Here is a 72089-nt window from a genome sequence, read left to right on the forward strand (position 1 = left end):
CTTTGCCTCTTCCTTATTGTCATATTCAACTTCAGCCACAGGCATGTTGTGTGGCATTCCTTATGCCAAACACGTTGGCGAATGGTGATTGGGTAAGTGGGCGTGGTTGGGTCCTATGGGGGTCGCGGGCATGGGGGAAAAAATGGAAAATTATTGATTTGGTTTTAACGGAGGTTTACTTTAACGGCACTTAGGCTCATATAAATGGAGAAAAATGGAGAATGGCATGGGGCTCCCTTCTTTTTTTTTGCTTGACATAAATTGAAGGATGAGCAATAAATGAAATAAATTACTTCACATTTTTGTGGGGTAGATAATAGGCTAATTTTGACTTAACAGCTTTTCGAAATGAAATTCCAAACAAAATATAACTTTAAGTAGCAGAACATGTTTGAATTGTCTTTAGTTTTGTGGTCTTCAACGTCTTTGGTAGAACATGAAACTGATGTTTTCTTTTTTGAATTCACTTGACACAGAATATGTAGTAAAAGCACTTAAAGGGTTGACCCCTAAATCAGTTCTTACGAGTTCTAAAAAATGATGAATTTCTAGTAACCTAGTTTATCTAGATATCATTAAGAGTTTCATTAGAATATTTATCAATTGCAATAAGAAACACAAAAGATAATAAAGTCACAAATTCAAGATACTTATCTTACTTTATATGATATTCCTGTCACTACAATTATGTCAGTTACTCAAATTGCAGTATATTTCATATAAATAAAGTGATATTGTCTTTTTTTTTTTGTTTGGGTAAGTTGCCTTTGCTGAATAAATCTGGCATAAATAGCTTAAGTTAATCAACATATGTTGCTTACAAAATGAAAATAAAACGGACACAAAACAGACACAAACATCAGGCAATAGACAGCAGACAACCCACACACAAATACGCAAAGACACACACACACACACACACACACACATACAATATACGATGCAAATTGAAATGCAAACATTGAGATATTTGTGGATATAAATTTCATATAATAAAATCCCCTATGAAGCTTTGGCAAACACATAAATCTAACAATGAAGCAAGTGAAAAATGCTTAAAAATAATAACAATAAAAGAAAAAAAAAAAAAAATAATAAACATGCAGAAAACTCCTACAAAAACACCAAAAAAATATATACATATAAAAGAAACGATATTTGTGTGCCCTATAAAAATTAATGAAAAAAATCCACCTTAAGGGGTTTATTTTCAATTCTTTTCAATTCTGTTTACTATTAAATTATATTTGGAGTGGTTTTACCTAGCTTATCATGCTGCTCAGTTATTTAACTCAAGGGTCAACTTTATTTCTAAAGGAAAGCATTTTATAGACATTTTAAAATCCATGTTTAATTATTTATTCAACTAGATCTAAGAGTAATATTACAGATCCTTTTATAGATAATACATTCATACAAAGAAATTACACAAGCTACGCTCACTGATATTAAAGTCCAGAAATGAAATTTAGAATTATCTGCATTTGATATGTTTTTTCAATTGGACTCGAAAAACCCAGTAGACTTTTCGAAAAGGGTATATAATGAAAGCTCAAAAGTAGATAAACTGAAACGTTTTATGAGCACTCAAAAAGGATTTAAACACATTTCCCACACACACACACACAAACGTATATTAAAAAAATAAAAAAAAAAAAACAAAACAACAGAAACAGAAATAACCAACACGGAGATGGCAGAGAAACAGAGGCAGCAAAATGGCAGACCATGGGCCAACACCGGGGCAGGGGCAGTAAATCATTTCATTTAAAGATTTATTACCCATACGCCAAATGGGCCGAAACAAAACAAAAAAGAATGAAATCTATAAATTTCAGTAATAAAGAAAAAACAGAAAAAAATAGTTTAGTTAGCTAAATAAATAACTAAATAGTTGGCCAACCCAGAGAGATAAGGCAAGTGAATGTTTTTAGCGTTTATATACATACATACATACGTATTAGATATACATGTAGTATATTTACATATATGTATGTTTGTATATATGTAGATGGATACTTAGATGTATAGATATTGATGTATCATTTTGCCTATATCGGTTTTCATTCATAAAATTCAGCTACAATAGATTCCACATATAAAATGTAAGAGATATGGGGCAAGAGAGTGGGAAAATATTCTCTTAAATAAACTTTGTGCAGACCAACGACCAGCTGTTGCTGTGGATTCCATGTCCATGTGGATGCTGTTGGCCTGTTGCTTCTTCATGTGGCAAATGCCGATGTTTGGCAATATAAAACAGCTGATTGGCAGATGCCGCCGCTAACATCGCCCGCATACTGGCAACACTTTCGACAGGCGCCCAGGAAAAGCGAGCCGCCAAAGCGAGCCCACACAGCACAGCACGACGAATCGTTTCGCCAGCTGTTGGCGATTTTCAAACATTTCCATCAGTTGGTTTTCCATTGCCGCGCTGCCAGCACGTGCCTCGGCATTTTTTTTCCTTTGACTCCTGGCAACTACAATTTTTTTTCTCCACACACGCACACACACACTCACACAAACACAAATTTATCAGCGTTCGCGTTCGCGCAATAGGAAGCAAGTTACAAGTTTTCTAAATTAAGTGCTGAATAAATGATTCTCAAAGTAAAATATGATTAATTAGATCTTTTGCCCTAAACTTTTTTGATACGGCGGCAATCACTTTTTTTTTAAGTTTAGTTCTGTTGCTAAAACAAAAGAGAATACAAAAACCCACTTAATTCTGTGAACTGTTTGAAACATATGTACATCGAGTTCTTATTTCGTTTGTTTCTTGTGTGATTCAACTTAAGGTGAGTGGGATATAAATTCATTTAAACGCATTAAGGTTATTGGCCAATCTTTGGTCAATGCGCTCAAAAACAACAACAACAAATGAAACAAATACCTTTGTATGTAGTTGTGTGTATGTATGTGTGCCATTCATTTTGCCTTATCTAGTGAGTTGTATATTTTTTGTTTGTCTTTTTTTGTCGTTTAACTAAAAAAGGGTTTAACTGATTAGCATAATGGTCCCATAAGAGACATTAAGTCTAATGCCTTATGTAGTTTATGTTTAGGCAAGTGCCATTTGAATTGATATAGGTTAGTTAGGAGAATGTGAATAAGATTATTAGTTATCCTCAGTTGTGAGGGGAAGTATGGACGATATGGTGATGGGGATAAAGATGATGTTTACATCAAACAAACTCTAATGGTTTCAACAAGAAAAGACTCTATCCTCAAAATTGAAATACCTTTTTTTTATTTTATTTAACCAACTGCTGACTTGGGTGTTTGAATAACTTTTGGCCACATTGTTCATAAACTAATACTTTACAAAATTGTTTAAAGAGAATCAGTTTGTTTACAGTTTGTACTAAAATTTAAAATTTAGTGGATTCAAGTACACATTCTTGTCTTTTTCTGGAAAACTTTGTTTTATTTAAAGTGTTACTAAATTATTCGCGTTTTTTTTTTTGTTTATATTAGAAAATGCATCCTTTGTTTAAATCGTAAGCTTTAAGTGCTACGAAATAATTTAGATTTCACTATAATTGATGATGATTTTGGTAACTTTTGCTAATTTTCTTGTTGCTGGCAAATTTAAATTTAATTACTCTTTTGCCTCTGATTTTGGTATCATTTTAACAACAGAACACAAGAATTTATATTTTGATTAAGGACTCAGTCTGAAGCTGCATTCCTTGAAAGCATTTGTTTTAGAAATGATAGATTGAGAAACTGAGAGAGTGAAAGATGATACATATATTTATAGCACGGCAGCGGTTAATTCATTTACTTTTGTTTAGCTGCAAATACCATGCGATAAAGGCATTTGATTAATCAAAGAACGAAGTAATTTATTGATATCGTATATCAATGTTCTGAAAAAAGTTTTATTCGAATGCATAAATGTACAATGGATGAATAAGAATGGATAATAGTTGATAAACGAGTTGTAGAAGACATCAATATCAGAAGACATTTTCTCTTTCTAAGCAGTAGGTTGAAGCAATCTAAAGAAAAATACAAAGTTTTTAACAAAGCTTTATGCTGAAGTAAAAAATGTTTCTTGTTCAATTTTGGTAACCTTTGTTAAAAACTGTTGGAAGGTTAACTTAAGGAATGTCCGAACATCCTGACAAGGAACAAAGAATTTAATTTTTGTTTGGAATTGCATAGATAAATAATAAATGCTATTGGGCAAATAAATATTCAAATGTCAGTCTCATCGAGAATTTAAAGGGAGCATGATAATAGTAGCAGCTAAACTTTGGTTCAAAGTTTTTACCTACAATTTGGGAAAATAAATTTGAATAGTATTTGAACTAAATCTTGAATTCTACTTTTATTCTGATACAGCCACTGCAATTCTATGATTTGTTCATGGCAATTAAAGTCCTCAGATTGAACTTTATAGTAGCATATCAACTTGAACTTAACACTAGTGGTTCAACTATTTACATCCTTTTTTTCGTCTCTATCTCGCATTCTCTGTGCCTGCCCAATAAATTGTCACGCCTTCATTCCTTTTTTTATGATCAATGTTGTTCTTCTCGATGACACAAAAGTGCAATCAATGTGACCAACAAACTACCAACTGGGGGGCAGTCAGTCACAAACAAATCGAAAAGAAGAAGACGTGTGTTTTCAAAATATATAAAAGATATATATGTGATTGTCAATAAGCACATTGCCGCCAACAAGTGACAATAAAATAAGTAAAAAAAAAAAACAAATAAGAAACCTGGTAACAGAATAAAAACGCATTTTTGTTTATAAGCTCCAAAGTCATAAAAACAAAGCCAAATTTCTTTGGCTTTCGAGCATAAAATTTGAATAAGGGAAAAACTTGGCCTAAAAAGCAAACAACCACGCGAAAATGGAAACGAAAAACAGGGGAAAAAATGGTGAAAAACAAACATAAAGTAGTAAAGCAAAACCTCAAACAAATGTACAAGACTGCAAAGTAACAAAAAAAAAAAAAAAAAAAGGCAGCAAAACCGACGAACATGGAGAAATTTTTTGCATTTTGTTCTAGATTCCATTTCCGTTTTTGTTTTTTAGTGCTCGGTTTGTTTTTTTTTGTGTTTTTTTACGACCAAACAATAAATAAAATACAAAAACAAAATGGACAAAAAAAGAGAAAGCCGAAAAATATGTAAGGTCACACACATACACATACATAAGTCAACAATATTTGTTTGTTGTTTGTAAAAATATTTGCTTAGGCCAGAGTGAAGAAGATAAAGCCAAAAGTTTTCCAATTTTGCTTAAGGAAATTTTGTTGACGCTCGCCGCAAGCCTTTTCAGCCCGAAAATTATTTAAATAAACATCGTCTTTTGCCATCATCACAATCATCATCATCATCATCACGTTAATAAACATTTCAATTTACGAGCCATGAACTTTTATGGAGAACAGCTTGAAGCAATTAACGCAGATGGCAGCAAAAATTTTCACCCAGTATTCTATATACACAAGGTCAGCGGGATCTGATCATTGTCATAATGTGCACAAATTTACTAGACACACCATATATTTACAAATAAATTTATATATAGAATGCAAGAAGTGGATTTACCTTTCATTGGCCATGTACGACAGTTTTATACTTTTGATTTCTCGATAAAGAAGCACTCATATTTGAAACTTTTTGTTACCATTAGATAGGTGGGCTATCTTTTTGATTAAATTTCTTTAACGGTTTGTTGCCAAAAGAATAATCTTACTAAAAAAAAAAAAAAAACTGTTGTTTAGCAAAGTTTTCTTTTGCTTAAGGTTTAAAGCGGAGAAACAATTGCTGCCCAATGGCACCTGCCGCTGAAGATTGACACAACAAGTCGACTTAAGAAAGGATTCTTATAAAATGACTAAAATAATCAGTTGAAAATTCTAGATGACATATTATAAAAAGCAAACTAATATTTGGAGCTTCGGGACAAATTCATCGATATGCCTTTAGGCAAGTGTAGGAGAGCAAATCAGTAGAAAATTTTCTCTTGGTGTTGACAGTGACAAGTAAAATTGGCCGACAACAATCAATAGACAACAATTGGCCATAAATTGTAACCGCTAATGGCTTAAAAGCAAATGCTGCTGCTGTTGCTACTTATTTGCTTGTCCCATCTCATCCATGGGTTAGGGAATGAAATGGGAGGGTTGAGCTTGGGCGAGTGACAATGTCAATGTCAAATGTCAATAGACGTTGCCAGGCGCAAAAAATATCAAAAAAAAAAAAAACGTTCATGCTCATGTCTAAGACCAAGTTCAAGTCGAACTGTATTGTTCATTGTGCAGGGCTTAGACCATAAGTTGAGCTAATTAATTTTTGTATGCCAGCTGCAACAGCAACAGACAAATACAGGGGCAGAGAATGAGAGATAGAGACAGAGACACTGAGGCAGTAATTGTCCATTGTGGCTTTTCGTTTTTGCAACCCAGAACAATGCCACGTGCCCTTCCATAGACATTGTCATTCCTCATTTCCCCATCCTCTATCAACTGTCTTGTGTTTTTTTTTTTGTTGCAGAGAGACCACTGTTTGGTTGCCTTGCTGTGGCTTTTAACTGAGTTTTTGATATGGCTTTTTGGGTTGTAACCACTCGTCTTCCCTGCCCGCTCCTCCAACGCATGGGAGCATTTAAATTAATTGCAATAGAAATTAAGTGAAATAGTCATTAAGTGTTTGAGCGAATGGATTATGAGATGTATTTCAAAGTAAGTTAAGGATTTCCCTTTTGCCCTTTTTGTGTTGTTCTACTGAACAACATGTCGTATGCGCAATTCTTTATATTACGTATACGCCAAGGAAACGATTAGGTCTTTTCTACGCCTCCTCCCTTATGCTCATCGGGGAACAAAAATCTGTCTGCGAAATTTCCGTTTTAACCAGTATCCTACCCCTCCCCAAAACACTCCACAGAACAGATTGAAAATCTAACTTTAAGAAATTTCTTTTGATTCTAAGCTAATTCTAATTTGTCGACTAAATAATTGTAGGTCAAAACTGTGCAACTTATTGGGATTTATTTGTTTGCATTTTAAATTGATAATGGCTTTACGAAAGGCTAGGGATGATTAATGTTTTTGTCTAATCTTAGGAAAGGAATACAAATCATCGATACAAAAAAAATGACATATATGTACATATATCCTCATATCGTAAGCTAAATTTAAATTATGGTAATAATTTGCAAAAGCATTTTGTTTACCCTTTTTAATATATATATTGACATGCCCAATATCACACGAAAATTTTTCTTATTCTTATTATTACGTATACGCCAGATGTGACTTAATTTAAGTCACATAATACCAAGGCGGCAGTGCATAAAATTTTAATATCCTTCTTCTTGTTCACCCAAAAACAAAAAATAATAATAATAATAATAAAAATAAAAATGAAAAACAACCAAGAAGGAGGAAACAAAATGGAAAATGTGTTTATTTCTTTTATAACAACAACAAGAACCAAATTGTAAACTCGCATAATTCTCAACTTTTCACATATATTAACATATACTTACTTATACATGTATGAAAAGTAACATAAGTAAAATAAGGAAAAGTAGAAAAGTGGCTCAAGCGCTTGAAGGCGGAGGAAGGGGCGGAGCTCAACTCTTTTGCGCGCATTAAGTTCATTTTCACTTTTCATTTAAATGAAATATACTTTTTTGTTGTCTAGACCAAAGTATAAATTCAAATGACTTTTCAAATGGCAAACAATTTTTCACTTGGCCAAACATTTTAACACTCGTTTGGCCTAAACTATTAGTGAGTGGTATTGTGTGGGTAAGCGTGAGGAAGGCAGCTCAAGTGAGAAGATTTATATGCAGATACAAGTATTTCTATTTGGCCTTAAGGCCACACACATTCACCGAGCAAAAGCGAGAGAGAGAGAGAGTGATACACGTGACATGACTTTGGGTTGTAACAATGTTGTAAGCCTTTTTTTTAACCCATTCCCCTTTTTCGCTCCTTACTGGGAGGGGGTTTTTGGTATAAGTGGTGCAGGGAAGGTGGTGTGGGGTTTGATACCCTTAAATGGATCAATATTTCATTTTGCCAAAGCAAGTTAAAGCAAAAGTAGTTGAAATAAATCAGTGGCAAGGCGAGGAGGAAACTCAAAAGATACGTTTCTGTGTTTGTGTGCGTGTGTGTGTGTCTGTGGAGGGGATGCTGTGTAACATATGCAATGAAAGATGTTCTACCCCCTACCCATCCCACTTAATGCCTATCCAGTGCAGAATGTGCAAGGTCACACACTGTTGATATGCATGAATGAGAAAGACATGGCCTAGAGCTTGAATTTATAACTGCTAGAAATGGGTTTCGGCATAAATCTACACAAATAATACGCATATAACAAAATGCAGTCATAACTGGATGCTGATGGTTGATGATGACGATTATGCTGCTCATGATTAAGTCGATGATAATGATGATTCCACTGACAGTGTAAAATTATGCAGCCTTTGGGCTTGCATTTCACATTCATAGCGTCATTCAATTAAATTGCTGAAAAGATGCGTTTTGCTGCTGCTGTCATTTGAAGCGAAAAGCTGCTGATAATCCACCCATTAATATAAACGCAAAATAGATAAATGTAGGTCTATGTATATTATTTCGTCATTTTACTCTTAAATCTTTAAGTTTCATGTATCCAAAAATAAACCAAAATGGGAAAAAAAGTCAACAAAAACTATGGTAAAATGACTGATTTTATGCTCTTTAAGCTCAAGTGCTTTGTACTTGGCCGGCAAATAAAATAAACAAAGCCAAAGGCATGAAGAAAGAAATAAAGCAACGACCAAATAGACAAAGGATACACACAACAGTTACGACTCAGCGAGAGGGAGACAGACAGACCCTTAAAAGATTATAAAGAATAAAAACGAAACGAGCCAACTTTGCGTGGGCCAACTCTTCGTCTAACTCTATGACCAAAGTCAAGCACCGCTCAAGCATAGGCGTAGGTCGCCGAATATCATCTAACAAAAAGGATTCTTTTATTATCCACATAAATAAAAGTTTAACAAGAATTAACAACTACAGAACTTTGTATACGTAAACGTAAAACCTATTTAGGATTTCCGAATAAATAGATTTGAAGTCAACGGAAAGCAATTGCTTTGCCAATGGAATGGAAAAACATTTGTATATCAATCAACGTCACAGCCGATAGAAGTGTTAAAAATATAAAATAACTAAGATATCTAAAAAAAAAAAAGAATAAATAATCATCTTGATTTTCAAAATATTAAGTTTTACAGACACGTTGAAAGGCTGGGCATATTAACTGAAATCAAAGTGATTAATTTTTCCAAAAATTTCTTAATATGTTCCTTTAGTCGTACAGCACTGATTAAACTGACTGTTTTCCTAAACAATGCTGACACATAAACATAAACATACTATATATACATATATTTGTATCTATGTATTTGTCACTGTTTGTATTTGTTGCTGAAATATCTATAATGATTTTCATTATGTTTTGTTGCTGCTGCTGATGGCCGTACATAACGAATTCAGTTATCAGTTCCATTTTCTTATTTTTTTTTTTTTTGTTTGTTTTTTTTTGATTGTTTGGTAAGAAAAACGGGACAAGAGAATATATGCTTAGCTGTTTGTTTATGTCCTTAGCAGGCGCAAGACTGAGCGCATTCAGCATTCGGGACTCTGTATTCGGTGTTCGGCAGTCAGCACTCACGTTGCTTGGCTTCTTTATAAATTATGGGTTTTTTGCCTTGTCTCGGTACATGAAAATTTCTACAACTACTTTTATTTCGTTTCGTTACATTTCGTTTCGTTTTGGCTTTATTCTTTCAACCAACAACAAGAACAACTAATTTGCATATGCTTACTATCAAGACTATCAAGAAAATGTTCTATCAAGCCACATTCGTCCTTTTCGTCCCCCCCCCAAAAAAAAAAAAAGAAAAAAAAAACATAAACATAAACATTGCAACTGCAATTTTACTTCAAGGGGCCAACATAGAGGCAGAGAGATATCTGAGGCACGAACAAATAACCAGGCCAGGCTTAAACATTTTTCGACTTGTTGAAAGGGAGACGACATGGATGAGGGGATGGACTCCACATTTCTGTGTGGCATAAACAGGAAACTCTAAGGACATATTACCTGCTGTTGACATTTCTCAAACCCAACAGCAACAGTCGACATCCCACACTATGTTATCCCAACCTGACGGCAAAAATAAAACGTGAGGTCTTAGGTTTGTGGAAGATCTAAAGGGTTTCCTGTTCCTTTTCAAATACCCTGTGGCCTCAATTTGGTTAAAGGCCATATTAGAGCTTTATAATTTATAACATTCATTTGCAATAATCCGAACTAAGACTCTTAACACGCCATGTGGCCATAAATTTATATTAGTTTTCATAATATTTACCTATAAAGGGGCATTTATTTGGGCTACAGGGTATCGATAATTCGTCGAGACAATTTCATTCAGATTCTTGAATCGGTTAGCTTTTGTTTTATCTCTCAGAAGAGAGGGAAAGAAAAACCAGCCAGCGGGCCGTCAGTGACTAGAGATTGTAATCCAGGGTAGGCAGACCTCCAGGCGAAAGTTAAATATTTAATTTCAATTAAAAGATAGGTATAAGGGATTTAAGTATTTGAACAATTCAGTATATTTTTATTTTTATCCATTGTGATACTTCTGAAATTTTCATGGTGCATTATTTTTGTGTTTGTGTGTGTCAACAAATCTAGAACAGTTCAACTCTATATTGCATATCTTCTACAGACAGGTGGGTGGATAGACCTTCTTTGAACCAAGTTGACATTTCGAATCTCTGCTCTACTTAAGCTATTGATCAAATTACACGTTGGCTGGGTAGAAGATACCTGGAGTGGCTTTCATTTCGTGCATTTTGACGTGTGTGACTTGACGCTTATAAGTGAGACGAGTTTTAAATTTTAAGGCGACTTTTGTGATAAAACTTGCTTCAAGTAAAATGCGTTTTAATTGGTACGTTCATTTTGTGGAAATGAAAAGCAGTCGCTTCTTCTTTGCCTAATTAAATTTAGGAATGTGTATATATGTATACAAAGATTCAATGCTAATTTGATTGTACATACATAGTAGTATATATTTGATTCGATTTGATGGCCAAACCCGCATTCCTCGCACACATGTGATGCATGCACATATGTGAACTCATCATCAAAGTGACTAGCAAATTTTCAAACCAAATGACCAATTCAATCATTTATTCATCGTCATGTTCTCGCCCGCAGCTTTGGCACCTTCTGTTAAGGTGATTAAATTGCATTAGGGCTTAATTCCCTATGCATCATGATGAGAAGAGCAATGGGTGTGCCCAGTGCCAGCAGCCATAAGTTGGCAAAGAATGTGCGGAAGGTGTGTTTGAAAGACCTTTGCAACTTTCAGTGATTGCATTTTGGGTAAAAGCAAATCCCCAACCAAACTAAACCAACCGAACGAATCAACGAACAAACCAGCTTCAAGCACTTTCGGTTGGCAGTTGAAAAAAAAATTTCTTTTTTTTTTTCCGTGTGCTAAATAAATGGCCAACTCAAACGATCCAAATCCAAGTCCAAAAACAAAAAAAAAAAAAAAAAAAAAAACAGAGGGCCGGGGCTTATTTCGACCGCGTCAAACTTTGTATACCCTTGCAACTTTTTTGGTAACTCTTTCCTTACCTATTAGCCATCAATGTGGAAGAACGTTTTATCTAAAAAGGCTTATGTTTGCGAAAGAATGGCCTACAATCATACGAAAAAAAAGAAGGTATTGATCAAAGTCACTGTTTTCCACCAATCGTTCCTATGGGAGCTATATGATATAGTCACCCGATCTTCATAAAATTTGGCACAGTAGTTTATAGGCGTAATAAACTCTCTAATATTAAGTTTCACTATAATACCACAGAAAATAACGAAGTTTTGGAGAAAAGTCACTGTTCGTGACTTTGGGGTTTGTATGGGAGCTATATATAGTGGTCCGATCCGGCTGAATCCGAGATATACAACCCTTGCAGTATATACAAGCAAGCCTACGTGCAAAATTTCAGCTCTGTAGCTCTTACGGTCTAGGAGGAGTTTGCGTTGATCCAGACGGACGGAACTCGTCTCTAAACTCGTCTCGTCGTGCTGATCAAAAATATATATACTTTGTTTGGTCGGAGATGCTTCGGTCTATGCGTTGCACACTTCTGACCAAAATTAATGTACCCTTTTCGCAAGGGTATAAAAAGAAAAGGAGATAACAAACTGAAGGTATTGCAATACCATGTATTGACCTTGATATATACTCTCGTTACACAATGTAAAAACTCATAACCAAGTAGTCGGGTAATTTTTAAATACAAAATTCACTTTGACAGTAAGGCTTACGTTATAAAATCTATGAAGTAAATTCATTCTATTTCGATTTTCATAACGAAATAACAATGTTGGTCCAGTTCGAATTTGTTATTTTTCTAATTATTGTACTGGATGCTTCTAACATCGCTGGTGAGGACGTAGAGAAGAAGGATGGATTGGAAACAGAAGAACGCTCCTTTATCAAGATACAGAAATATAATTGGACCCAAATGATGACTGGTGAATGGCTAGTGGGTCTTTGCGCCAGGGATTGTGAGAAATGCAAGAAAGTGAAGCACATTGGATACAAACTGGCCACGTCGACTGAAAGCAGCAACCTGAAATTGGGCATTATCAATGTGGATCTATCTAGGAAATCGAGTCTATTGTCATCGCGCCCCGATTTGTCCGTGTTGTACCATGCAACAAATGGTACATTCTGCCGTCTAGATGCCAATATGAATGCAACAATATTGCAAAAATTAGTCGAGAAGCGGATGTGCTTATCGACTAAGAAGAGACCATTTCGGAACCATCCATCATACATTTGGTCACGCCTATCCGTCATGGTCCATAATGTTATCAAAGTATGGAGTTCAGACGCTATTGGCAAACAGTTCAATACAACCCTGTGGTTTTCTCATCTGATGCTTACTGCCTTTCTAACTTTGATGATTTGGCTGGGATACGGTTCCTGGCGTACGGCAATCTTTATCATTCATTGTTTTAGACGATTGAGGACAAGGGGCTTCAACATCCATTTAGGGCGAAATGAAAATGAAGGAGACTTGATATATCGTATAGTCGATAAAGTGGTAACCTTTTCTGGATAATCACAATGAAATTAAATTGTTTTGCCAGGAGAGAAGTTTAAAAAAGTTGGAAAACAATTGTATTTTTTATCAATGTAATAAAGATCAAGCAACCATTTAATTGTCAATGCCCTATTAAATGTTAAAAATCAGAGCCTTTTCGTTGCCTTCAAGAAGAAATTAGAAATAGAAAAAGTTAACTAATTTATAATCCGATTGTAATTTTGTTAGAATAGTTTAACTAGTCGCTGTAATTTGAGTCGATTGATTTTTAATAAATGAAACCAATAACATGGTTTCTTTAGTCAGGCTTGCTACAACAACAAAAATGCCTTCTGGAATAATTTTTAATTTTTTTTTAGCATGCCCAAATCAGTAACTAATCGTAATATATCTTTTGTCATACTTAATAGATAGAAGGTAGGGTATACAAATGCATGTCAATGGCCCCCCGACCCCTTAGGGAAAGTCAGTGAAATACAAGCCAGTTACCTGGCACTTACTTAGTGCTGGTTCTGTGCCCATTTGCTTGGTCTCTTTCATGGTTTCCTTTTTGTACGTATGTATATATATACATACCTACTATATATACCTACATATAATTCTTTTTGAAGGAACATCTAAGGATTACAAAGGCCAAGACAAGTCGTCTCTGGCATCACTAACAGCACCAGCATCCACACTTGGACACATACATATGCTTGTGTGAGTGCGTGTGTGTGAGAGTATGTAGGTGCAAGTATGTGGGGTGAATGTGTGTTTTGGCTTGTCTCAAGCATTTTCAAGTGCTGGCAAGCTACTTGTCCTTGTCTTAGTTTCACACCTTTATACACAGTGAGTCTGAGAGAGAAAGTGTGAGAGAGAGAGAGAGACAAAGTGGGTGAATGTCAGAGAGAGAGAGAGATGGAGAGTATTTTCACTTAGCCACCTTGGCACTTAGGCAAATGTTCCTTACTATTTTTAGTTACTAACACTTTCAACAACCTACTTACGTTTTGTAATACCCTCACGCAGTTGTTGTTGCTGTTGCTGATGCTGCTGCTGTTACTGATGTTGACCTCATTTTGTTAATGCAAAACTTCCGCTGAGATTTGAAGCCATAATTTAATTAAAACATTTGCCTTTACTTTGACTCTTCTCTCGTTGTCGTATGGCTCTTCTGTTCTGGTTTCGTTTCGTTTTTTCGTCTCTTTCCTTTTTTTTTTTATTTTGTGGCTTATCTTTTGATAAAGGTGGCGAAGAAAACTGCTTGGCAATTCAAGTGTTTCGGCCTGGTCAGGACAAAAGCGAAAGTGGGAATAAAATCTCTGTTGCCATTGTGAAGAGTAGTCATCAGTTTAGGTAGGTCGCTCAATTGTCAATTCCAAGGCAAGCATACTTGGCCTTTCTTTGTATTTGTTTTGGCTTTTGTCATGACGATATACATATTTTTTTTTCTTTTGGTGGGGCCCTAGTGTTGGGTAAATTCTCTGTTGTATATGAATATGTGGGATTGGGTCTGGCAACTCTGTTGAGCGAGGCGAATTGAGCTAAAGACGGGCAGTCGAACCGAAAAAGACGAGCGAGAGCGGTTGCAAAAAAGACGAAAGACGAAACGACGCGAAGCTGTAAAGACGACTAATTTCCAACTAAATCTAATTAAAATAATCAAATAAATAGTTTTACATTAAAATAAACTAAAATACTACAAAATAAATATAGTGAATAAAATAAATTCCTACAAATATGGGGGCTCAACCTACAAAATAGGCATGACTCAACCTACAAAGAAGGCATGGCTCAACTTATCTATGTATGTATAAAGAAATAAAAAGTAGTGAGTGAGAAAGAGACAAACTTACACAAAACGACGCAACAGTGGAATCAAACGACGAGAAAAAAAAAAAAAAAAACAGCGCAAAACGAATAAGAATTAGCATCAAACGACGAAAAAGTGGCGGCTTACGACGAAAAAGCGGCAAATAAACGGTAAAAAATTTTCAACGAACGACGAGAAAGTGTTTGAATACGACGATAACTGTGGTGACGTGGCAAACGACGTATATATACATATATATTAGTGTGTGTGCGAAAGAGAAAGAACTATGAGCAAACTTGAAGACTTTGGGAATGTGCAAGAGGCACTGAAAACTGAAAAGAAATCTAATATTACATTGTTTCACAAGTTTATTTACGAAGAAGAAGGCGATCGTGCAAATCGCCAAAGATTGAGAAAGTTTGAAGGGTTTGATTTTGATTGCAACAGCGATTTATATAAAAGTAAAGTGTCTTATGTGGAAAAGAACTTAACAAATAACGATCTAGTGATTATTTGTAACGTTTTGGGTTTATCGCATGATAAATCGAATTTAACTTCCCATTTATTTCGCAATTTGCAAGTTGGAAATTTGCTAGCTGACCTTGACACAGAGAATGATCAAAACGAAGATGACGACGATGAGTGCGAAAGAGATGGCGATGTAGGCAATATGCAAGACGAAGACGAAATGTTGTCAGTGGTGAGCGACGAAACGAATTTTAGAACAGCTGCAACAAACGAAAATATGCGAAACAAAACGAATCGGGCAAACTCTACAGTCGTGGCCAACAATATTGATACGCAAAGTGCAGTGAATGTCAACATGCCACCACCGAGGTTCGCTTTGAGTTTTCGTGACGTTGAGGACTCTTTACGACCTTTCCATGGCGATGAAACTTTATCAGTTGAAGTATGGATTGAGGATTTCGAAGACATGGCTGACTTGATGCAATGGGATAGTTTACAAAAATTTGTTTTTGCTAAAAGAGCTATTAAAGGACTTGCTAAAATGTTTATTCTGAGTGAACGCGGAATTAAAAATTGGTCGACATTAAAAGAATCACTTTTAAATGAGTTTAAAACAGTAATAAATAGCGCGGAGTTACATAAGCAATTGTCAGAACGAAAAATAAAGAAAGGTGAAAGTGTTCAAGAATATTTGTTGAAAATGAAAGAGATGGCATCACGGGGTAATATAGAGAACAGTGCTCTTATGCAGTATGTAATTGACGGAATTAATGACTTGAGTATGAACAAAGCAATATTGTACAATGCTAATAACCTAAAAGAGTTTAAAGAGAAAATAAAATGTTATGAAAAAATGCGGGAAAAGTCGAGTAATCAAAAGAGTGAGTCTAAGAACGTTCAAATCAAAAAAGAAAGTGTAATGAAATACGAAAATAAAGAAAGTGGTATAAAATGCTATAACTGTGGGCAAAAAGGACATATATCTGAGAATTGTGACAATAAGAGTAAAGGAAGAAAGTGTTTTGGTTGCAATAATTTTGGTCACATAGCAAAAGACTGTCCAAATAAAAAGCCTGAAAATAGCACAGACGTTCGTAATACTAATAAAATATCAGCTGATCATATGTTTATGTGTAAAGAAGTGTCAATCAACAATGAAAAGTGTATAGCCTTGCTTGATACTGGTAGCAAATATAATATCGTATCCGAAACAATTTATAATCGTTTGAAAAAACCTAAGCTGGCTAGAGTTGATAAAGTTCTATACGGTTTCGGAGATAAAAAGAGAGTGGTACCTATCGGTTCGTTTACGGGAAGGCTTTCCGTAAGCCAAGAACAGTTTGATTTGGTTTTTTTAGTGGTATCATCTGAATTCCTAGATGTTGAAGTAATTTTAGGAGAAGACTTTTTGTAAGCAAGCCGAAATAAAAATCAATCGTGATGGCGTACAAATCGGGAAATATAATGATGAAACGGAATTAAGTTCGGTAATGAGAATAAAGGTCGAAAACGACGAAATTGACATTGACTCAAATGCATCAAAAAGTACAAAGTGCGAAGTGAACGAACTTATCAAAAACTATAAGCCGGAAAAGTTAAAATCGACAAATGTTGAAATGCGTATTGTATTAAAAGACGATAGTCCAATTTATTCGAGACCACGCAGATTCGCTTTTGCTGAACGGTGCATAATCGATGACCAAGTCGATCAGTGGCTGAAAGACGAAATAATAGAACAATCCGAGTCTGAATTCAGCAGTCCGGTCGTATTAGTAAAAAAACGCGATGGCACTCCACGTCTGTGCATTGACTATAGAAGAATAAACAAGGTAATAGTAAAAGACCATTTTCCATTACCTCTGATTGAAGATCAATTGGATCGGCTACAAGGAGCAACGGTTTTCAGCACAATCGATTTAAAGAATGGATTTTTCCATGTAGATGTTGAAAAAGAGAGTCGAAGATTCACCTCATTCGTTACACACAACGGACAGTATCAGTTTTTAAAAGTTCCTTTTGGATTGACGAACTCCCCTGGAGTATTTCAGAGACACGTTAATGCCATTTTTCGTGATTTAACCCGTGCTGGTACGGCTATTCCATACGTCGACGACATTATAATCCCTGGTAAAACTGAAGAAGAAGCCGTCTCCAATCTGAGAAATGTTTTGAAGCGATGTGAAGAATATGGTTTAGTCATTAACTTAAAGAAATGTTGCTTTTTGAAGAGAGAAATAGAATTTTTGGGGCATACTATAAAGAATCAGAAGATATGTATCTCAGACGCAAAGACCAAAGCTGTAAAAAAATTTCCTATGCCGATGAATCAAAAGCAGCTCCAAAGTTTTCTTGGCCTGGTTGGTTATTTTCGCAAGTTCATTGCAGATTTTTCGATTATAGCCAAGCCTCTTACTGATTTATTAAAAAACGACGCAATTTTTAGATTCAACGAGAGTCAGATAAAATCTTTTAATTTGCTAAAAGAATTGATAACACAGAAACCTGTTTTGCAAATATTTAACCCCAAGTTTGAAACAGAAGTACATACAGACGCATCGATTGATGGCTTCGGAGCAATTTTATTACAAAAGTTACCTGATGATAAAGAATTGCACCCTGTATACTACATGAGCAAAAAGACGACTGAAGCGGAAAGAAAATTCACAAGCTACGAATTAGAGATTTTGGCGGTAGTTCAAGCATTTCGTAAGTTCCGAGTTTACCTTCTAGGTATGCATTTTAAAGTCATAAGCGATTGTAATGCGTTTGCAAAGACGATGGATAAAAAAGATGTGTGCACTAGAGTCGCACGATGGATTCTTGAGATCCAAGAATTTGATTTTGATGTTGAGCACCGTGCAGGAAATCGTATACGTCATGCGGATGCGCTTAGTCGCTACCCTGTTATGATTATATCAGAAGATTACATACACAGTAAATTAAAGAATGTCCAAGCACAAGACGACCAATTGAAGGCTATAATCGATATCCTTGCTCAGAAAACTTCTCATAACAACTATTTTATGAAAGCTGGCATACTTTATAAGTTGGTTGATGATGAAGAATTAATTGTAGTTCCCTCTACTCTGCAACGGGAAATTATTAAACATGCTCACGAAAGAGGTCACTTTTCTGTGAAAAAGACGAAGGAAATAATTGCAAAGGAGTATTATATCCCAAAATTAGAAGAAAAAATACAACACCAAATAAGATGCTGCATTCCATGTATAACACTTAATCGAAAGCTTGGTAAAAAAGAAGGAGAACTGCATCCACTGCCGAAAGAAGAACTGCCCTTTCAGACGTTCCACATCGATTTTCTTGGACCCTTAGAGTCAACTCACAAGCAGTATAAGCACATTCTTGCAGTTATCGATGGCTTTACAAAATTTTGCTGGTTGTACCCGACGAAAACGACATCTACGAAGGAAGTAATCACAAGACTACAACAACAAAGTTTAATTTTTGGAAATCCAGTTCAAATTATTTCTGACAGAGGTTCTGCGTTTACTTCTGAAGAGTTTAAAGAGTATTGCAAGGCAGAAAATATCGAACTTCACGCAGTTACGACTGGTCTTCCACAAGCAAACGGACAAGTCGAACGCCTTAACGCTGTTATTATATCCGTGTTGTCTAAGATTTCGATAGAAGACCCTAGCAAATGGTATAAATTTGTCGGCAAAGTGCAACAAACGATTAACTCAACGTACAGCAGAAGCACACATTCAACGCCGTTCGAACTACTGATTGGTACAAAGATGCACACGAAAGACGACCTTAAGCTGAAAGAAATAATTCACGATGAGATGATTCAGATTTTTAACGACAACAGAGATGATCTACGGAATATAGCGAAGCAGCAGATCCTTCGTATGCAAGAAGAAAATAAGAAGACCTACAACTTACGTCGCAGACCTGCTTCCATATACAAAGTCGGTGATCTGGTAGCTATTAAAAGAACCCAACTTGGAGGAGGTTTGAAGCTGAAGCCCAAATATTTAGGTCCGTACCGCATTACCATGGTAAAGGCCAGAGATACATACGACGTGGTCAAAGATACATTGTTCAACGATGGTCCTAGGCGAACTACGACTTGCGCTGCCTATATGAAGCCGTGGGTTCCCTGTGACATAGACGACCAGGATGCATTCGAGGCGAATGCGTACTAGGATGGCCGAGTTGTGGGATTGGGTCTGGCAACTCTGTTGAGCGAGGCGAATTGAGCTAAAGACGGGCAGTCGAACCGAAAAGACGAGCGAGAGCGGTTGCAAAAAAGACGAAAGACGAAACGACGCGAAGCTGTAAAGACGACTAATTTCCAACTAAATCTAATTAAAATAATCAAATAAATAGTTTTACATTAAAATAAACTAAAATACTACAAAATAAATATAGTGAATAAAATAAATTCCTACAAATATGTAATTCTGCACTTTTACCCACAATACAAAAATTTGGACTTTAATTCCTTCAGCAGCCAACTTCAATCAGTCTAAAACGCGCTTCGCATAATCCCATTTAAGACTAAAGCCCAAGCAACATTATTTGTTATAACCAAAGCCTAGGCATAAAAATAAATTCTATTTGGCTTCTTCAAAAGGGATGAGGCTCAGCAGGTAACCCTGGAGAGTAAACTTAATTGCACTAGGACCTGCCTCTCTGTATAGCTCAATGTTGGTATGCGTGTCTTTGTGTCAGTGTTTGTATGAGTGTGCTCATGGATAACACTGCGTATGAGCAATAAAACTTTAACAAGTTTGGGCGGGGCAGGTATGGGGTAGTGGGTAGAAGGTAGATGGGTGGCCAGGGGGCAGGACTCTTGGGGAATTCCAATAATGTTGCTCTGGCACAGCGGAAAGTACGAAGTGAGAAGAACGTAAGGAAAACCCACGCACTTGTTTTATGCCGCATAAAAAATAAATAAAATAAAATAAGGTACAAGCTGTGGGGCGGGGCAAGGCAAAAACTAAAAGAAATGCAATTTATCTGACCTGCACATTGGTACAAAATCCTTTCATAAAAAGAAAGTTTTGAAATCAATCAATTTTATGCCGAACCATTTCAATTCGCCATTGAAATAAAGCGGCCGCTGAAAACTGCTTTACGATAGATAATCCCAATTAAAGAAGTTACTTGAAAAATTTAAAACTTTTACGATATTACGGCCTTATTTTTAATTTGAAGTAATAGAAATGTTAAATTTCGCAATGAAACAGACAGTTTAACTTAAACTTGGATTACACAACACCAAAATGTTAGCACGCACATTGTCTCTGTACTTTCGAAGAATATGGTATACGGCAATCGATTACAAAAGTGTTTAGTATTGGGAAAAATTCACTTGCTAGCTTCACTACTGCTTTTAAAAACTAATCGTTTTAGTAATCACTTGAACAGAAAATAAAAAATTTCCGTTGAGACGATTCAAACGCACATTGCATTGATCCTGTGTGAAAAAAGCATTTAAAATTTTGGTTTTTTTTACGGTCGCAATTGAAATCCGAGCTAGATTGGGACTTTTGTCGCGGTACACAACTTATAGGGCATTTATATTATCATCAGTTCTTACAAAACTGACAGAAAGGCAGGCGGATTTTCATCATTGCTTACAATATTGACAAATGAGAAGGTGGATTTTCAACAGTGTTTAACAAACTGACACTAAGGAGAGCGAAGAGGGCTGTAGTTATCATTTATGCTTAAAGTTCAGACGTTGAAGTAGGGAGATTTGCGGAGTGCTCGGACGATTTCCGGCTGGAATGTGTCGTCAAAAAACAGATTTTCCATGGCTTTAATGGTTTTTCAATTAACTGAACTAAATGTACCCAATATTTTGCCAATTTCTTTTTCTTAATGATAATTTTCCGCGAATTTTGTTCGATAGATATTGTTAATTTGCTATTTCGTAGCCTAAACAAATTTGCCTTGTTTAGCCTTAACCTAGCCCACTGTTTGACAAGAATGCAAAAAACACAAAACAAAGAAAAAAAAAAAACACGCGAGTAAAACGAAAAAAAAAAAAAATGATTTAAAAGGCATTCGAAATAGGCAAAAATGTGTGAGAAATTATGGTACCATAGAATGGCAAATGGCGACAACGACACCAACGACAATAAATGAGGCAGCAGGGAGAAGGAGAAACCAAAAAAAAAAAATAAATAAATAAACATAAATTAGACTGAAGTTTTTTGGATGCGTGTGTGTGGGTTGTGGGCGCTACAGAAAATTGTGTAATTTTGTAATGAATATTATTTACACACGCTTTTGCTGCCTATACGCTCCTGTTGCGCTCTCTAGCCAATCTGACTATGCGTATTTGATTTCGAGTGTCTGTGTGTGTGTGTGTGCCTTAAAGTATGCAGCAGAAAATTAACATTACACGCACACACACATATATATGGAGAGAAACACGTGGGCACATAGATTAGTATGTATTAGTATGTATATGGCACACGATGGTGGCTCAAGTTTAATTGAGCATGGTATGAGTTTTTATGTCCTCGCTGTTTGGTTACGCTTTGTCCCTACCGTCAGACCCCCCTCTATTACTTTCATTTCTTCACTTCTTATTGTGGTATTGGGGTAGAGTCACGACGAAGGCCAAAAGGTAAGGCAAAAGGCATTTCGGTCTTACGACTCTTAACCGCGGGGAATAATTTCGAAAATGAAAAGTGTGTATGGGCAACACACACAGTAAATGAGGGAAAGAGAAAATGGAAAGAGAGTTGGTAGGGAGTTGGCAGGGAGGACAGAGATAAGCTGTCTCACACACAAAGTGTGCTTAGCTTTGGTGTTGCGGCCTATCGAACGTTCATTTACCCCGCGTGCTAAACACATTGGATATTCGTTTTCTCCCTTTTGCCTTTCTTTCTTTTTCGTTCGGCAATGCATTGAAAATGAGACCCCGGGCACTTGGTACAGTTTGTTCTTGCTCTTGTTGCTCACTGACTAGCTGAATTTTTTCACAACGAAATGTTTTCATGCAACACGCACTTAAAGGCATGGCGCGAAAAAACAAATATGTTGGTAAATTAACAAATTGTTCAATAAATTTGAATTTTAAGTAGTTTACAACGTGCTGAGAAAAATATCAGGAAATTCAGAAATCTGGCTAAACTGGTAAATTTATAAGCATTTAATGCATACCTAAAATATTTCCTATCAAAGAAAAAAAATACTCATAATAGAATAGTTTGAAGATCTTCCAAGGAAAAAAAATTCCATATATTTTATTTTCATAATCGTTTGTGTGTGATTGATACTTAAAAATCTCTATTTGATATGCCTGAACCATTTAATTTAATATAAGCTAAATCACAGCTCTAAAGCAAAATGTCGTCTGCGATTGCTTTAACAGCTGTTCAAGCAAAATCGTTTAAACAGACAGAGGCAGACTTTCATTCTAGGCAAATGTTCCTCTTGTCATCCCACCGTTACATCGAATGACTTTTCATATAATTTTCACATTTTCTTTTCACTTTCGAGTTCCCACATAAAAATGAGAAGTGGCTGTGTCATAACGATCAATCATTTTTCATTTGGCAATTTTCAGTTCAGTTTCTTTCTCACTCTAACAGACATTTTATGCCTATTTTAACTCGCTCGTCGCCTGCTCCCCCCTTTTTTTCTCCCTGTAACCTCTTTGCCAGTTTGCCAGTTTTGCCTATAAACATAACTTTAATAAATTGCAAATTTATGCATTATTTTCTCATTCCCTGCAAAATCAGCAAAAAGAATAAAAACACTCACTCAGAGAGTCAGGGACAAGGCTAACTAATGTAACTCTTCTAACGAACTTTCTATTCTCTTTTACAATTTTAGTTATTTGCATCAATTTCTTCCGATTTTAATGAACTTTGACATGACCTCAACATTTATACATATATGTAGCAAATATGTATATAACGAAAAATTGAATTAAGTTCAGATTAGTTGTACTAATGCTTCGCTTTAGCTTCATTGCCAATAGCACATTTGCCTTTGGGCTTTAGGGTATACAAAGCCGGTGGATGTCAAAATCAAAAGCAAACAATTGCTGACCAGCAATAGCTGGGAAGCTCTTTTGCCATTTTTTGTAGGCATATTTTCAAGTCAAACTCATTTAATTTTATTATGACATAGCAGTAAAATTGTTGGACTATATAAAATTAAAGAGAGAGATAGAGAGAGAGAATGAGGGAGGATGACTTTGAGCTAGAGTTACTTTTCTACATAATTTAAGATGAGTTTTCCTTTTTTTTTTTATTTTTTTAAAGATTTCTTTTTATTTTCTTATCCTTTTGGCTGGGACCGTCTGGGGCTGGCTGGTCACATTTTGTGTGTGCGTCTGGCAATTCAGTTAACGCCATTTTCCTTTTTTGGCCACAAACTAAATGTTGTTAGCCTTCTGCGTTATTGTTGCTGCTACTGCTGCTGTGTGAGCTGACGTCTTGTCCGCAAAATTGATGGCACTTTAATAGAAAGAAAATGCTTTCTGAATGGGGGAAAATCCATCGAACCGCGAACAGAAAATAAGAGGAAAGAAAATGTCTTAGCATCAACAGCGACAGCGGCAGCAGCAGGTACTTGATAATAAATTGAAAAATAATATTAAGCAGACTTTTTTCAGTTTTTTTTTTTTTTTTTTGAAGATTGAAAAAAAAATTTTATTTTCTTTTTTACTTTTTCTGTTTACATGGCAGAGTTACAGCGCGGACAGCGAAATGAACCGTGTCAAGGACTAAGATCAATGACAGGATATACCACCCCCAAACCTATTCACGATATCAAAAGGTATAGGCAAAGCCATTGAACTTGTTGTTTGATTAGGTAATAATACTTATATATATATTTGGGAAACGGTTATTGATATTTGTCACCATATTCTATAGGCCATATTAAAACAGATTTCTCAATCAACGGCTTGTATTAAAACGGGTTAGCAGTAAAGTGGGAGTATTTATTATATCTACTGTTTAGTGTTTAAATGTCATTAACTAACTTTTCGCATTAATATAGATTATTAAAAAGGGATTTTGCATGACTTCGATTGAACAATGTTTCCAAAATGTCGCTTTATCATTCAGTGTGTATCTGTTTCAAAGGGCAACGGCTTAGACGAGCAACTGTTGCATTCAATAATCCTATACTCAGTCATTAATCAGAGTTTGAATAATAAAATATATTTAAGCCTGTCATAGGTACAAATGAAGTAGAAATAAAAAATTTATCGATTTTCAAATAAACATTAGCAAAAAAATGCGCAACTGGTTGCCAAAAGAAAGTCATAATGTATTTAGATTAGAGTATTAGATTAGCCAACATGGCCAAATGATAAAAGATTGTATAATTTTTCATGGTTTTTCTTTTTGTTTGCGGGAAATTTGGTTTTGCTTGAGCGGATATTATTTTTGCTTCGGTTGACAGGCAACAAGGGAAACTTAAAGCTTTTGCCTTTCCTTCGCATAGCAGAAACTGGTTCATGTTGCTTCAGTTGCACTCAATGAAATTTCCTGTCAGTGCAGGAAAAAAGAAATACAGCAAAATGGATAAGAATTTTCATTTTCATTTCAATTCAATTTACTCATTTATGACTGCATCTTAGATTGATCATTTCATTTGTTGGCTTTTCGATGATTCTAATTGAAAAGTCCATAAAAATAAAAACTGCAAAAGCCAATTAGTTGAACTATTTTACTGACTTTTCAAAGTGTGCGAAATATAATTCAACGTTTTTTTTTTTTTTTACGACAATCATTAAAATGAAAAGGCATCATAAAAATTTCATACTAAATTGTGCACATTTAGTAGTTTTATATTCAGAACGGAAACCTAAGCAACGACTTTTATATACACTTTATTGAGGAGAGTTGGAGCGCTCTGGAAATTTAAAAAATGTTAAATTTTTGTTAAAACAAACGCCTTAAAGTATTAAAACAAACGTGACATCACTGGCAACAAATCTACCCATTTTGTATAATATCATATTTAAAGGGTATCTGAATAAAAATAAAAATAAGTGACAATGCCATAGACAGTTTTTCATCACAACAATTCGTTTGGTGTTTGGTGTTATTTTCCACAACACGAAGGTGCGAAAAATTATATTTATTATCACGCTCAGCTGAACTGAAATGTCTGGCTACATAAATTCAATAATTCATTGACAAAGTGGGAGAGGGGTGCGGTAGAGAATCAAGCAGGGTGTGAAGAGTGTGGGGGGTAAAAAGAGCTTATGCTGCTAATCAACTGCCGATTGGCAATGGCCAAACAATGGCATGGCTATATAATAAACATGTCCATAAACAATAAACCGACCCATCCGATGGGGCCTAACGCAGTAGACAATAAACAAGTCCCCGATAAGCTTCACAGATTAATATATACACACACACACACACACTTATATTTACATATACATATGCATATACACTTTTTGCCTCGGCAAACAAATTAAAATGTGGAATACGAAAAAAAAAAAAAAAAATTAAAAGAGAATGTCATTTCATATGGTGGTAGCTTTAGCTAAATTGAAATGAATTGCTAAGGGGACGAGGCCATACACAGATGTTTTCAATAGCCCAGTAGTAGCAGTAGTGATGGGGCGACTGCAGGTTGGCAGGCGTGGCAACAAGTGGCGCCATTTTGCCTTAATGGTTTTTTTTTTTTTTATTCTTTCTTTCTTTATTCGCTGTTGGTTTGCTATTTTATTACCCAAAAGTGAATTGGTTAGAATTGGAGGACAAATTGATTGCTTATGGTGAGCATAAATATTGTAAGAACCTTTTGTTGACACACTAACTAGTACACGAATAAGTCAATATGAAATAACTAATTCATCATGGCGAATGTCTATCCCATGCCTTAGATCCCTAGACCATTTCAAATGGTTCGTACTTGAATCGAATATTAATTATTTGAAAGTTATTTCTAAAATACATTTACTTAGTTTAACTTGTATTTACATTAAAACAATTATCTTAATAATTCATCCTTTACTTTTGGATAAAAGATATTCCTGTTTTCTTTATTTTGCTCAAAGATCATATGGAGTGTACCCTTTTTAGCATAGTTGTTTATTATTTGTTTTGAAACATAATATCAAATTAAATATATTAGTTAATTATACAAACGTCGAAAGAATATCTATAAATATTTGACTTATTTTTATGTATTATATTACCAATAGAATAATTATAAAACCACTTAATAGTTAGGGTATTTTTGGTGTCTAGCAATTGACTTGTAATTATTTATTTACTCTTTATTATTAGTCGCTATGTAGGCGATAAGCTCAATTAATATGCCCCAAAAAGTATGCCATAAATATTTGATGCGACATAAACAACTTCCGCTCACCTCTCCCCATACACACACACACACACACACACACACATGCAGAGAGTGTAATGCGATAGAATTTTATTGTTCGAAAAGCCACATAAATTAATTAAAATATGCATATGGAAATTTATTAAATTAGTAAATAAATTTTAAGGCCAACCGCATGACAATTATGTAATTTGTTGCCCTAGACCGGCTGACTGGTCCTGGATATTGTTCGAGAATTTCAATTAGTCAAAACAGTTGCAGTGGTGCGGCAACAATAACTACATATAATCCAAAACAATAGTCGACCAAAAAAGAAGAAGAAAAACCAAAAAAAGTTATAGTGCAATCCATTTACAAAATGCAAATGCCAGGAGAGCGTAAAGTGGCAATTACCTTGACCTAACTGAACGAAATGAAACTAAAACTAAACTAAACAAAAGAGATGGGTACTAAGCCGAGCTCATTCTGTGTCACTGTCTCACTGTTTTTGGTATGGTATGGCCTAACCAGAGATCACTAGTCAACTCGAGGCTTTATGTTTTTCTAGGTTTTTCGTGTATTTTGTTGCTCTTGTTAGTTTTTGGCCACGAAACTCTTTGTGTTAGTGGCTACTTGATGGGTTTCCAACTGTCGCCATGACTGCCTGTTTGTTTGTTTCCATTGCGCTATCTCTTTCTATTTGTTTGTCTCTTCCTGACCGTCTGTCTATCTATCTGGCTGTCTGTATGTATGTTTGTCAGTTTGTTCAAGCTGGCAGGCCAAAAAAGCGTTTTGTGAATTCTTAATTACAAAATCCACTCATGTGTAAGCGTAAAAGTATGTGCTGACGTGCATGTGTGTTTAAATGAATGTGTGTATGTGTCTGTATGTGGCTTGGTCTGTCACATCACAAATATTTGAACAAGCCCTTCCGCCTTACAGTTTTTGGGCGGAAAGTCATTAAGCAAACAGAGTAAATTTTTCCATGCCAATTGTTAAGTCAATGCAAATGAAATGGCACATTAACATTTTATCAATAGAACAAAAAATTTTTCAACTTTAGTATTTGTCGACATTATTTAATTAATCGAACCGCTGAAACTGTCCTTTACTTTTCCAAATTAGAACTTATTTCATAAAGCCTTTTCAGATTCGAATTAGGCTTTTAATTCTTTAAACTATATTTCAAAAAGAGTATTCTGTAGAACCAGAAATAGCCAATAGTCAAAAGCTTATGGTAAAATGTATCCAAGAGAAAACCACATGGAAAATTTTGCGGTTAGAACTTCAAAATAAACGTACAAAAAAGGAAATGTTGGAAAAAACCACCAAAACATTTTAGCTAAAAAGAAAGAAAAAAGAAGAAGGTGGAATATGCCCACAACAAGCCAAAGCAATTAGGCAACAAAAGAAGCCCAGCAGGTCAACGGAAAAGGAAAAAAAAAAAACAAGGACGAGCATTCTTTCCCCAAAGAGGAAAAAAGGTCGACTTTAAGTGACCCTCGAATTGAAGTCAATGTTGCACGATCGTCATTATTTTTGACAAAAAAAGGCCCTAACAAACTATAGTTTTAATCATATTTTTAATTATGGATTACGAATCTATCTGAAGATGTTGCTCAACTTTGATTCATTGACCTTGATGCATGTACGTAGGTAGCGTAGCTACCAATCCATCATATAAATGTGGTTGTGTCTGGAAAGGCTCACAATACGTTCACATGAACATGGCAAATGAAATTGCTAAAAATCAAAATATAGGCTATGGAATAGAAAATTTTTTTCGGTTCCTGCAGTTGACGTATACATGTAGAGAACGAGAGAGGAAAGAAGAGAGGGAAGCAAATAGGAAGTAGAAGAAAAATGTGTTGACAAACAGAAAAACCGCAAGTCATTTTCAAATTTTTGATTGTGTTTTGATTGCTATTGGATAACACGCACACAAACACAGAAAATTTCCATTCCTTAATTTTTTTTTTTTTTTTTGGTTTGGCTTCTTATATTGCGTATACGCAGCGTGTGTCCAGCGTGTAGTCCGAAACGAAGACCAAGCAAGTCAAGTGTTCAATTATTTACGCTTATTTCATTTAGTTTGTATGCCTTTTGTCATAGTCATTGTCCTTGATGATTGCTTACTGCTTCCGGTTTGGGTTTTATGTTTTTTTTTTTTTTTTTTTTGGGAAATTTTGCGGCTTCTTTCTCTGCAACACATGGCCACAAATGGTTTAATATGAGGGTGCGTGTGTTTGTGTGTGTGTATAAGAGACGATGAGAATGTATACGCTTGTACGTGTAATTTGAGAACCACTGAGGCAAAAGCACGTGTGCGTTTCGAACTGTAAAAACCGGATTTCCGACCCTCAAACTAAAGTAGAAACTGTAACCGAACGCTAAGCCCTTGCATAGAGCAAGTGAAGTGCAGAACAGTGCAGAGCCCAGGGACTAGAAACAAGAGAGAAGAGGTAGTTGCACGTGGCTGTTGTTGGTTGGGTTTCTGACCTCTTACTGCCTTTTTTTTTTTTTTTTTGCTACCATCTCTAACCCTGGCTCTGGGATGCTGTAATGATTTTTCCTAAAGCTCAAAATTTATGTCAGAACCTTTTTTTTTTTTTTCTCTCTTCTTCTTCATATGCATTTATTGTGTGAGGAGGAGAAGATGAAAAAGAGATGCTATTTGGTTGTAACTAACTACACATGAAGGGCTCTCAAGAGTCCAGCTCTGCTTCCTGCTTCAAGCTGCTTACCACACACACGCGCACACTCACAAACATATACACGCACAGTAAGTTTGCGTGTGTGCTCATTAGAAGGCTTAAAGCCCAGACAAACTATGTAGATACTTGTCTTTCCAATTTCCATTGTATGATGTCAGGCAAAGTTGCCTTTGGGGCATGCAAAAGACAAAACAACTACATTTACAAGTGAGGCAAAACATTTGAATTGGGTTATGAAAAGAAGTAAGAACTTGAATTTGCACAAATTTAGCCAGAAAGTACCCTAAATTCAACTTGACAATTTGTAAAAATCTTCTTTTAGTATCTTTATCTAAAAATATCCATTTTATATTCCCAGAGTTAAGGAGTTTGCTAAATGAGGAATCACAATGATTCCATACGAAGGAGACACTCTTTATGTGGTCATTAGTAAAATTAATATATTTTAATTGCATTTATTTTTAGTTGATGCTTTGTTTTCTGCATTTGGATTGTCTTTAAAATTTGTCATAGAATTATTAATTTTCAAAATTGCATAACAGACTTACCAATTTTAAGTTTGTCTCGATATTTTTCTTTATCTGAAAAAAAGAACAAAATTTGAATAGGTCAATTGATTTTTATCTTTAGGCTCTTTCTCTGATCTATTTAGATGGGGACTCCCCCATTGGGGAGCCTAAACCTAGCCCAGGATCGAATAAGGTATAAATGGCAAAAATACTTAATAAAATACTTAGATTTTCTAAAGCTTGCAATCTAAACGTGTAAACTATGTAGTTAATTTCCCTACGATTTTCAAAAGTCAAGTGTATATTTAATTAAAGATGATTATTGTTTAATCTACTTTTAATCCTTCTAAATTGTTTATCTATACTATTTTTTTTTTCTGTGGTAATCAAAAGTTTAGACAAATAGCTGATAAATATAATTTCAGAGCTGACAAAATAAGGCTAGAGTCTCACTTGAGAAGTTCTTGTTTAATGAAACAAATTAGACATTCTCTTTATCGAATGTTCATTTAATCTTGCCGCATATTTTGCGAAAGTTAAATGATTATTTTTCAGTTTTGTGTAAATGAAAAGTTGGAAAAGTTTCAATTTCAATTGAGTGTAATTGCAAATAAGAAATGATTTTAAATTACATTTACCAACATTATGTGGAAATAATGAGTAAAATGTTAATAACACATCAACGAGCCTATTGGATACAAGCAAGTAATTAAATGTATATGAAAGAGATCAGGGGTAGGATAATGAGGGACTCAGACTGATTATGGTTACAACACAGCATTACGGGAGCATTTGAGGCGAAACGGCAGAGGCGGCATTAATAACTGCCATGGAAATGAAGCACCGCAGCCGCTAGTGAGGCAACATAATGGCCTCGACGATGGCTTTATTTAGATTGTCCTTTTAAATGGTTTCACTGTGGGTCCATTAAACTGCAAATGTTTAACTGTTGTTCGTGTTGTTGTTTTTCCTGCTGCTGCTGTTGCTGCTGTCAGTTGTCATTGCCAGGCACTTATAGTAAGACAATGTGTTTCACTACCCCACGCCACTCCACAACACTCCAGTTTGCCCCCTCTGAAAAGATGTTGCGGTCTCAAGTGTTGTACTCCTGCACGCTGTTTTTGCCATCAACAACATAATCATCATCAACATCGTCAACAAGTCACTAAGAGATAGACTTCGGGGTGGGGGTCAGATTGTGGGCATTACGTGACTTGCCGCAACTTTAGCGGTTTCCGGTCAACAGTGTCTTGGACCTTGTGTCTAGTCTAATATTTGGCATACGGTGCGTATTAGTTTCATTTCGTTTTCGTTTCACTTTTCGCAACGGCAAACAGAAAAGTCACATTTGGTGAGGCTATTTGTTTATTAGTTGATTTCCTAGAATACTTTCATTAAATTCAATTAAATGTGGCCACTGAGCAGACCACATTTTGAACAAACGCCTACGCCTGTTTTCTTGCTTCTGTCATGCTGAGAGAGAGAGAGAGAGAGAGAGAGAGAGAGAGACTTGCTTTGACTTGCATAGAAATGAATTAAAGTGCTTTAATACAATATACAAGCCCAAAAGTCTTTCATTTAAATATTTAATTTTCTCCGTATCAGATTTATGTCATAAATAATTACTTAAGTCTCTGGTAAGCCAAATATGTCTCAACAGATCTATCTTTTGAAATTTCATTTTAGTTTCTCGTTTTTGTACAGTTTTTCTCTGCAGTCGTCTTGGCCTGTTGGCCTTCCTGCAATGCGCCCTGACCAAGCATATGCACAAAAATTTCTATCTCTGAAACAAAATGAAAATCTCTCTAGCTAAAGACTTAATCACTTTAATGGCAGCTGAGGCAGCGCTCACCCGCTCCACCTACACCAAAAAAAAGAAAGAAAAAACAGAATTGACTAGAACCAAAAAATTAAAGACATAAGGACCCACAAAGTGCAGCATGGAAATATTTTCTTAACAATTTCTTCCATCTTTTTTTGGTTTTAGTTTCTGTTTCGGATTCGGTTTACGACTAAGAATATATTATAGAATGAAATGGAAATTCAACAATTTTGCAGTCGTCTGTTGCTCACATTTATGTGCTAGAAATTTGTTCTCCAACTTGTGAAACAAACTAAAAAGACAACAACGATGAGTTTTAATTAAATGTTACAAAAGTCAATAAAACACCGGAGTTAGGCAAGCAAAATGGCATTCAATGACTGCAGGTACAGCAGTGAAATACCCAGAAGCTGTGTTTATACATATATCTGCTCTCCCTCTATCTCTGCCCCTCTGTCTCTCTTAATTTAGCTCATTCCTGAGACTCTAATTCATCCTTTAGTTCAATGCTATGCCCATTCTGTTCTGTTTTACATCGTTCTTTTGTAATGTAGAGAGACAAATGACTTGTTACTGGAGCTATCTGGCCCATAGGGCGTATGCGTAATATTGATTGAACAGCAACTTCACTTGCTGGCCTTTCTCTTTTGTCTTGACATGCTCCAAAATTTCAGCCAATTACCTTTGAATAGCATTTCTACTAGGCATGGGGCGGTCAAGGTGTGGGAGGTAAAGATTTTCTGCTTATACACTCTAGGTCCAAGTGTATCATTAATAGCAAATTGGCTAGCCCTGAACTTCAACTTCATATTGCAATTTAACTTCCGTTTTGCATGTGGCATGCAAATTTCTAGCCTTAATATTTTCTTTACTCGCTTCACTCAATAATAAGAAATTGTGGATTATTTCATTTCAGGTTTTTTTGTTGTTTTATTTTTAAATTTTGTTCCTTTTTCACATTTTTGGCCACGCAACTTGCATATTTAAATTATTTATTGTTTGGTTTTCGAAAAGAAAAAGGCTATATTAATGAGCTGGCAAAGTTGTTGCTGTGGCACGTTGACAGCTCACAGCTGAAGAGACACAGAGAGAGCAAGGAGGACGAGGATAAAAAGAGGCCGACAACGAAAACCACAGCAACTACTGGACAGTCGGCCGCCACTGGAGACCACAACCAACCAGTAACCAACTCCCCAACCTCCCAGCACCACCAGTAGCACTAGCAGTAGCAGTAACAGCCCAGGCCAGGATCCAACCAAAAACCGATTCCCATCATTGACAGCATGGTCACGAACATGTCGCAGCCGCATTATTGCGGCTCCAGCGTCGATGATTTTCACACAAAGTAAGTAATTGGGGAATGAAGAGGCTTGGTGGCTATGGTAGAAAAAGGACAGATGGAAAGAAGATTGAATTTGCTTCTTCTCTACCTGCCTCATGCTGACTCATGTCAGCATATTAATTACTTTTTTAAATGTAATTTACATAATGATTTGCCTTGCTCTACCCCGGCAATAACTGATGCGAACATAATGAAATTGTGTATGTAATTGCCTGGTAAAAAAGGTAGATAATGTGTGTTTGTGTGCGTGAGTGTGTGTTTGTGTTTGAATGTCGGGAGGAAGAGCAAGGTTACTACCACATGGCAAAAAGTATTTGGGCTTAATAGTTAAATATACCTTTTGCTACCTATACTTTTATTGCACATGGGCACATGGACAAGTTGATGAAACTGAATTCAAGCATAAAAAATATTACCATAATTCTTACAGAAGCTATGTACCATGAAAAATATACTATGCCTAAAGGCTAAAAACGTTTTTGCTATTTGTAAGAGAGGAAAAAATAATATTAACAAGAACATGACCGAATGCTTAACAGTTTTTTATTGTACGCAATTTTCTTTTACTTTTAATCAGACCAAAGAACTTGGCTACACAGACAGAGAGAGAGAGAGAGAGACAGAATGTGAGGGAGAGAAAGAAAGAGAGAGAGAGAGAGAAAGAGATTCAATTAAATTGAGTAGCACTTATTAGCAGGCTCTACTAGATATTTTATTTCTCAATGTATTTTATATAGATGTCAATTCAAGTAAATTGCAGCTCGGTTTCGATTCCATTGACTTTTTATGAGTAAAGCGATGAGAATTTTCTCTTAGTTCTTATATTTTTTAGGCAGTTTTTAATTTAAAAAATTTATTTTTTATTTGCGATCTATCCTAAAAGAAAAATAAGCAAATATTATTAAAGGTAGTCATGAAATGGTGGTCTAAATGGCAGGTCAAGTAGGTTTAAAGACCATAAAAATGAACTGAATAATCAATAAAAGAGTTTAAATATTTTACAATATCTACGGATGAAAATGCATGTTTAAAGGAGACTAAGAAACAGCAATTGATAGGGATTAACCTTTTGATGTCAAATCTTTTCGGCTTACCCTCAAATTTATCTTGTATTGTTTCGGTCGTTATGAAAGCGTTAGCCTAGATTTAAATGCTATTTCTATATGCTCTAATTTAAGCCAAATGTAGAATAGAGATACAAAAAAAAAAAAAACACCTTTTATTATTTAAATTTAGACTTTGAAAATAATCTTTAGCCATTTCTTAAAATTTAATCAATATTTTTATTTTCACCAACAGCTATAAGTATTTCCATGGATACTTTTCACTAATTGTCTGCATACTGGGCACTCTTGCGAATACATTGAATATAATTGTATTATCACGTCGTGAGATGCGTTCACCAACCAATGCCATACTCACTGGTCTGGCTGTGGCCGATTTGGCCGTAATGCTGGAATATATACCCTATACGGTGCATGACTACATACTCAGTGCCCGATTACCGCGTGAGGAGCAATTAAGCTATAGTTGGGCCTGTTTTATAAAATTCCATTCGATATTTGCCCAAGTTTTGCATACGATATCGATATGGCTGACAGTTACGCTGGCTGTATGGCGTTATATAGCCGTTAGTTATCCGCAAAGGAACCGGATATGGTGTGGCATGAGAACGACAATTATAACCATTGCGACTGCGTATGTTGTATGCGTTTTGGTGGTATCACCTTGGCTATATTTGGTAACAGCCATTGCCAAGTTTCTAGAGACTCTGGATGCCAGTGGCAAGACGATCAAATCGGTGCCATTGAGTCAGTACATCATTGATTATCAACAGCAGGAGGATGTAACTATGCAAGTGATGTCGAGCACAACGCCAGACTTATCATGGTCGGTGGTTAGTGGTGATAATAATGCCACCAGTTTGTTAACTCTAACTACAGTTGTTCCTTTGATAACGACTACCACCAAGACGACGATGACAACGACTAGTTTGACAACGACAACTTTGGGCACTTCCCTGACAATGGGGGAGCGTAATGTCACTGTCTACAAGCTATACCACAGTGCTTTGGCCCTACACGATCGCCCATTGAGAAATGCTACATTTCTCATTTACAGTGTACTGATCAAATTGATACCTTGTTTTGCCTTGACTGTACTTTCTGTACGCCTCATCGGGGCCCTATTGGAGGCAAAGAGACGTAGAAAAATACTTGCCTGTCATGCGGCCAATGATATGCAGCCAATAGTCAATGGCAAAGTGGCAAGTCAGCCAAAAAGTTGCAAATTACTTGAAAAAGAGAAGCAAACAGATCGCACAACGAGAATGCTGCTGGCCGTGTTATTGCTATTTCTTATCACGGAATTTCCTCAAGGCATTATGGGTCTATTGAATGCTTTATTAGGTGATGGATTTTTGTGCAATGCTATTTGAAATTGAGTGAGTATTTTATGTTATAATCACATCAATTATACGCACAGTTGGCAAATAAAATTAACTTTATTAACTTTGTATCGATTAATCGATTTTTATTTGCAATTTTATTTGTCTAGAATTGCACACAATTCGTTTGGTATTGTGATTGTGGGTGTGTGTGTGTGCCAACTTGCTTATTGCACATCCATTTTATATACGTATATATTATATGGTCGTGTTATTTTTCTCATTTTAGGTGACCTAATGGACATCTTGGCACTTATTAATTCGAGTATCAACTTTATACTCTATTGCTCGATGAGTCGCCAGTTCCGTAGCACGTTCACGCTACTCTTCCGGCCGCGTTGGTTCGACAAATGGCTGCCACTATCGCAGCATGATGGCGATGCTAACGGCGGCCATGGTACGGGCAGCAATGGCGGCATGGGTGGCTATGGCAGGCAAAGGCTGGTACATACAGATGCTGTTAGCAAGAGCATGGCTATCGATTTGGGTCTGACGACGCAAGTGACAAATGTGTAGCAGGAGAGAAGTCGTAGCAGGAGCAGTGTCAGGGGTGCAGCAGCTGCAGCTGGCTCTGCGGCTGGGTCTGGGGCAGTGTCAACCACAGTAACAAACAATGCAACAGCACTGGCAACATCAGCAGCAGCACCAGCAGCTGAAATTGAAGTTGATGGATGTGTTGGAGCTTCTAACGACATCAGTATGGTTGAAATGCTGCAGCACCAGCAGCACCCACTGCCGCCTCCGTCGCCACGGGTCGACGAAGGAGAAGGTGTTGCTGGCATGCCCAGTTTGAGTGTGGATGTGGGTATCTCTGTTAACAGAAGACCTCGCAGTCGTGGTGGTAGTAAATGCATTTGGCCATCTACCGACTGGTTACGCAAACTGCGACACCAACCCAAAAAGGACAAAGATCATAGATCTGAATTGGATCAGCAGCATCAGCAACAACAACAACAACAACAACATGATCAGCTGCAAAAATCTCAGCTAGCCAGACGCGGAAGTGTTTTAGTCATGGTATTGCTTAGCAGTTCCGATGAGGTAAAAGCCAAAGCAGTGCTAGTCGGTGAGCAGCAGCAGCAACAACAGCAACATCAGCAGCAGCAGCAACATAAACTTGATATAGATGATGATGTGGATGATGCCATCGATGCTCTTTGGCTGTGAATGGGAACAACAAACTTTTTTGCCCATTTGTCTGCACACTCCTCCTGTAAATTTATTATTAAACACACTTCATTAAGACCAAGTTAAAACTAAAATAAAACATAAAACAAATTGCTTATTTCTGCTTCCAAAAATAATATAGATAATACTAAACTTTTCAGGAACCCGCATTGCAGTTGCAGTTAGTTGAGCCCCTTCGTAAACTGCTGTTGCTTTGCTTTGGTTCTGGCAAAAGGATAAACATATTATCACTTGGAAGCAGAATAACTCATTTTGTAAATTGATTAATTATGTATTTAATAAAATAAGTGATACTTGACCTAGTTTCCTCTAATTAAGTAAGTAAGTGCTAAGCGCAAAATTCAATAAATAAGAAGACAACAACAACAGCAACAAGGACAACAAAAACATTTTTTCAACATAATATTTAGTGGTAAATAGTTTTATCAAATGTTTTAAGTTTTAAACATATTAATAAGGGAAGTGAACAAAAAAATGAAGTCTTTGGTTTTCATTTTTAATTTACCCTAATGTTTCCTCTTTTTGTTGTTCTTTTTGATATTGAAATAAAAGTATGGATTTTTTTCATGTACAAATTGCCAGATTATTTTTGAAATGCCCTGGTAAGTATGCTATACTTTAAAGTTTTAGTTTAAAGCCAATTTGAGTAATTAACCATTAAATAAATAATGGTTTTAACAAGAGATTGTTTAATAACAATTAAGATTAATATATTTTGACTACTTAAACTTCTTGAATTATTCATTTGGTGGAATGAAAATTTCTTTCGCAAAATTAATTTAATCTAGAGCAAATTGAGTTATATTTCTCAAAGAAAGCCCTATAAATGTTGCAACAATTAACATTTGTTCAATTACGATTTTCCAGCACTTGTGTGGCTTGCGACGCAAAAGGATTTTACGTTGAAGTTAACTATCATTTGGTTGGGGGGTGAAGCATTTCTTTTTAATGAAAACCCCTCTTCAAACCCCTCGACACGTTCAGATAACGGCTTTTAATTGTCCCTCACCAAAATTAAAAGCATTTTGAGCGCAAAACATAAGTCAAGTGATTGACACTTAACCATCGAAATGCCCGCATTTGGCGCATTTGATTGTCACTTGGCAAATGCGAGCCGAATAATGAGAGTGAAAGGCAAATGAGCAAATGTTGATTAATTGTAATTTTAATCAAGAAGGGCCAAAAACACGCACCAGCGTGCTGGTATCCGAGTACGAGCAACAAAAACTGATGACCCAATTTGATGTTGCTTTTGTGCCCTGTTAATGGCCATCATTTTGCGTTAAAGGCGGATTGTTGACATTAGAAATGATTGACAGCGACTATGAAAGGCAGTAAGCGAGCTATCCATTCGTAAAAAGAAACCGGCAAAATAAGATGAATAGACAATATTCTAATACCCTGATAAAAGAAAAAAACAAATGGACGAAAATTGTAAATTCTATCTTTTCAAGTCATTGCATAAAGAAAGCTGTCTGTTAGCCTTTATATGTATGATGATTTAACTCTCTAATTGTAGGGTAAAGATAGCGGCAAGACAAATTGATGCCAAGTGAGCTGTAAGCAGCTGCCAACAAGCTCAAATTATCAATGGTTTGCCATCAGTCATTCCATCTATTCAGTCTACCCATAAATATTTTGATAAGGGCTTCGTCCATTCGAGTGTCAAAAATTATTATAAATTTCACTCGGAAATCGCATTTAGCTCTCTCTTTATCTCTCTTTCTCTCTTTCTCTCTCTCTCTCTTACATTCTTTCCACATAGGTAAGCATAATTTGCTTTTACATTAATTTGATTAAAAATTTCATTTCCATTTTAATAAATTCAAATTAGTAAATTGCCAAATTTGATTTACCTTGATCGAATTTCCAGCAACAACACGGAAATATGAGAGGATAAAGAATAACATCCAAGAATATGAAAAATTGAACTGAACTGGCAACTGTTTAATGTAAATTTGTTCATTGTCAGAGAGATGAAAAATTGAAAATTGCTGTCAAAGAAATTTGCATAATTACAGCAAGCTGTAAAAGCAATCTAAAGCATCAGCGAAAAATTTGTATATTCACAGAGAATTACAGCAGCACCCGATTCAGAAATTGAGTAAATAATTACATTTCCAAAAGGAATTGCTGAAACAAAATTTTATTGGTTTACTGCACTCTCATAAGCAGATTAACTCAAAAATTGTTTAAAACTGGGCAACACTGAACAGAAACCAATACTTTAACATTCCCCGACTTATCTCCTATATTTTGTTGTTCTGTATTCATTTTAGACCATGATAAGTGCCAGTTAAATGCCATTGAAAATGCATGAATGACAAGATGATATACATACAGTAACCACTTTTGCCATAGGGTTTTGAGATTTCAGTTGTTGCCCTTTTTCCCCAGCATGGTGTTTTTTCTCTCTATCTCTTTCTGATTTCTCTATGATTTTCCATTTTTTTTATTTTACATTTCATGAAAATGCAACTAAACCCAATTTGCAGCTCTTTTCAGAGAGCACTTACAGTTGCCAAGAGAGCGGAAGGAAGTGGAAGTGCAAGTGATGATGGCGGTGGCGATACAGAGGGGGGAAAAAGGGCAAAAGGCAGCAAGATAGGATGTTAGAAGTGCGAAACGATATAAACGAAAAACTAATCAAAAGGGTTGGGAAACATGCAAAGCAAGGCAAAGGCAAGGCAAATGCCAAAGCAAGACCAGCTGTGGCTACATAAACTCAGGCAAGCAAAGGAACTACATAAGAACGAGCATATCCTTTTCCCCCTATATCCCCTCTCCGGACAAATACACACACATTGACCACTGCCTAGTTTATGGCTTAGTTGTGGGTAACAGAGAATACAAAACAAACAACAAAATAAAAACGAAAAGAAAAAAAAAACAAAATAGTGCAAAAAACTTTTTATGAATTTGGGTCAGTTTGTGGACATTTTAAATATCGTTCTTCCTCTTACATGGCAGGGGGGTATAAGAAGGGCAGTATGAGGTTGTGTCATGAACTTTTGTGCAAATGACTTTAAAATGTTTAGCTAAAAGTTGTAAAAGTTGTAAGAGATTTGCATAGATTATAATTAATTGTTGCTAGGCGGGCAACTAATTTGAATTCAAAGTAATTTTCATCCATAGGTTTTCTTTTTGGCCAAAAAATAAAAGTTAAAAGCGAATTACCATGAACAGGAACATGAAACTTTTCGCCAAAAGGATAATCAAATGTTAAAGGCTTCAAGGGATTTAAAGTCATAGGAAATATCAAAGAGCTGATCAACTTTAACAACTTGTTAGAAATTCGCAATATATAAGTAAAGTTTGGTTACATGAAACATGTATAAAGAAAACTATAGTATTGAGCTAACTTAAAGCGACTTCTGCCAGTTGAAATCGCTGAGAAATAAACCATTGGATTATTCTATCATCCATGCATCCTTCCAGATTGGAAATTGTATGCAGATTAGCTGTTATCAAATGTATGCCAATGCAATTCGTGGACTAAAAAGTAGTCATTTGGGTTGACCAGCAGCATTTAAGCCTTATTTAAAGTTCCCCTTGAAGTGGTCTTTCTTTCGCTTGTGTAAGCAAAAACATGAAGGCAGAATCTACTTTAGCCACAATTTTTTTGTTTTCTATTTTGCCATTTTAAAAATGTTAAGCAATTAAGCCAAAACCAAGTGCCGTGAAAATTCTTTGGAAAACTTGAGTAAACCGCTGGGTAAAAATGACAATTTATTGAATTAGAGATGAGCAAGATGAGCCACGCGTGCCAAAGTACAAGTAGCAATGGTGGCAAGGTAGTCCCGTCCGATGCCACTGCTTCTACTTTGGAGTATTTTGCACAATTTCTCTTTTGTTTCTTTGCACAATTACGCTTTAATCTGAGTGTATTGTTACCTTTGTTCGTAACTCTGCTCTATACTTTTAGTCGAGACTCTAATAAATTTCTAGAAAAATAAAGAAACCGTGGCATTAAACATAAAGTTCATTATAAAAACAGCTGCTAGCACATTAAACAATTTAATATGCAATTGCTAGAAAATTTCTTTCTTTACTCAATTCAAGGCCAAACAAATTTTTAGGCAGTCGGTCGGAAAGTCTAACGGTCGGTCGATTATTTTGGCCTGTGAAAATTTGTCGGCTGTTTAACAATTTTCCCAAAAACTGAGCGCCAGTTGGCTGGCCGTCAAATTTAAACGTGGAGAGGCGATGGGGGAAAAAAAATTAACATAATTGCGAGGAAAATTCAAATGAAGCAGTAAGTGGGAAAAGGAAAGCAACTACCACCCATCTACTCTGCATACGTAGTCATTCACTCGAGCCACAGAAAATGTTAGCTCCACCATTAAGAGCAGCACCAGCACCAGAACCACTCTAATTAGGCAGCAATTTGGCGAGGGTAAGCGAGAAAAACGAAAAGCAACTAAATTTTTGCCTTGCAATTGCATGTCAAAGTTTTGATTGATTCCAAGTTCGTTTTGTTCCCGTTTCGTTTCCCGATACCCAAAGCATCCCTATTTGAAATGTTCGTTCATTAACAGTCATGAGAGGATGGCCATCAATTTGTGTTGTCTCATCAATGCATCATTATTTATGGCCCAGAGCTTTGAATATAAGTACAAGATTTATCGCGACCCAGATGAGGCAAGCAAAAAGAAAAAGCTATAAGTGAGAGCAACGAATGAAGGTTCTTCTTGGGGCACGTGTCAGATGACCAACTAGATTCTCAACTTGTCTGCTGGTAGATTACCTGCCAGTTGAAGTTAAAGACTTTGATTACTGCAAAATACCTTTCTTGGCTATCTTGCCTCTAGTTCAGTTTGACATTTTATTTTGTTGCTACTACTGCTTCTGGGTAAATGAAATTGTCGAAATATTATTATGCAAAAATCTAAACTCTGACATAGAAAAACTTCTACAAGACAGAAAAAAATTTATTTAAAACATAGCAGACTAATAGTTACTGTGCTTAATCAGCGCTCTAGTTCCGTTATCGGACAATTTAAATTTAAATTTTAGTAAAATTTAATATAAGAATGATTAAAAATTTGTGAAGCTTGGATAGGTGAAAAAAACACGGAAGGGGAAGAAAGTAGAAAAAAAAAAAGGTATTGAACGAGAAACAGTCGTGTTCGACAAACATTTTGCCCTAGAGGCATAATACAAACTGGGTATCTGATATAAAAGGAAAACAAATCAGAAACTCGTGTATTGCATATTTTGTGATATTTGGCATGAAAACATTTTCGCAATTTTTATTGACAATGGCAGGCTAAGCAATTTTATTACGTATACGACGCCTAAAACATATTGACAGCTATGTTTTGCCACGGCGACGACGACGGCGTCGGCGTCGGAGAGAGACGATAGACATTCAGACAGACGGAGAAAAATAAGAACACTCTTTGTGCAACATTTGCTCCCTCCATAAGGACGGGTGTTTATGATTGTGTGTTAGTGTGTGTGGCATGCATTTCAATCTAACTAAGAATTTCCTCACATTCAATTCATACTGAAGGTTAAGCTTTGATTTGATTTCAATTCAGGCACAAATTCATCAATATCGATTCAAATCGTTTTCAATCTTAAATTCTGACTTTTCCAACGTATTTCTAATATGATATTTATTTTTCTGTTGTACAAAAACATTCATTCAAGAAACAGAAAATGTAAAAAAGTAACGCCCTTTCCCTAAAACACTAGCGATTAGAATTTTAGCATTTTGGAGAAGCTAGAGTTGAGCTAACTTAGCATTCAAACTAAGAACTAGTTTATTTCGATCAAAAACTAGATCATTTAAGAGGATTTGCTTCATTATCTATTCATTTTTAAGTTTTCGAGATGGAGTATCGACACAAGTAAAAACGACCAAAAGCACACTCGATGCAAACAATATCTGTTCTGCGAGAAGCTAGAAGAAACATTTATAAAGACTATGCTTCAAATAACAAGTAAAGTAACAGACTGAGGGCTTTGAGTGCAAAGATGTATGAGTAAATTTATTCATCGTACTTCGATGTTATTTTAATATCAATACAATGTATTATCTACACATATAAAGCACAAATCCCAAAAGAACAACAGAGGAAAAATGAACTTGAGGTCGATTTCTCCTAAGTAAGTTGTTGTTAATGAGCTCGAGATGAGCAGTGGGAAAGGGAGAGAGAGAGACAGAGACATCGCGTTTCGTGAGAGAACTTAATAACAACGTTTATTACTTTGCTTAAGGTGTGTTCTTTTTGGTTTGTAATTGACCCAAATTTGATGTCTGATGACACAAAATCAGTCGCAGTCTAAATTGTAGAATTCAATGCAAAATAAAGACTTTTATCGACAAAAGCTAATGGAAGCCAAATAAGACCATATAATAATTAAGTTTAGTTATTTATCGATTATGCGACTTAGTCATAAAATTTTAGAGCCTAAGCAACAACAAACTCAGGCGCTCTTTAAACTCTTTACAATGGTCTCATTAAGTAATTATATTGCAAAGGGTTTTTTTTCCCCGAGTGTATCTATAAAGTTGACTGAATATCTGATTGCAGTAAAAAAGACAGAGAAAGAGGCAGATACAGTGGTCGTTGAAGGCGTCGGCTTTGGCTCATTTAAATGCCTGACACAACATTTATCAAATTTCTGTCATGAAAACAGAAAAAAAAAAAGAACCCACACACAAAAAACGAAAACGCAAAAGAACGACAACGAAATCCGCATCGCCATTGCCATCATCGCCATATACATTTTAGCTATTTGTGCGCGCAAAGGCAAACAAAGTCAAGTCATTTGTCAACAAATGTTGATAAATGTTTTAATTATTGCCCCAGGCCGCTCAGCTGGACACAGACGAGGCTCGCCAAATGATTTGGGTGTGGGTTCAATATTCAATTGAGGCAAAGAGGCTAAGCGTTGTCAAGGTGCTAAAACCAGTTGAAAAACAAAGAAGGAATCACAAAAAAAAAAAAAAAAAACTCAACAACAAAAATAAAAGAAAAACAAGTGGAAAGTAGCACACAAAAAAGAGAACTGAAACCGACCTTAAGTAATTGAAAATTGAAAAAGGTTGACAATGATATAGATTAAGAAAATGCCGAAGTAACGAAGAAGAACAAAGCTGAAAGGATGTAATTCCTTTGAAGTGGCCGTCAGTCATTAGGTAAATTAAACAATTGTTATGGCTGGTTAAAGGCATTTAGAAAGATACCAAAATACGTCTTAAAATGAAAAGAGTGAAAGTCAGCTATGTTTAGACACACACACACACACACATACACATACGATAAGGAGAATTCTCATAAGCCAGCTTTGGCGATACTCTCTATTTCCGAATATCTCTAAATTTAAACTATCTTAAAGCTGCTGCAATTTGGGTAAATTTAAATAAGTCTACTATAATTTACCAATGTTGTTTATTGCATGGCCCAAATAAGTATGCTATAGTTTCAAAATATTATTATAGGGGTCTTATATGTACATATATCCTTTAATCATTCTAACAGAGTTCAGAGTATGGAAAAAACGAAAGAAAGTCAAAGTAACCATAATCAAAATGTTGAAATCTTGCTGCAGCCTTGAATGTATCTAAATTATTCAGCATAAGTCGACTAATGCGGTGTAGGCAGCCTTTAGCATTAGATAAATACCCACACATACACACAAACACACACACGCACTGAGAGAGAGACATACATATCTATGTGTGTGTGTGTGTGTCTGTATGAAAAGAAATATGCTTTAGGCAGATTTATGTTGATGCTCGACATTTGCATTTGGCCCCGTGTGGGGAAAATTGTGAAATATTTATTTTCTACCAAATCAGACAAAGTCAGACAAATGTGTAAAACGCACGTGCCGTAGTAATTGATTGATTGTAGCCAAACACAAGGCAACAGCTGACAAGACAAGAAACACACGAAAAAAAAAGTACAAACCAAACACAAACATAAATTAACATAACAAACAAACAATATCTAGGTACAATATTGATAAACTTTAATTCTCGAACTTTCGTGCTTACTTTAAGAATTGCCCTTTAATTGCTATTCAATAGGAATTCCTAGCACCTTCGCTTCCTCATCCTGCTGCTTATTACTCCCTTATCTGTCCTTTCCTCCTTTCCGTTTGTGCAATACAAAAAGAACACGCAATGTGGAACATAAAAAAACATCATAAAAAATGTAAACAACTTTGCCAAAGTTCATTAAACACAACAATGTGAATTTGGCGCCCCTTTAGATCCCGTTTCGCCCTTCCCTCCTGCACTACCTGTTAGCCCCTTCGCCGATACCTTACAATGCATGTTGCGTGTTTGTTGTCATTTTGTATGCGGCTGGTTGGCCCAGTTAAAGGCGGGTGCGAAGCGAACCTTAAGCGAAATAAGAACAAAAGCGGAAAAAAACGAACTTTTCTCTTTCTGCCTCGAATGTGGAAATTTTACCAGCCAATTGGCAAAAGGTGTGTGGGCGTATAGGCGTATATGTGTGGGTGTGGCAAACAACCGCAAAAGAAAAGTGAAAATAACAAGAAAATGAAAATTTTTGTTAGAACTTTCCATTTGTAATACCCTGTAACCATGCCAAACGAGCTGCTCACTCAGTTTTCGGAGCTGATTTTTATTTTCCCAAAATTTGAGTTCTCCGAATTACTCTAGCTTTGTTGGTCTTAGTTTCTTAGTAATTCAAGCAATTCTAAGTTTTTAGAATTGCACATATGTAGGTGGGCACCATTGCAAGACGCTTAAATTAGAAAGAAACTAAGTCCAATAAAGCTAAAGTAACTTTATTGCCTTTAAGGGGTGTCATATGGTTTACTCTCATTTTCTGATATTTTCATATTTCCATCTTTTGTTTCGAGTTTTGTTTTACAATTTGCCAAACTCATTAAAAAATCGTTGTTACTGAATGTTGTCACTCCTCACATACCTATACAAGGGATACCCCCTCGGAACCGCCCCATACTCCTCAACAGTTTTTAACAAACCGTGTCGAGCAATTTATGTTGTTGTCGGTTCAGTCTTTGTGTGTGTGTGCGTGCCCAGTTAACTAAGTTGTTGCTCCATTTTTGTACGACATTTTTGCGGCTGTGGCGGCGACGCTAGCGGCTTTTGCAATTGTTTATCTCCTTGAACCAGTTTTTTTTTTTTTTGCCAGCAAGTAAAAGCAAAAGCCATAGGGAAGCGACCCAGTTGTGTCAAATAGCTACTTCTGTTTTACAGTGTTTTTTTTTTTTTTTCATTTTTGATGCACGCAATTTAAAGTCAAGACCGAAAATAAAACATACTTAATACTTAAGCAACAGCAATCAAAGACAATTGATATCTACCATAAGGGGGTTGAGAATGGAAAATGGATGCATATTGCTTGTGTTTGTGGGAAAATAGAAATACTTAAACAAATGACAAACACGTTTTGCTTAAAGATAAAATTTACATATTTAAACTATTCTATTTTTTATATACTATAATGCGAGAGGGTGCGATGAAAGAAGAGCGGGAACGGAATAACATGAACATCGCGCAGAAAACACGAAACCCCCTCATCTTTAAAAGGGGAGGGGCGATGGAAACATCACTTCCCTTCCCGTATTACATCAAGTCCAGAGCAATTCCATATATTAACATACAAATGAAGGCAACAACAGTTGCTCTTGTTCAAGCAAAAGCAGCAGCAGCCGCAGCAGCAACATCAGCGACAGACAAAGGGGGAGGAATATATCCAAGGATATATCCTGTCAGCAGCCAACAACTGACATTTTAATAGAATTAACTGTTTTTTCTCACCTCTCGCCCTCTTACCTGTCATTTCGGTCCTCTCTCACAGCTTTAAGCCTTATTGTTTTAGATGCCTGTCATTTGATTTGATGTCCAAAAAATGGAAAAATAACAACAAGGAAAAAACCTGTACATGAATCCAGAAAGCTTAAAACCTGACCAAATAATGTCATCATTGTTTATGCCATTTTTCATATAACTAAAATACAGTTTTCCAACTGACATTCTATATCTTTTCAATGGGAAACATTTAATTTTATTTATATGACATCAGGTGCCAAGCAAAGCTGAACAATGACAAGGTAAAACTAGAAAATGGATGACAAAAAGATAGAAATAGATGTGAAAAGATAGAGAAACAACAAAAAAGTGCGAGAGAGAGAGAGAGAGAAAGACTGAGACTCAGACCATGACTGAGACTGAATAGAGTGAGAAAGATGATGACATGTTTTTATGACGACATTGTTTGATGATAACTGAAAACTTTTGCCGCAAACTATAATAGTCTGTCGACAAGCTGCAACATCAACTTGACTGCTAATTTGTCAAAAGTTGCATCAACCAAATATATATGAACATATGTATGTCCATATGTATGTTCACACAATTTTAGCACTGATTTATACAGATTTACGTACACACATATTTTAAATGACTGTGTGTAAAGCTTCAGCATATTCTGCAATATGCCGCAGCATATAAATTATGCCACAGATGAATGATGTTAAAAAATTTAAATCGAGCAAATATTATATGCATATAATATATATAAATTACATTGCATTGCTTAATCGGCATAACATAAATGAGAACGTGAGAGAAAAAGAAGAAAGAGTTTCTTGCGGAATGAGACAAAACGGAAAATATTCAAAATATTGACACAACTTCAAAATACTCTTTATAAAGTATAAAATTTGATAAAATAAATGAGAATTTCGAAACCGTTTCGATCTCTGCATTAAATTTTGATACAACGAAAAGAATTCTTTTATATAGAATTGTTTTATTTTCAGTGCTGATTCGTGCATACCCTGCACCAGAAAGAGCTAAAGCTTTATTCAGGGAGAAGAAAGGGAAAGAGAGAGAGAGAGAGAGAGGCAAGGAGAAGTCGAAATCGTTGCCTGAATATTGCATAAGCAGCTCATAACCGCAACCAGGACAACAAGAAAATACACTTGAGAAATATGTGGAGAACAGCTCCTGGCTGGCAAGTCGTAAGCAGCAGGCATCATCAGACATCAGACATTGCTTATGGCCACACCCACTCTGGAGCGCCCATTTTCATTTTCACCATGCAAGTCATGTGAGCAACAAAATGTGAATGTTTATATGCGGCTCGTGTTTGGTTTTTTTTTTTTATACATATGTATATATGTATTTGTGTAGGAAGATTTTTTCTCCCCCCATGTTGTTGGCGGGATGTCAGGGAAAATCGCTTCAAATCGCTGAGAGTAGAACCGAAATGCCAAGAAACATGCGAGTGTGTAAATATTATTTTTAAATTGACAGCAATTGAATGAGCAATAATGTAATAGGGGGTAAATGGCGATAAGAACATAGGAAACAGATAGCAACAAAACAAGGCCTATATAGAGAGCTTGAATGAAAAATAAACAAACCAAATGAAAACAAACAAAACAGAAAGAGAGAGAACAAGAAACAAAGTGTATTTCAAAAAAAAAAAAATGTATACATTATATGTTTATTGGTATATAGGAGATCAAGTGGCTTTGAACCGTATGAAATTGGAATTTAAAGGTCCGACAAACACAACAGGAAAAAATAAACTCTTTAAGTAGAGAAAATCGAAAAGGTTATCGATATTTTCAATCAGCAATTTGAAATGTAATTGGTAATATTAAAGTGAATGACAGTAAAGTACTGTGACTTTGACCCCAAAAAGTCTTGTTTAGTCATTAGGTAAGGCCAAAGAGTATGGGGTATATTAGGCATTAACGAAATGCACTTTTATGTTCTGAGTAAAGAAACAAAATTCTAAAATTCTCATTTTTTTAGCAGGGTACCAGGTTAGCCGACTTTGGTTAGTAATTTCTCATATTTTTTCTTATTAAAGAGGGTCCTAGCTCTATATTTTGTTCTTTTCGTCTTGTCCTTGTTTAATTAAATTAAAAAATCCTGTCTGATACTTGCCAGATGTCGTTTTCTTTTCTTGGGACAACTGGCAGTTGTCAGGCTATTAGTTTTAATGCTCCATTACTTAAAAGGGTCGACGACTAGAAAAGACTTCAAATATGTAGCAGCACAAGTAAGCGCACAACAAAAATCCAAAAAAAAAAAAAAAAAGAAAAGAAAATGGTGTAAACTCTGCAAAAGCTAATTGCCTGCAGATAAATTATGAGTGTTGATTTAATTGCAACAATTAGCCCACTAAAACCAAATCAAATTTCAGGCCTAAACATGTGTATTAAGCCTAGACAATTCATGGTATTTCAATGCGGTTTTGGCTAGAGACAAATAATATGTGCATATATGTATATGTATATATATATATATATACATATGTGTGTGAACGAGTGTGGTTTAACCGGCTTAAGTGCTTACCACCTTTACATTTGTGTGGCTAAAATAATAGCCTCATAGAAGACCGCAGTTACCTGAGAAATTTGCTCCAACTACTTATTTCAGTGGTCTACTTAAGCAGGGATTAATCAGTGCTAATGGTATATGCTTGGCATATTTAATACAAAAAGCGGCATAAATACAACAGCAGCAACAACTAACAACAATTTGTGTTATATATTAATTGTGAAAATGTGAAGAAAGAATGCCAAAGCAGCAAATAATGAATGGCGGAACAAAGAGGGAGGAATCCGAAATGGCAAAAGCAGCAGAAACAGAAACACTGAAAAACCAACGGCAACTTTTATTCATACGCAATATGCGTTGGTCATTAATATTCATGCCTATATAATACACACACACTCACACACAGACACACTCACAGGCAAACACACAGAGGTATGCCCATGCATAGCATTGAGGCGGAAAATTACAATGGGCGAAATTGTATGTCAAGAACTTTTCTCCCGCCATATTGCTTTCCTTTGTATGTCCGCCTTGAACTGAAAGTAAATATATAAATTTGGCACAAGCATAAACAAAAAAGAAAAAGAACAATTGAATTTGCTTTTATGCATTATCGACATGAAATAATCTTAACGGACTTGGTACTCGAATCTGAACATTAGCTACTACATCAAAAAAGCCCCTTATCCTCGAAATTGTATTCTAAAGCATTGCGAAATTCCGCCAAAATTGATTTAGGATATTCTTCTTCCGACAGAACCTGTAGAGCAACCAACACTACTATTGAATTTTTTTTATTCTCTTTATATTAATCTATCATTCGCTTTTAACTCAACTTCAGAGCTGAGTACCTAAAGCAGAAAATTATTAAAACTGATGCGAACATTTTAACATTTTTACCCTTATATAAACTAAATTAGCGAATTCCACGAATCTCAGACTTGTATTACAATCAATCTATTCAGCGGCAACGTCGTGCTGCAATATATGTACGTTGAGTGAACCCTTGTACATTTCCCCCTTCAAGAGATTCTCAGAAAACATCAAGCACGAACCAAAAATTTTATGAACGTTTTAGTGAGCACTAACTTTAAAATCCGTATAGAAAAACAATGAAATGTTAGGTAAAAATTCCAAGAAGAAGAAGAAGAAGCATTAGGTTTTACGTCCACGTGGAGATTGATATGAAAATAGGTTTTCAAACACACTCATATATACATACATATGTATGTACATACATATGCCATATTCCCTTGTGTATATGCTATTGGTCATAATTTAATTTTTAAAGCTGCCTGTGAACCAATTGTACATTTTGCCAGTCTGTCCACACTGTGTACCCATGACCATGGTCATGTCATTCAGTACATATGTATGTGTTTACATTCATTCAGTCAGTCATTCTGTTTGTCGCCTTCACCTCATCATACTAACACATCTACCATTCATTTCAGCGGTCATAATAATCCGCTTGCGCGCTACTGGGCCGAGTGTGAAGCTTATGCAAATGCTCTACCCCTCTACCTCTTTCCAGTTACCCAACATTAATTACAGGTTACGCACATGGCCACAAATTCACATTGATTTACCGTTTCTCCCACTCCCTATCTACCTCACTTATTGCAGCCCTTATTATACATATTTTTAAAAAAACCAGAGGGCCGGGGCTAACTTCGACCGCGTCAAAGTTTGTATACCCTTGCAACTTTTTTGGTAACTCTATCCTTACCTATTAGCCATCAATGTGGAACAACGTTTTATCTAAAAAGGCTTAAGCTTGAGAAAGAAAGGCCTACAATCATAAGAAATAACGAAGATATTGATCAAAGTCACTGTTTTCGACCAATCGTTCCTATGGGAGCTATATGCTATAGTCACCTGATCTTGATCAAATTTGGCATAGTCGCTTATAGGCGTAGTAAACTCTCTAATATTAAGTTTCACGACAATAGCTCAGAAAATAACGAAGGTATTGAGAAAGTCACTGCTCGTGACTTGGCCGTTTGTATGGGAGCTATATTATATAGTCACCCGATCTTGATCAAATTTGGCATAGTCGCTTATAGGCGTAGTAAACTCTCTAATATTAAGTTTCACGACAATAGCTCAGAAAATAACGAAGGTATTGAGAAAGTCACTGTTCGTGACTTGGCCGTTTGTATGGGAGCTATATTATATAGTCACCCGATCTTGATCAAATTTGGCATAGTCGCTTATAGGCGTAGTAAACTCTCTAATATTAAGTTTCACGATAATAGCATAAAAAATAACGAAGTTATTGAGAAAAGTCACTGTTCGTGACTTTGGGGTTTGTATGGGAGCTATATGATATAGTGGTCCGATCCGGCTGAATCCGAGATATACAACGCCTGCAGTATATACAAGCCTACGTGCAAAATTTCAGCTCTGTAGCTCTTACGGTCTAGGAGGAGTTTGCGTTGATCCAGACGGACGGACGGACGGACGGACATGGCTAGTTGAACTCGTCTCGTCGTGCTGATCAAGAATATATATACTTTGTATGGTCGGAGATGCTTCGTTCTATGCGTTGCACACTTCTGACCAAAATTAATATACCCTTTTTGCAAGGGTATAAAAAGTAGGCAAAAAAATATCCGCACATTTGGTGTGAGCCGAAACGACATATTCATTCAGCAAGGATTTTCATTTTGTATTTTTTTCACCTCTCTTTCTATATTCTTTTCTCATACACACTCTTTTTCCCTTTTTTATACATATTCCTACAATATTTTTGCATTTTAAATTGTCTGGCCTTGGCTGTGCAATCAGTTTACAATGTTCAGTTTTCAGTATCTCAACTTGGTCAAGCCAGATGCTTTTCCGTTTCTTCATAATTCCCAACAGGTTCAAAAAGTAAAAAAAAAGGAAAAAATAGGAGAATAAAGTTAGCTAAAGGACGTAAAGAAGTTTCTATACCCTTACGAATCGGTATTCCAATAAATTCTACTTAAAAAATATCTTTATTAAATGTCCTACAACCTAAACCTTGGTCAGCTACAAAGAACCATTCCTTTTCGACTCTCAAATGTGAATAATCATCTTTTATGAGATCGATAATCTCTTTTGCGAATGTAAAATAAAGTTTTTTTATTGGAAATTCTTAATCCAAGAATATAACATTTTTGGAGGAATAAAACTATGAGCAAGGGTATACAAAAAAAGAAACCACACCAACGATAAAAACTAAAAGAAAATATTTTTGTTGTTTTTTTTTTTTTTTTGTGGTAGCCGAGTAAAAAAAATTTGTTCCATCTATGATAAAAGTTTTTTTTTTCCAAATGCCCAAAGGTTCTCAATTTTACAGCATGCGTGTTTTCAAACTCAGTGCTTACTTTTCGAGCGGTGTGACGCGCAGCGTTAGCTGCCAGATAGACAAATACACATACATACATGCATACATATGTATGTATGTACGATGTAGAGGAGTATACTTTATACATACATTCATTCGTGCCACACATGTTGCATGGCTGCGTGAAAATAGTTGCGAAACAGTCATGCGGCTCACGAACAAATACATAACTAGAGGCGTTGGGTCGGTGGTCGGTGTATGGGTTTTGGTCACATGCCGAATAGCGATTTGGAATCTACAATCTATGCTCTGCCTTGGAGGGCGGATATGAAAGTTTCTTACTTTAGACGGGGGCAAAAGAGGTGCCCTGGTCAATACGCTGGAGACACACATACATACATACATATTCAAACAAACCGAAAACTTTTGGGCCGAAGCATTTGGCAACAGAGTTAAAGTATTTGCCCCTTCTTTACTCTCAGCTCAGGAATGAGTTTAGCAGTTTCTGTAATATATGTATCATGAGAGTAATCGATAATTGTGTTGGACTTGTATTAAATTTTAACATGTTTCAGAAATTCATAGGGCACCTTCAAACAAAAAAGACAATCAAATAATCGGCGGACGCTTCTCTCATCTGAACCATATAAAATCTTTTAAATGCAATTAATTATTTGGTAAGTCGAGCACACGAGATAACCACAACTAAATTTTTTTTTTTTTTCCTCTTTCTTTTTTTTTTTTTTTTTTTGGTTATTAGAGCTATTTAATTTCATGTTACCTGTATTTGGAGAGATAGGATTTTGAAATACACGTCTTTGGTAAAATTTTAAATATTCGTTTTTGGTAGAATCTCAACTGAGATTATCAAACGCTTTTGATAGTTCGTTGCTCAACACTGTGTTTTATATAATGTATAGCCCTTGCGCGTGTTTTTATAATAATAAAATAGAATAAATATAATAGTTGCATTTGCAATATAAAAAGCAAGTTATTTCATTTATATCTCAATCATATCAATCGAAGTGTGCTAGTTTGAAACTTCTCTTTTAATCGGTGCAGTCTTCCGAAATGGTGCCCTAGGGTTTTGCAATGCTAAACTCAGTATTATTATGTTACAGATAGTTTTTTCCAACACTACACCATACATTTTGTAGTCAACACTGATATTTTACCTTCTACTCAACACTGATTTGTCAAAGTTTTTGGTATAAATACCAGCAATATGGGACACAAAAACTCAGTTGAGCTCAATCACGCGAGGTGGTTACAACTAACTTTCTATTTTCCTTATTCCTTTATTATCCAGATAGCCACAGCTAATTTTAATGTTTCCTTATTCTTTTGTGCTACTTATATTAGATTTTAATTTTAAACTAACTTTCTGTTTTCCTTATACCTTTGTTATTTGAGTTATTTAAAAAAAAACAAATAGACACAAATAATATTCATGTTTCCTTATTTTTTTGTTATTCCAACTATCTATTTCTGTTTTATTTTATACCAATCAAATAGGCATGTTTGGCATCATATACTTGTTCTTTTGTATTTTGGAAACTATTTGTTTTTATAAAAGTAAGCAGATATATAATGTATAGCCCTTGCGCGTGTTTTTATAATAATAAAATAGAATAAATATAATAGTTGCATTTGCAATATAAAAAGCAAGTTATTTCATTTATATCTCAATCATATCAATCGAAGTGTGCTAGTTTGAAACTTCTCTTTTAATCGGTGCAGTCTTCCGAAATGGTGCCCTAGGGTTTTGCAATGCTAAACTCAGTATTATTATGTTACAGATAGTTTTTTCCAACACTACACCATACATTTTGTAGTCAACACTGATATTTTACCTTCTACTCAACACTGATTTGTCAAAGTTTTTGGTATAAATACCAGCAATATGGGACACAAAAACTCAGTTGAGCTCAATCACGCGAGGTGGTTACAACTAACTTTCTATTTTCCTTATTCCTTTATTATCCAGATAGCCACAGCTAATTTTAATGTTTCCTTATTCTTTTGTGCTACTTATATTAGATTTTAATTTTAAACTAACTTTCTGTTTTCCTTATACCTTTGTTATTTGAGTTATTTAAAAAAAAAAACAAATAGACACAAATAATATTCATGTTTCCTTATTTTTTTGTTATTCCAACTATCTATTTCTGTTTTATTTTATACCAATCAAATAGGCATGTTTGGCATCATATACTTGTTCTTTTGTATTTTGGAAACTATTTGTTTTTATAAAAGTAAGCAGATATATAATGTATAGCCCTTGCGCGTGTTTTTATAATAATAAAATAGAATAAATATAATAGTTGCATTTGCAATATAAAAAGCAAGTTATTTCATTTATATCTCAATCATATCAATCGAAGTGTGCTAGTTTGAAACTTCTCTTTTAATCGGTGCAGTCTTCCGAAATGGTGCCCTAGAGTTTTGCAATGCTAAACTCAGTATTATTATGTTACAGATAGTTTTTTCCAACACTACACCATACATTTTGTAGTCAACACTGATATTTTACCTTCTACTCAACACTGATTTGTCAAAGTTTTTGGTATAAATACCAGCAATATGGGACACAAAAACTCAGTTGAGCTCAATCACGCGAGGTGGTTACAACTAACTTTCTATTTTCCTTATTCCTTTATTATCCAGATAGCCACAGCTAATTTTAATGTTTCCTTATTCTTTTGTGCTACTTATATTAGATTTTAATTTTAAACTAACTTTCTGTTTTCCTTATACCTTTGTTATTTGAGTTATTTAAAAAAAAAACAAATAGACACAAATAATATTCATGTTTCCTTATTTTTTTGTTATTCCAACTATCTATTTCTGTTTTATTTTATACCAATCAAATAGGCATGTTTGGCATCATATACTTGTTCTTTTGTATTTTGGAAACTATTTGTTTTTATAAAAGTAAGCAGATATATAATGTATAGCCCTTGCGCGTGTTTTTATAATAATAAAATAGAATAAATATAATAGTTGCATTTGCAATATAAAAAGCAAGTTATTTCATTTATATCTCAATCATATCAATCGAAGTGTGCTAGTTTGAAACTTCTCTTTTAATCGGTGCAGTCTTCCGAAATGGTGCCCTAGGGTTTTGCAATGCTAAACTCAGTATTATTATGTTACAGATAGTTTTTTCCAACACTACACCATACATTTTGTAGTCAACACTGATATTTTACCTTCTACTCAACACTGATTTGTCAAAGTTTTTGGTATAAATACCAGCAATATGGGACACAAAAACTCAGTTGAGCTCAATCACGCGAGGTGGTTACAACTAACTTTCTATTTTCCTTATTCCTTTATTATCCAGATAGCCACAGCTAATTTTAATGTTTCCTTATTCTTTTGTGCTACTTATATTAGATTTTAATTTTAAACTAACTTTCTGTTTTCCTTATACCTTTGTTATTTGAGTTATTTAAAAAAAAAAACAAATAGACACAAATAATATTCATGTTTCCTTATTTTTTTGTTATTCCAACTATCTATTTCTGTTTTATTTTATACCAATCAAATAGGCATGTTTGGCATCATATACTTGTTCTTTTGTATTTTGGAAACTATTTGTTTTTATAAAAGTAAGCAGATATATAATGTATAGCCCTTGCGCGTGTTTTTATAATAATAAAATAGAATAAATATAATAGTTGCATTTGCAATATAAAAAACAAGTTATTTCATTTATATCTCAATCATATCAATCGAAGTGTGCTAGTTTGAAACTTCTCTTTTAATCGGTGCAGTCTTCCGAAATGGTGCCCTAGGGTTTTGCAATGCTAAACTCAGTATTATTATGTTACAGATAGTTTTTTCCAACACTACACCATACATTTTGTAGTCAACACTGATATTTTACCTTCTACTCAACACTGATTTGTCAAAGTTTTTGGTATAAATACCAGCAATATGGGACACAAAAACTCAGTTGAGCTCAATCACGCGAGGTGGTTACAACTAACTTTCTATTTTCCTTATTCCTTTATTATCCAGATAGCCACAGCTAATTTTAATGTTTCCTTATTCTTTTGTGCTACTTATATTAGATTTTAATTTTAAACTAACTTTCTGTTTTCCTTATACCTTTGTTATTTGAGTTATTTAAAAAAAAAACAAATAGACACAAATAATATTCATGTTTCCTTATTTTTTTGTTATTCCAACTATCTATTTCTGTTTTATTTTATACCAATCAAATAGGCATGTTTGGCATCATATACTTGTTCTTTTGTATTTTGGAAACTATTTGTTTTTATAAAAGTAAGCAGATATATAATGTATAGCCCTTGCGCGTGTTTTTATAATAATAAAATAGAATAAATATAATAGTTGCATTTGCAATATAAAAAGCAAGTTATTTCATTTATATCTCAATCATATCAATCGAAGTGTGCTAGTTTGAAACTTCTCTTTTAATCGGTGCAGTCTTCCGAAATGGTGCCCTAGAGTTTTGCAATGCTAAACTCAGTATTATTATGTTACAGATAGTTTTTTCCAACACTACACCATACATTTTGTAGTCAACACTGATATTTTACCTTCTACTCAACACTGATTTGTCAAAGTTTTTGGTATAAATACCAGCAATATGGGACACAAAAACTCAGTTGAGCTCAATCACGCGAGGTGGTTACAACTAACTTTCTATTTTCCTTATTCCTTTATTATCCAGATAGCCACAGCTAATTTTAATGTTTCCTTATTCTTTTGTGCTACTTATATTAGATTTTAATTTTAAACTAACTTTCTGTTTTCCTTATACCTTTGTTATTTGAGTTATTTAAAAAAAAAACAAATAGACACAAATAATATTCATGTTTCCTTATTTTTTTGTTATTCCAACTATCTATTTCTGTTTTATTTTATACCAATCAAATAGGCATGTTTGGCATCATATACTTGTTCTTTTGTATTTTGGAAACTATTTGTTTTTTTAAAAGTAAGCAGATATATAATGTATAGCCCTTGCGCGTGTTTTTATAATAATAAAATAGAATAAATATAATAGTTGCATTTGCAATATAAAAAAGCAAGTTATTTCATTTATATCTCAATCATATCAATCGAAGTGTGCTAGTTTGAAACTTCTCTTTTAATCGGTGCAGTCTTCCGAAATGGTGCCCTAGGGTTTTGCAATGCTAAACTCAGTATTATTATGTTACAGATAGTTTTTTCCAACACTACACCATACATTTTGTAGTCAACACTGATATTTTACCTTCTACTCAACACTGATTTGTCAAAGTTTTTGGTATAAATACCAGCAATATGGGACACAAAAACTCAGTTGAGCTCAATCACGCGAGGTGGTTACAACTAACTTTCTATTTTCCTTATTCCTTTATTATCCAGATAGCCACAGCTAATTTTAATGTTTCCTTATTCTTTTGTGCTACTTATATTAGATTTTAATTTTAAACTAACTTTCTGTTTTCCTTATACCTTTGTTATTTGAGTTATTTAAAAAAAAAACAAATAGACACAAATAATATTCATGTTTCCTTATTTTTTTGTTATTCCAACTATCTATTTCTGTTTTATTTTATACCAATCAAATAGGCATGTTTGGCATCATATACTTGTTCTTTTGTATTTTGGAAACTATTTGTTTTTTTTAAAAGTAAGCAGATATATAATGTATAGCCCTTGCGCGTGTTTTTATAATAATAAAATAGAATAAATATAATAGTTGCATTTGCAATATAAAAAGCAAGTTATTTCATTTATATCTCAATCATATCAATCGAAGTGTGCTAGTTTGAAACTTCTCTTTTAATCGGTGCAGTCTTCCGAAATGGTGCCCTAGGGTTTTGCAATGCTAAACTCAGTATTATTATGTTACAGATAGTTTTTTCCAACACTACACCATACATTTTGTAGTCAACACTGATATTTTACCTTCTACTCAACACTGATTTGTCAAAGTTTTTGGTATAAATACCAGCAATATGGGACACAAAAACTCAGTTGAGCTCAATCACGCGAGGTGGTTACAACTAACTTTCTATTTTCCTTATTCCTTTATTATCCAGATAGCCACAGCTAATTTTAATGTTTCCTTATTCTTTTGTGCTACTTATATTAGATTTTAATTTTAAACTAACTTTCTGTTTTCCTTATACCTTTGTTATTTGAGTTATTTAAAAAAAAAACAAATAGACACAAATAATATTCATGTTTCCTTATTTTTTTGTTATTCCAACTATCTATTTCTGTTTTATTTTATACCAATCAAATAGGCATGTTTGGCATCATATACTTGTTCTTTTGTATTTTGGAAACTATTTGTTTTTATAAAAGTAAGCAGATATATAATGTATAGCCCTTGCGCGTGTTTTTATAATAATAAAATAGAATAAATATAATAGTTGCATTTGCAATATAAAAAGCAAGTTATTTCATTTATATCTCAATCATATCAATCGAAGTGTGCTAGTTTGAAACTTCTCTTTTAATCGGTGCAGTCTTCCGAAATGGTGCCCTAGGGTTTTGCAATGCTAAACTCAGTATTATTATGTTACAGATAGTTTTTTCCAACACTACACCATACATTTTGTAGTCAACACTGATATTTTACCTTCTACTCAACACTGATTTGTCAAAGTTTTTGGTATAAATACCAGCAATATGGGACACAAAAACTCAGTTGAGCTCAATCACGCGAGGTGGTTACAACTAACTTTCTATTTTCCTTATTCCTTTATTATCCAGATAGCCACAGCTAATTTTAATGTTTCCTTATTCTTTTGTGCTACTTATATTAGATTTTAATTTTAAACTAACTTTCTGTTTTCCTTATACCTTTGTTATTTGAGTTATTTAAAAAAAAAAACAAATAGACACAAATAATATTCATGTTTCCTTATTTTTTTGTTATTCCAACTATCTATTTCTGTTTTATTTTATACCAATCAAATAGGCATGTTTGGCATCATATACTTGTTCTTTTGTATTTTGGAAACTATTTGTTTTTATAAAAGTAAGCAGATATATAATGTATAGCCCTTGCGCGTGTTTTTATAATAATAAAATAGAATAAATATAATAGTTGCATTTGCAATATAAAAAGCAAGTTATTTCATTTATATCTCAATCATATCAATCGAAGTGTGCTAGTTTGAAACTTCTCTTTTAATCGGTGCAGTCTTCCGAAATGGTGCCCTAGGGTTTTGCAATGCTAAACTCAGTATTATTATGTTACAGATAGTTTTTTCCAACACTACACCATACATTTTGTAGTCAACACTGATATTTTACCTTCTACTCAACACTGATTTGTCAAAGTTTTTGGTATAAATACCAGCAATATGGGACACAAAAACTCAGTTGAGCTCAATCACGCGAGGTGGTTACAACTAACTTTCTATTTTCCTTATTCCTTTATTATCCAGATAGCCACAGCTAATTTTAATGTTTCCTTATTCTTTTGTGCTACTTATATTAGATTTTAATTTTAAACTAACTTTCTGTTTTCCTTATACCTTTGTTATTTGAGTTATTTAAAAAAAAAAACAAATAGACACAAATAATATTCATGTTTCCTTATTTTTTTGTTATTCCAACTATCTATTTCTGTTTTATTTTATACCAATCAAATAGGCATGTTTGGCATCATATACTTGTTCTTTTGTATTTTGGAAACTATTTGTTTTTATAAAAGTAAGCAGATATATAATGTATAGCCCTTGCGCGTGTTTTTATAATAATAAAATAGAATAAATATAATAGTTGCATTTGCAATATAAAAAGCAAGTTATTTCATTTATATCTCAATCATATCAATCGAAGTGTGCTAGTTTGAAACTTCTCTTTTAATCGGTGCAGTCTTCCGAAATGGTGCCCTAGGGTTTTGCAATGCTAAACTCAGTATTATTATGTTACAGATAGTTTTTTCCAACACTACACCATACATTTTGTAGTCAACACTGATATTTTACCTTCTACTCAACACTGATTTGTCAAAGTTTTTGGTATAAATACCAGCAATATGGGACACAAAAACTCAGTTGAGCTCAATCACGCGAGGTGGTTACAACTAACTTTCTATTTTCCTTATTCCTTTATTATCCAGATAGCCACAGCTAATTTTAATGTTTCCTTATTCTTTTGTGCTACTTATATTAGATTTTAATTTTAAACTAACTTTCTGTTTTCCTTATACCTTTGTTATTTGAGTTATTTAAAAAAAAAAACAAATAGACACAAATAATATTCATGTTTCCTTATTTTTTTGTTATTCCAACTATCTATTTCTGTTTTATTTTATACCAATCAAATAGGCATGTTTGGCATCATATACTTGTTCTTTTGTATTTTGGAAACTATTTGTTTTTATAAAAGTAAGCAGATATATAATGTATAGCCCTTGCGCGTGTTTTTATAATAATAAAATAGAATAAATATAATAGTTGCATTTGCAATATAAAAAGCAAGTTATTTCATTTATATCTCAATCATATCAATCGAAGTGTGCTAGTTTGAAACTTCTCTTTTAATCGGTGCAGTCTTCCGAAATGGTGCCCTAGGGTTTTGCAATGCTAAACTCAGTATTATTATGTTACAGATAGTTTTTTCCAACACTACACCATACATTTTGTAGTCAACACTGATATTTTACCTTCTACTCAACACTGATTTGTCAAAGTTTTTGGTATAAATACCAGCAATATGGGACACAAAAACTCAGTTGAGCTCAATCACGCGAGGTGGTTACAACTAACTTTCTATTTTCCTTATTCCTTTATTATCCAGATAGCCACAGCTAATTTTAATGTTTCCTTATTCTTTTGTGCTACTTATATTAGATTTTAATTTTAAACTAACTTTCTGTTTTCCTTATACCTTTGTTATTTGAGTTATTTAAAAAAAAAACAAATAGACACAAATAATATTCATGTTTCCTTATTTTTTTGTTATTCCAACTATCTATTTCTGTTTTATTTTATACCAATCAAATAGGCATGTTTGGCATCATATACTTGTTCTTTTGTATTTTGGAAACTATTTGTTTTTATAAAAGTAAGCAGATATATAATGTATAGCCCTTGCGCGTGTTTTTATAATAATAAAATAGAATAAATATAATAGTTGCATTTGCAATATAAAAAGCAAGTTATTTCATTTATATCTCAATCATATCAATCGAAGTGTGCTAGTTTGAAACTTCTCTTTTAATCGGTGCAGTCTTCCGAAATGGTGCCCTAGGGTTTTGCAATGCTAAACTCAGTATTATTATGTTACAGATAGTTTTTTCCAACACTACACCATACATTTTGTAGTCAACACTGATATTTTACCTTCTACTCAACACTGATTTGTCAAAGTTTTTGGTATAAATACCAGCAATATGGGACACAAAAACTCAGTTGAGCTCAATCACGCGAGGTGGTTACAACTAACTTTCTATTTTCCTTATTCCTTTATTATCCAGATAGCCACAGCTAATTTTAATGTTTCCTTATTCTTTTGTGCTACTTATATTAGATTTTAATTTTAAACTAACTTTCTGTTTTCCTTATACCTTTGTTATTTGAGTTATTTAAAAAAAAAACAAATAGACACAAATAATATTCATGTTTCCTTATTTTTTTGTTATTCCAACTATCTATTTCTGTTTTATTTTATACCAATCAAATAGGCATGTTTGGCATCATATACTTGTTCTTTTGTATTTTGGAAACTATTTGTTTTTATAAAAGTAAGCAGATATATAATGTATAGCCCTTGCGCGTGTTTTTATAATAATAAAATAGAATAAATATAATAGTTGCATTTGCAATATAAAAAGCAAGTTATTTCATTTATATCTCAATCATATCAATCGAAGTGTGCTAGTTTGAAACTTCTCTTTTAATCGGTGCAGTCTTCCGAAATGGTGCCCTAGGGTTTTGCAATTCTAAACTCAGTATTATTATGTTACAGATAGTTTTTTCCAACACTACACCATACATTTTGTAGTCAACACTGATATTTTACCTTCTACTCAACACTGATTTGTCAAAGTTTTTGGTATAAATACCAGCAATATGGGACACAAAAACTCAGTTGAGCTCAATCACGCGAGGTGGTTACAACTAACTTTCTATTTTCCTTATTCCTTTATTATCCAGATAGCCACAGCTAATTTTAATGTTTCCTTATTCTTTTGTGCTACTTATATTAGATTTTAATTTTAAACTAACTTTCTGTTTTCCTTATACCTTTGTTATTTGAGTTATTTAAAAAAAAAACAAATAGACACAAATAATATTCATGTTTCCTTATTTTTTTGTTATTCCAACTATCTATTTCTGTTTTATTTTATACCAATCAAATAGGCATGTTTGGCATCATATACTTGTTCTTTTGTATTTTGGAAACTATTTGTTTTTATAAAAGTAAGCAGATATATAATGTATAGCCCTTGCGCGTGTTTTTATAATAATAAAATAGAATAAAAATAATAGTTGCATTTGCAATATAAAAAGCAAGTTATTTCATTTATATCTCAATCATATCAATCGAAGTGTGCTAGTTTGAAACTTCTCTTTTAATCGGTGCAGTCTTCCGAAATGGTGCCCTAGGGTTTTGCAATGCTAAACTCAGTATTATTATGTTACAGATAGTTTTTTCCAACACTACACCATACATTTTGTAGTCAACACTGATATTTTACCTTCTACTCAACACTGATTTGTCAAAGTTTTTGGTATAAATACCAGCAATATGGGACACAAAAACTCAGTTGAGCTCAATCACGCGAGGTGGTTACAACTAACTTTCTATTTTCCTTATTCCTTTATTATCCAGATAGCCACAGCTAATTTTAATGTTTTCTTATTCTTTTGTGCTACTTATATTAGATTTTAATTTTAAACTAACTTTCTGTTTTCCTTATACCTTTGTTATTTGAGTTATTTAAAAAAAAAAACAAATAGACACAAATAATATTCATGTTTCCTTATTTTTTTGTTATTCCAACTATCTATTTCTGTTTTATTTTATACCAATCAAATAGGCATGTTTGGCATCATATACTTGTTCTTTTGTATTTTGGAGACTATTTGTTTTTATAAAAGTAAGCAGATATATAATGTATAGCCCTTGCGCGTGTTTTTATAATAATAAAATAGAATAAATATAATAGTTGCATTTGCAATATAAAAAGCAAGTTATTTCATTTATATCTCAATCATATCAATCGAAGTGTGCTAGTTTGAAACTTCTCTTTTAATCGGTGCAGTCTTCCGAAATGGTGCCCTAGGGTTTTGCAATGCTAAACTCAGTATTATTATGTTACAGATAGTTTTTTCCAACACTACACCATACATTTTGTAGTCAACACTGATATTTTACCTTCTACTCAACACTGATTTGTCAAAGTTTTTGGTATAAATACCAGCAATATGGGACACAAAAACTCAGTTGAGCTCAATCACGCGAGGTGGTTACAACTAACTTTCTATTTTCCTTATTCCTTTATTATCCAGATAGCCACAGCTAATTTTAATGTTTCCTTATTCTTTTGTGCTACTTATATTAGATTTTAATTTTAAACTAACTTTCTGTTTTCCTTATACCTTTGTTATTTGAGTTATTTAAAAAAAAAAACAAATAGACACAAATAATATTCATGTTTCCTTATTTTTTTGTTATTCCAACTATCTATTTCTGTTTTATTTTATACCAATCAAATAGGCATGTTTGGCATCATATACTTGTTCTTTTGTATTTTGGAAACTATTTGTTTTTATAAAAGTAAGCAGATATATAATGTATAGCCCTTGCGCGTGTTTTTATAATAATAAAATAGAATAAATATAATAGTTGCATTTGCAATATAAAAAGCAAGTTATTTCATTTATATCTCAATCATATCAATCGAAGTGTGCTAGTTTGAAACTTCTCTTTTAATCGGTGCAGTCTTCCGAAATGGTGCCCTAGAGTTTTGCAATGCTAAACTCAGTATTATTATGTTACAGATAGTTTTTTCCAACACTACACCATACATTTTGTAGTCAACACTGATATTTTACCTTCTACTCAACACTGATTTGTCAAAGTTTTTGGTATAAATACCAGCAATATGGGACACAAAAACTCAGTTGAGCTCAATCACGCGAGGTGGTTACAACTAACTTTCTATTTTCCTTATTCCTTTATTATCCAGATAGCCACAGCTAATTTTAATGTTGCCTTATTCTTTTGTGCTACTTATATTAGATTTTAATTTTAAACTAACTTTCTGTTTTCCTTATACCTTTGTTATTTGAGTTATTTAAAAAAAAAAAACAAATAGACACAAATAATATTCATGTTTCCTTATTTTTTTGTTATTCCAACTATCTATTTCTGTTTTATTTTATACCAATCAAATAGGCATGTTTGGCATCATATACTTGTTCTTTTGTATTTTGGAGACTATTCGTTTTTATAAAAGTAAGCAGATATATATGAATTGTCTAATCTTAGCTGCAGTCTCGTTAGTATTGTTTCTTGTTTTATTGGGGACTCAACCCGGTTCTTAATTGGAGTTGCCATATACCTATTAAAATGCAAACAGTCCAATTCATATTGTGTTTTTAAAGCATTCGTGATAGATTAGTTAAGGGGTGGGTATAGTATTAAACTTTTTTTGTTTCTAAATGAACAACATTTCAAGAATAGTGTGTTCAAATTTAAGATCGATCCGTGTAAAACTTCTGAAGTTATGGAAAGTTGAACGGAGGACGGCCGACCGTTTTATATTAGATTTTTGGGTGTCGAAAATCGTTTTAAAAATTTTGCACAGTACTTCACTAAATTCTTCTAGTAACGCTGTCGGGTTTCTTTTTTTTCTTTTTTGAAAATTTATTATTTTTACAACAACAAATAACTCGTTTTTTCGGGGTTTTTAACGTTTAAGTGCCTTTAAAAAACCATAAAAAATAAACAAATAAAAACTCAACAGCGTTACCAGGGGAATTTTGTCCTTTAACTAATGCAGTTTGATATTTTAATTTTCGATGATTCTGTGACCAGTTACGATATCTACAACAAACCACTTTTATTTCGATGTCCCGCCGGAGATTGCGTATATCTCACTCAATTTTCAATATTTTTGGATGAAAATTTTCACACATATTGTTTTAATGTTGTATTATCACACGGGAAAAAATTGAACTGAGACTATCCGTATCGCCAATAAAAATTACCGATTTTTGCACGAATTAACTATTCTCCCTTAAACAATATACATAAATCGATAAAACGCGAAGTAGAAAGCAACAGCAATTCTAAAAGAGCGGCTAAATATACTGTCAAAAATTGCTTATGTGGAAAGGCCGTTTTAAATTTTTGTGTGCTTCACTTAGTTTACTTTATTGAGGTTTTTTTTCCTTTTCGTGTTGTGTCGACATTCTTAAATTTTTTTACAGCTTTGGGCTTCTAAAAATATTTGTAATTATTTTTTTTTTACCAATGTTTTATGTTTTGAAGACCGTCAGGGTCTTCTTTAATTTCAGTTTATTACTTTAAAGAAAACGTTATGACGAGCAACCGTTTCGAATTTGACATACACAGAAGACAACAAGTTTTATCATTTGGTAACACGCACATAGACGCACACACGCTCAACTGCAGTTTATGATACTCTGCCACGTACTTCGTTTTAAAGACACCCTAAAGTAGATGTATTACAATTTCAAAAGATTTTTTTTGCTCTTTGGCCTTGCCGTCACTGCTGCTTTAATGCGTTTGTTTTTGCAAAACATTTTCGTGGCTATAAAAAGGCGGCAACAATTTGTTGCTGTAAACAAAACGATTATTGAGCCAGGGCAAGCCATGAGACTTTAAACTGTTGAAAAAACAAGATGGAAATTTCCACGCAATTGCATTATTAAAAACAAAAAAGAAAACGAAAAGAAAATCAATATGGTTAACAGTTTTTAAGTCGACAAGAAGCGGATTGTTTTCCTGACTCGTAAGGATATGAAAATTTAATGAAAATTGTAAGCTTTTCAACCATCATCTGGGGCACAACCTGCCAAGCATGGGAAAGAGAACGAAGGGAGGGATTGGCAAAGGTGCCAAAGCAATCAGTGAGCAATCAAGCAAAAGCCAAGCTAAAAACTGCTAACAGAATGTATTTACATTAAATCTTTTTTTTTTTTTTTTTTTTTTTTTTTGGGGTACTCCTTTGTTTGTTACCCTGGATAACTGCGTTAACACATGGTTATACCAGCACTTCCAGTCATATTAAACCTTTTTAGACCTTTACTTTGACTACTATTTGTAAGATTATAATGAAAATGCGAAAATTTAAATTCAAAAATTTTGTTTTTTAAAGTATTCTCCAGCCTGATTTTTGTGCGCTTTAACGCTTTTCTTTCTTAAGGAAATAAAAATAAGTCATAGGTCGGCTATACGGCGGATGACATATTGATTCGACCCAACAATTAAAAAGGTGCTGGTTCAAACCGATATGTGAGAGCAAGCATTGTCATCGTAAACAATGATCCATCTTCTCGGAACACCTCAGGCAAACATATTGTGACTTCCTTTTGTTGCTCGAGTGAAACTGTCGCTACATGACCAGTTTTGCAAAATAAACGGGCGACTATATGCTATAAAGTGCTTCTTTCACGAACAACATTATTGGATTTGGGTCGATTGTTCATTTGCTTCAGGTACATAGTTCCATGATTCGTTTGTAATCGTAATTTTTCAACATTTCTTTGCATCAATCGAGACAACATCAACTTTTTACTCAATTTCTTTTGTTATAAAACCCTTTGCAAAAGATATTATAAAGTTGGTCAGATATTGCTAGCCCAGGAAAAGCCTTCTTGATCAGAATAAGTAATCGAGTCCATACTAGGGGGAGAACTATCGATAGTAGGCACGATAGTAAATTTTAAACCATCGATAGTGCCATCGATTGTTTTCCACCTCTAGTCCATACCCCCACTGCCTATCTACTTCACGAATTGTTTTCATCTAAATTGAGAGCCGTTGGGATGAAATCGGATACATATTTATGCTTTTAATTACAATAGATGTGGGGTTGGATTGGCAACGCCGAATGGCCAGACCACCTCAAAACAGCTGTTAAACGACGGTGTTGGAAGCGATCTATATGGCAATGCTGCTACGAGACGAGGAAGAAGAATTTTTTAAGACGAGCCAACGACGAGAACACGTGTATTAAAGAAGTATTAAAGACGAAAAAGAAGTAAAGAAGTTTATTAAAAGAAGTAAAGAAGTGTTTAAGACGAAAGACGTGTAAAAACCTAAAGACGAAACAATTACCCTTCAATTCATTTTTTATAGTTTACTAAAATTTAATTATAATCTAAAATAAAACCTATCATATCATATAACTAAATATACATACATAAATCAAACTACTTACAGTGGCTCACAGCTTATTTGATACAGGGCAATTGTATTTCTACGGAATCGGAACCTAGTCCCACATATGTATGTAGATGGGTAAATTTTAAACGGTTTAATGATCGGACTGCTAAAAATAAAATTTCATAAAAACGATTAGTAGAAAACTTGGAGTATCTTTACCAAATTTGCCAATTAGATAGTCTTTAATGATTTGCATAATTTTCTCCATTTTCCATCAGGTCAAATACGACAAACTTACATAAACCGGGACAAAAAAATGATTTAATAATCAAACCAAACGCTGTGAGTTTCATATATATCTACATAAAGATTACAGCAAATACTATAAGGGTATTTATACTGTGGCATAACCGAAATTTTTTTTGAAATTTTATTGTTCTTTCTACAGGCAATCAGCCAAGCGTCAGGCAGCAGGCAGCAAACAAAACAACAAAAGGCATTAGAGCATGACAAAAATTGATGAATATATCTCTTTTGGCCAATAGAAAATATTTATTTCTAATGTCTCAACAAAAAGGATTTCGTTCAGGATATGATGATGAGAATAATGTTGATGATGATGGGGCTAGAAAATTGTTTTGTTTTTCAGTCTCAAGCAGCTGAAAGATGTTTGTTTTGCTGTTTGTTGTGCATTTAATTGCTAAAACTTTTGGCTCTTGCCGTTTTGTGCTCTTTATTAATCATAATTTCCACTTGTTTAGTTTCGGTTTTATGACGACCATGAACTTGTGTGTGCAAGTATGTATGTATGTGTGTGTGTGTTTGTTGAAAGTAAATGGAAGAAAAGCAAAACCATAAAATTTAGTTTGAGATAATTGAGTTTTGGGTTTTTCTCTACCACTTCCACTAGCATATATACATACATACATATTTATATGTATATTTTCTATTCATTTGAAATCAATTTAGTCAGCTGACAATGACAGCTGAGAGGGTTACCAGAGGTGAGAAGATTGCTGCGGATGGATTTGTCAGAAATTCCTAAGCTCTTTTATGCCCGTTTTCTGCCTCATCACTTTGACATTTCCACCCAGTTCTTACTTTTTTTTTTTGTTTGTCTGTTCTTTCAAATGAGAATCAATTTTCTTTATCTTTATAACAAGAGTAATGCATATTAAATATCAATTTCAATTCACACCGCCTTTGTGACTAGCTGGGACTCTTTGACTCCATCTTATATTATACGCGGCAACAGATTTATGTCAAATGTATGATCCATGTATGTGTTAAATTGCAGTTTTGAGAGAGACAATTATCGATAAGTGCTACGGATTTAATTGGATTGTTTCGAACACTCTTGGTTACATTGTGCTCAAAAATGTTTAATGATTTTAGTTAATGTACAAAGAAATCCTATAGTCTAACAAGTTAGCAAAATAGTCTCCGCGAGTGGTCAGTATTTAACAGTGAGATAGTGTTGCCAGATGCCAAATTTCGGATACTCGAATCCGCAGGGTTTTTAAATCTTTTGTTTGCACTTATACTCAACAAACAAAAATATTGTTGAATTTACAATATTTCTTGATTTTTTATATACATAGTTCAGAATGCAATATTCAGCTGCCAGAGCAACCTCGGAAATATATGTATATTTCACGAATTTAGAATTTAGAGTCGAATACTTGGCCACCAGGGCGGTCGAACATCGCGCTAAATAAAAAATAGCGTTTGCCAACACTGAAACCTAGCTTCAGCCGATTTTTCCACTTTTCAACACTTAGCTTTATTTTACAAATAGTTTTTTCCAACACTACACCATACATTTTGTAGTCAACACTGATATTTTACCTTCTACTCAACACTGATTTGTCAAAGTTTTTGGTATAAATACCAGCAATATGGGACACAAAAACTCAGTTGAGCTCAATCACGCGAGGTGGTTACAACTAACTTTCTATTTTCCTTATTCCTTTATTATCCAGATAGCCACAGCTAATTTTAATGTTTCCTTATTCTTTTGTGCTGCTTCATATTAGATTTTAATTTTAAAGCAAATTAAATAAGCGTGTAAGACATTTTGTTTGTTGTCTTTTATTTATTAATTATTACTTTTCTGAGACGAGACTTTCATGAGTAATTAGGGAAATCTTTTTGAGGACTGCCAAAACCTGGAAAATTTTAATTTAATTATTTTGTAGTTTTTTAAATATTTATCAATCATTACATACTGTAATATCTGATTTATTACTGATTGTCATATTCGATATGTATAAAATATAATCAAAATTAAAAGAGGGCCCCTGTTCGTCTTGTCTACAAGTCCAGAATAAATTCTACTTTTATTCGAACGAACGCATTTATAATTAAAGACTTTAACAATCATTGACCTTTACCCAACAACTTACAAACACATAAGCCCACGTAATGACACACACACAAAGAGGATCATTATGCAAATTGCTCGGCCAATAAATGCAACTAATACAAAATTCAGTCTGCTGCTTAGCTCTAAGCAATTTCAAATGCTCCTTTGAAATCTAACTAATGTTATTTATAGTAAATTACTTGAATTTCTCTCTGGCATTTTGCCAATCCTCAAATCCGTCTCACTTCTACCATCTCTTCGTCCTGTGCTGGTGCTGCTACTGCTGCATTCAGAGTCTATATGTCTTGCTCTTTGTGTGGAAATTAGCATAATTAGCACAGCTGGTCAGTATACAACGGAATATTTTACTTGATTTTGCTCTTGCTCCAACAGAGTCTAATTAGTCAAATTTCTATAAAGCGGACGCAGTTGGATGTCATGTAGTTTGTTATTCAGCAAATCTGTATATGTGACTGCAAGTATTTAAATTTTAACTAAATTGAATGTTTATTTAAAATATTTGCATATTTTTCTAACTTTAAGATGTAAGACATCTAAACGCTTTGATGTTTTTAGTTGGGGTTTTGTTCTTTTTTTTCAATAATGCTCTCCTTTTCTTACAATGGTCAATGGCAGTCACTCGGTGACTATATCGACTCGGACTTCTCATGCTGGTTAAAAAAATATTTTCAATTACCCATTCTTGTCGAAACAATGAAATTTTTAAACTGTTTTGGGTAAAGCGTATCGAAACATCGGTATGACAATAGTCAGACTCGATTTTTTTTTTTGTATGTGGCCTTTAAACGGAATTTAGTTTGGGGTTTTTGTAAGCAAACACGCACACACATGTAAACCCACACTTACACATGCTTTTACTTAGGGCTATAGACCAGATGCTGGTCACCTTTTTTTTTGGTATTTCTTTTATGATGACAGTTTTATGCTCGTTAATTTTAAGCATTATTAAAATATTCTTTGGTTTGCTATTCATTGTTAATAAGCTTGCTAAAAGCCACCAAATCTGCATATCATCCAACTGACAGCAGCCTGTCTAACATTTTCATTTTCATTTCTCAAATATTGTGAATCATTTTTGAGCCTACAGAAGAAAAAAAAAATGGGAAAGGAGAGAAAAAAGAAATGATATTTTAATGCAAATGCTTTTAAGGTTTGCCTTGGTTTCGGTTTTTTGGCTTGGCTTATTGTTAATGACCAAAAGATAAATGGCTTTAGCTTAAGTTTGCTTGGGACATTTGCATTTCAAGTTCAATGGTGCACATGATTAGCCCTTTTAAAGAAAAAGAGTGTGACAGAGAGCTGGAAATAACACACAGAGCTATAGCTGTAGCTTTGCTTTGTCAGCATTTGCATATTTCCTACGAAAGTCTTTGAACTGCAACTGGAAATAGAATTTGGATTGCCGTTCGATAGGGAGTTTGTTAAACCATATTGAACTTGCCGGTCTCTCACTCTCTTGATATCTAAGTATATTTAAGTAGCTTTCCATCACTTTCTCTCTGTTGCTGTGTACGAAAAAATCTCTCAGTATTTTCCTTTTAGCATTAGCTTCGACTCTACTTTAAATCAATATGCAGGCTTTTACTCAATGCCAACATATCGAAGATTTGTTTCGGTTACTATGTATCAGTAAGGGTTATTGTAGCGGTAGGTGTAGAAGTATGGGAGGGTGTTCTTGTGTGTTTACACTCCCGCCTGACTGAACAGAACATGCTTATGCAGCACACAGACACAGAGATGAGTGTAGTAGACGGCTAGTGACCTGAAACAAAAGCTTTAAATTTTAATTTCTTGTCGTGGGGAAATGTTTGACGATAAACAATGTCTTCTTAACATTGAATATTTCCGGTACATACATACATGTATGTATGCACATTTGTACCACATTTGTTTCCAAAAGGGAATTTCCCTTTTTAAATTTGAGTTATAAACGATTTGTTTAGGCCCTCTATTTGAACAAACTACAACTTTTCGGACAAAAATCTCTTCATTTTTTG

At 34.4% G+C, this 72089-nt stretch overlaps 1 protein-coding gene across 1 annotated transcript; it reads left to right on the forward strand.

Moving 5' to 3' along the window:
• The first annotated feature begins 2420 nt into the window (after positions 1–2420).
• On the forward strand, positions 2421–36825 carry MsR2 (Myosuppressin receptor 2). The gene is given in 5 exon segments (XM_068285920.1): positions 2421–2798; positions 32676–33104; positions 34401–35512; positions 35515–35544; positions 35777–36825. Coding segments are annotated over 4 exon segments (2142 nt in total). The 5' UTR covers positions 2421–2798; positions 32676–33042; the 3' UTR covers positions 36715–36825.
• The last annotated feature ends 35264 nt before the right edge of the window (positions 36826–72089 follow it).

The sequence above is a fragment of the Drosophila tropicalis genome, unplaced genomic scaffold (genome assembly GCF_018151085.1).
Source record: "Drosophila tropicalis isolate 14030-0801.00 unplaced genomic scaffold, ASM1815108v1 contig_443, whole genome shotgun sequence".
Taxonomy (NCBI): domain Eukaryota; kingdom Metazoa; phylum Arthropoda; class Insecta; order Diptera; family Drosophilidae; genus Drosophila; species Drosophila tropicalis.